The following is a 71,878-nucleotide window of genomic DNA, read 5'->3' on the forward strand; positions in this document are numbered from 1 at the left end:
AATCACGGTAGTCTGAGTGCGCGTGCACGCACACGGACCCACAAAGAAAAGGATGGGGAAAAATTTGAACGCGTGTCTGTTGGTGAGGAAGTAGGATGGGGATGGGGGCCAGAACACCTTTGATCTGAAGTATGATCTGCAATAAATGTATACACACACAGATGTGTAGCAACAAGACCATAGTCATGCATTGCTTGCTTAATTAAAATGAAGCACATGAACAGATGACCCTGTTGACAACCAAGCCCGGCCAGTCTTTAACTCTCCCAGCATTTGCTTCCAAGCAACAGTGGCAAATTCTACAATTACTTATTTAGGATTTTATAGCCTATGCCCCCAAACCAAGCTTTACGGTCTCTGTCATCCCTTACACCAAGTGCACACTCACTGTGGAGCACAGTGCCCCCAGCACTCAACTCAGTGAACCCTCCCAAGGCGGCAGCGGTCAGTTCACACCCGGGGCCCCAGACACGTGTTGGTGATCCCCTCGGCTCTGCAGACAAGCCCTTTCCGCCAGAGTCAAACCAGACTTCCCACCTTTTGTTTTTTCTTCCAACTATGAGAGGGGATGAGATGGCAGGGAATCTGCCCTGATCACTAATCAATACAGAGCTGGCTCCTAGTACCACCCCCTCCCCAGGTGCTGAGTCATATCTGCCTATGGGGCAGAAAACCATGCAGAAGGTCCCGCCAGCCACTTCAAAACTCTTAAGAGTGGTTTGCTTTTAAGTATGCTACACAGAATTGTCTTCGAGCGAGAATTCACAAAACTACACGTAGGTAATACATTCTGTGACTGACAAAGGGCAGAGGTGTGGGTGTGCAGATACTGATGCAGAACTCCAGCTGTCTCTCCACCGTTCTGTGAAACAAATCACACAGCTCACCAAAACTAGTTGAAAGTTTTATTTGTATAAACTTCATTAAGAACATAAAAGATTAAGTTTCTTAAAAAAAAAAAAATCTGCAGTTATTTACAGCAGTATTGCACAAGTAAAGTGGCAATTACCCTGTCGAAATTCATCAGTGCAAAACAAGTAAGCCAGGGAAATTGCAATACAAATGCTACATACGCTGGGTCCTAGGAAACAAGTTAGTGATGGGTCAGTATACAGACAGATCAGTGCTATTTATAAATGTGTACCTGATGAGTTCTGATACAGTAACTAGTGGTCACAGAATCTGGACATACGACTTAGGAGAGTTTCTAAAGTCAGGTTTCCGGACGAAAGTAGTCAAGTTACCTAGCTGGGAGCTTGAGGAACGCTTCTCAGATGCAATGCCATTTGGAGAACAGGAGTCACCTCAGCTGGCTTAGCGTCACGTGTGGACACACACCTGCACACGCGTGTGTGCACAGTGGGCACACACAGGCACCAGGCTAAATCAGCAGGGATGACAGAACCATCTACTGACACGGACCCACTAGGAAGTCTCTAAAGCTTCCAAGAAGCTTTCACATCGTAACATCCAGTCTAGTGGGATCCTCAACCTCTCTCAAAGGCAACAGAGAAGCAGAAGACGACAACCTGAAGAAGCAGGCTGATCAAATGTAGGGACCAAACGGCTCAGGGCTGGGGACGGGGGTAGGGTCTGTACAAGTAGCTCCTGAAGACCATTTAGTCCACACCTCAAAGCACAGGACACAGCGGGTGGGGGGTAATTCAACTACTCACCAGTTGCCAAAAAGGGATTAGTGGCATGAGGTGGTCCTGAAGTCACTCCCAAGGCAGGAGCCACCTGTCTCCCCTGTCCCTTCCTCCTGCCCCTGAACCACTCACTCCATGGCAGTACCTCCAGAGCGGGCACGCTTCTATTTCTCTGAACGCTGAATTGTCAGGGGCAAGTGTTCAATAGAAAGATCTGTCCCAACTGCCAATGATACATTAAAAAAAAAAAAAAAGATACGGCCCGGTGTTAATAGAATTTGCTTCCATGAGAAGCTCGCTCTTTTGGAATAAAAAGCCACTGGATATTTCTTGTAAAATTTGGTAACCTGCCAAATGGTCCCTCATTGATGGCGACGCACAGACTTCATCAAAAGTAGAGCAAACCGCAAGAACTGAAACCCATGTGACCAGAAACTACAGGAACCAAAGCTGGAGGGCCAGCCTGGGAAGACCGTGTGGCTCAGGGAGCTGAGCGGTCACCACGTCAGAGTCAAAAAGCGATTAATGGTACAGCAGGGGGGGGGGGGGGGGGCAGGGAGGTCAACACTTTTCAAAACTTAAGACATTAAATAAGCAGGAAATAAATATACAATATTTCTACAAGTTACAGCATTATGAAACAGTAGGACACATTACACAGAAAAAGAATCTACAATATTTACAATCCTCAATTCTGAAAAGTTTAGTAAAAACAGTGATTTTACTTATTTATGCTGTACAAAATTTTACAAGAAAGGTAAAGGAAACACAATTGCACACAGACATTTGGCTCAGTTGGTAAGTAAAATGTGACCTCCTAATCTAATAAATAGTCAAAATATATACATAATCAAGAAGGGGGAAACAGGAGAAAGTTGTTCTCTACTGCATACACTTCCATCAGACGGAATTTTTACCTGGTTTCTCCACAACCACCCAAAAGAGTTCTTCGTAAACTCCCTTCTAGGCAGGAGCACAGTTAACTGGAAGCATTACTCATGAAAGTATTTTGTATGTGTTTATTGCATTTCTGTGCTAAGTCACAGGACACTTTCTACAAACCTCACGTGAGAAGAGGTGGTCAAGGCACAAAACCCGCATTCAGTTTCCAAAAAGGGATCTAGCCACGTTGTGTTTTCTACAAAAAGTAAAAGACAGAGAAAATACAAGGTCTACCACAGTAGGCATACCTTCCAGAGGCATCTTGATAAACAGACGCATACAGTACAGAAACGTCCAGTCATCTCTCTTGAGTCCTGGTGCGATAGCCTGCTCCTTAATACTACAATTCATAGAATCTCCTATCTCCTCACGAGCTGCTTCCGCGGCCGGCCTGGAGGCCAGGAGGCCACCGAGCCAGAGGTAAACCTGTACATGTGGCCAGCACACAGCCCTCGGGCCCCGCTCCCAGGGAGCCGCAGTATTGCAGAAACAGAGTAAAGTGCCCCAGTCGGAGAGACTGGCACTGAGTGTGGAGGTCTGGGTCGGGGCGAGGCGTCCAGAACCGAATGTCTTTGGTGTGTGGTGTCCAGCAGGCCCACCGTTGCCTTACAGCCGCGTGGACTTTACGACCCTACAAAGGGGTTCGAGACACATCGAAAACGCAAGCTGACACTCAACACAGCTTTAAAAACTATTCAAGACCCCAAGGAGAGTTTGGGGGAAACGAAAATTCTAAAAAAGGAAGGATATTTGGAAGCAAATCTCTCTACCTAAAAGAAAAAATGTATATGCTATAGATACATATATATATATTTATATTTATATAGAATTATGAAGATACAAATGAATGAATTTCCCCACTTAATTTAATAATGTGAAAACACTGGTCCTCTTAGGGGCCAACAGCAAAACAAGAGCTGTTGGTGCTGACTCGGTTTGATGTATTTCTCTCAAAAAGCTGTTTAATGGTCTGATGTTTCAAAGACTGTCAGAGTTATAGGGTTCACGAAATGATCTCCACCTCCCTTCTTTTCCTGCTTCCTGATCTTTTTCCTGGGTCTCCCCAGTTAACTGCCTTTGCGATGATGGCCCAACTCACGGGCTCTCCGTCCCAGAAAGGGGGAGAAAGAAAGAGCAGCCCCAACAGAGGTGGACGCATGCAGGGCGCTCCCACAAAACCCAACCGTCCCGAGGGAAATGGAACAAGTCAAACCGACAGCTGTCAGGAGGCTGAGAGGCCGCTTCAGATCTGTGCTCCGACGGAGGATTTTGATGGCACTGCCGAAGGCGGGATTAAGCCTTCATTTCAAAACGGATTCAAGGGGGTGGGAACCAAGCGTCAGGCATCAAAGGCCAGATGAACTTGGGAGTTGGGACGAAAAGCCCGGATGCCCAGGAAACAGCCGCCTCAAGCCCCAAGGCCTGTGCCAATTCCCACGAGGGCCGGGGCTCGGACACCTGCAGTCCAAGGAACTCAGCTGTGAGGGGGCGTGCTCACCACCTGTGGCCACACGCAGACAGACAGTGCCTGTGACTATGGGAAAGTCTGCAACCAGAAAAGCCGACGGTGCCTGTGTGTGTTACTGCCAGTCCTTCTCAGGACACTTCTAAATGATGAGCCCATCGAAACCAAAGAAGACCAACATCAAGCCCGTCCCAGCGTGCATGATACAGGCAGATCCTAACTCATGTCCTGACCCCATTACCTTTTATCACGAGCACACGCTGGACCAAATCTGCGCATCGCCGTCCAGGCAGACCAGAAGAGCCATCGCCAGGGGAGATAAGGAAAAACACACGGAGAAGAGCCTTAAACTTTTTGCCACAGGTGCAATTGAATTTGAGGAGGTAAGTAAATATTTACAAGATGGGAGTGGCATATCAATACAGGCTGGTAACAGACCCTCTGCCCCTTTAATCAGTTCCATTTCATAAGAACTTTTTGGTATTAATAATAATGGTTAAAAAAAAAAAAAAAAAAAAAAACAAACCAAAACAACAAAGTATGTCAAAGAGGCAATGGCAGGGAAGGGAGGGGGCCATATCATACCTCTCCCGTTTAAAAATTCTGTACAGTAATCTCTAAAAAGAAACTAAGGCAGCTTTATAAATTAGCTGGCTCAGTTTCCACTGCAGAGTTTACATAATCCTCTGAGAGTAGGCAACAGGTTCTTAAAATTTTAGTACAAAAATCATTCACGAGTTGGTTAAAAAGTTTCCATTTCCTTTTTGAAAAACCTGCTCTTATTAAAGAAGGTGGAAAAAAAACCCACACCGCGTGTAAACACCATTCTTGCATAAAATCCTGCTCCAAAGAACCATGATTTGTACATAATTTTTTTTTTTTTTTTTTAAAAAGAATCCTCCCTCATTTACATTCACAACAAACTTCCATTAGAAATTCTGCTGTGTGGTGAACAGAAAGGTCCGGTCCACATGCAGCGCGGTGTCCTCGGGAACGCGTTGGCCGGCCTGCCCGCACGCCCCATCGGGGACAGGGCCGCTGGCTGCACAGCAGTGGCCCCCAGAAATTGTGGTGCTGGGGCCTGCTGGCGTGAACACGTGAAATGTCTGCACACATGTGGCTCGCGAGGAACCCGTCGTCACTGCAATCGCCATACCAGGCGGACGATGTAACGTAACAGTCGTAAGATAATCATTTGGGGCTGGGCTTCGGCTGCTTGGTAATTATTCAAAAAGACCTGAAACGACAATAGGAAAGCTTCTTAGTTTCTCAGCCCTGATGTTATTTTCTGGGTGGGGGAATGCCTATACTTAAGCGAACCACCAATCCCACTGTTACCCAGCTCGGGAGGCACCCCATCTTCTGAACACGGGTTCTTCCCCGAGACTGCGAAAGGGGAGGCCCTCCTACAACCTCCCTTGCAGAGGAAGACCTCACTGCGTAGACAGCAGTAGACTGAATGATCTGCTGCTTTACAGGAACCCAAAGAATGCTTGGAGCCTCAAAGAGAATCCTTGAAACTCTGTTTGCTTCTCTAAAACACTATGCTTTCTAGGTCATCGTTGGCCAAAACTGCCTTGATCTGGAAATGCATCAACCTCTGTGCAGGTGCTGGAGAAAAGCCATGCCATTCCCATACCCCCGCCCCCCCCCCCCTTAACTGGAGTTGGGTGTCCCTTTGAAAGAGGCAGGGGTGGAGGGGACAGAAGAGAGATGTGAAGGAAGTCTCTAACTACCCAGGTTATTAACCTTCAAATCCGTCGACACCCCAAGGGTGAATTTCTGGTAGCTGCAGTTTACTTGAGCACACACGGGCAGCGTCAACCCTCATCCCGCTCCACATGGGGAGCAAAGAAAAAGCAATTAAAAAATTTTAAAGAGCCTCCTTGCCGGTGACTACCCTATGTTTATAAGCTGACAAACTGCTCAAAAGGAAACTGCTGGATTAAAGATCTCAGCGGTCTCAGAGGTCCTCAGGTCTTCCGAAGAGTGCCCACCTTGGCGTTCTAATCCATTCTGCCGGTAAAGCGCAGGGTGTCAATTCAGAGCAGCCGAAGCCAGCAATGGAACACACCTGCCTCTTACACCAGGAGCTACAACCCGTTTCGCAATCCAGGCCTGCAATCCATCCTGGTCGTTTCCTTAATGAGTCATCCGTGCCCAGGACCGGCTCTTTGCCATCCGGGGCTCTCCACGAACCCCGTGCTCACGTGCGCAGGTGAAGCTTCCAACGCACCACCACGGAACCGCCGGCCCCAAGTCGGGCTGGGAACGAGTGTCCTGTCTCACACACAAACAGGGCCCACAGACGCCAGCTGCGAGCGGAGCCCCTGCCCTGTTTACACGAGCTCCCCAAGCCTGTCTGACAGAATGGGATTGTGATACGGCCAGGGCATTTCCCGTTCTCCTTCCATACCCAGACTGGAGGAAATCAGCTTTCTGTAAGCGATTCCTGTACAGGCGCTCTGTAACCACAGTCTGTGATTTTTATCTGTTTTACACACGAGATTGCTTTGTTTTGATTTAACTTTCAAAATTACTTTGCTTTTCTGTGTGTGTGAGAATAATTTAGGGGAAGGTTAATTTTAGTTTAGACTAATATTAATAGGTTGAAAGAGGCTTATTCAAAATAAAACCACGACTTACTGAAACTAAGAAGGCGTAAATGCAGGGCTAAGCAATCCCGTCAAGGTGGGAAATCTCATGTCAGCCAGGTGTCATTACCAGCCTCAGGGAGGCCAGAGAATGGGGTCTAAGTGACACCAGCAAGGCCCATTAGTGACAGATCCCAACTGCTTACACTTAGCTAATTTTACGTTCAAGAACTGGCAGCGTCGGCGAGGAGAAATCTTCCACCCACCCTTTGAGGACATCAGGTGGACGAGAGTGGCCATGACAGCAGACAGGACTCACTTCGCCAGAAGTCTTTCCAAGTGTTTAAGAGTCCTGCTTTCATCTTAAATGTAGGGGGCATGGGGCGTGTTCCAGGGAAGGCGGGGCGGAGGCGGGGGCAACGCAGGAAATTCTGGAGAAAGGAACCCCCAATCCCTGACAGACGACAAGATGCTACCACCACTCAGGAAGGGCAGCGGGACGCCTGCCCCCTCAGGCAGCACGCGAGACAACACGACACGCGCTTTCAAGCCAGCGAGAAACTGCTTTTGGACAGCATTCAACGGAGGAAGCCGTTACGACCGAATCCAAAGAAGGGGGCCAGCCAGCCCAGAAAACCTTTGACAGCTGGCGCGGCTGGCACAGCTCCGTGGGCACGGCCCATCCCTCCAGAGCAGCTGGATGACGGGCAGCTCCCGCTTCCCACAGACTCCCGCCTTCCAGCACCTGCAGCCGTACGAATCAGCTGGTTTGCGGGAGCACACCGTAGGTGCCCGAAGATGCCAGTGTGGGGCAGGCGGCGCGAGGGCCACTGCGGGTGAGGACGCCCGGCCAGGCTCCAGCTATCAGCGCCAAGCACACGACAGCGGCACAGCCAGCACGAGATCTCAGACCTCTGGCCTCCGGGGCTGTGGATAAACACATTTCTGTTGTTCAAGCACTCCCTCCCCCGCAGTCTGTGGTACTTTGTTACAGCAGCCTTAGCGAATGAACACACACTCTCGGGCTACGTGCTAAGCGGACGTTCTTGGTCCTTCCCCTTTAGAAAAACAACACTTTCAGGTCAGGGTTGTGGAACGCTGTTTTAATCAAACTCATTCAAGTCCTTTAGTAAGGTACATCAATATGATGCATTTGGATAAAGGGCATCATTAAAAAAATGAAACATGCTACTAAGTACAAAGAATTTATGTATTACAGTGATCTCTTTCACTCATACACACACACACACACACACACACAATCACAAGTGCTCAAAGTGTAGGCCCCATCCTGTTGGGTCTTTTTAGCTCCATGGTCTAGATCAGGAACTATATTATTTGGGGCAATTGACTTTTATGGCTATCCCATGTGCCCAGAAGATGGACTCCTTCAACATTCAGCTTTGTGTCTCCCTCCAGGAACCAATTCTGACAGTTCATGCTCCTCTCTGGGCGAGGGGCTCCCGCAGCCCCCATGCCTCCTTGCATGGGGGCAGGGGGTGTGCTGGGGCCCAACTCTGAAAGCAGTTATCTGCATCCATAGGCCTGATGGGCAATACCTATGTCATCGGCCACGAGTGCAGAACAGCGTCGCACAGCCCATCCCAAAGGCTACCCGTGGGTGCTACCCACAGCGACCACTGCCCTGCCTGTGGAATCATGATGCAGGTTCTCACTTTGCAGGTGGAAAAACACCTACACGTTCTGGCAAAATGGGAGCTCTGTGCCAAAACGGAGTCAAGATGCTGAGGGTCCTTCCTGTTGAAAGAAAAAAATGCAACAGCATCTCTTTTCAAGAAGCTCACACTCTGGTGGGGAATCGCCATACAAATAAATAGCAGGATAGCAGGACAACGGCAATACGGAGGTTAATAAAAGGACAGAGAAAGCAGCGCTTGCCAGAGGCAAGTGGGGGCCTGGGAGAGCCAGGGCAGGAAGGCACAGAGGTGAGCCCAGGTTCCCTGGTGTAGACTCGAGTTCTCTGCTTTGAAGATATGGAAAGTGTCCTTGGAGACAGCGTCACGAGCATTCAGCATCCCTGAATGGTTCTCTAACGTCCACACCAGAGGACACAGGCTCACCTGGGAGGCAGCTGGGGGGCGGGGCTGTGCCAGGGAAAAGTTCTCAAGTGGGGACGAGGTGGACTTACCAGGGCCGACGGCGTACAGGGCGGGGAGCTGGGGCACTCTGGGCCACTCCAGCCTGAAACACATGGCTGGGGCGGGGGGGCTGGGGCTCCCTCTGTCTACAGCAGCCAAGAGGAGAGAGCACGAGCGGACAGAGCACCAGCCGCCACGGTCGTTTCCGCACAAGGACCATCTTCAACTTACACTTGACACAATCAACCAAGTACTGGGATTTAATTACACTTTAAGGCCAAAATAATCACAGTAAAACATCCTCTCTTGCCCAATCCAGGGAGGCAGGTATGCAGATACAAGAGACCCTGATCCCATCCCAGGCTGCCCGGAGAACTGGCCAGGAGGACCACCGACCGCATGCCTGCAGAGCACAGCTCTGGACTTGGCTCCACACTCCCGCAGGCAGGGGCGAGCCCTGCCTCTGAAAAGCAGCCCAAGACATACCAGGTCTTCAGACTCTGTGCGCCCCAGCTTGGGGTCCAGACGAATCACCTGACGCCACCATTAAACAAAATGGCGTGCCACACACCTCTACAGTCTTCACAACAATGCTGCGAGCCAGTACAGCTCGCTTCTCCACGTCACGGATACGATGACATTGACCAAGCTTGTGGAATCAGAATCAAGAACCATCAAGTGCTCCCAACAAGTCAACTCAGACTTCAGCACTGCGTAGAACACACGAGCTCATCGATCCGCGCACCAAAGGCTGGTCCAAACCCCATGTGGCTGCACCAAATGACTCAGTAAGTACAACACACACGTATTCACTCAGCATTACTCAAAGGAGCTTAACCATAAAAACACAAAAATGAGATAAAAACAAAAGTTAAGGGAGGTCAGAAATGACATCGAGGAAGAGAGACTTATCCTGGGAACCAGGGAGGGCTGAGATCTACTGCAGAAGAGCCATCGTTCAGCCGAGAGTTTCCTGGCAGTCAAAGTAACAAGGAAACATGGCACTATCTTTACCATTTTATCGAGGCAGATCAATAGCAATTCTAAGAGACAACCCAAAAAGCAAGGAATACCTATAAAACTCTGAGACACACAGCAATTTTTAAACTTGTTCAAAAACCCCTTTCTCATACATCTCACACCGAATACCTAAGAGGCCCTAAAATGTTTTCTGTCTCTTTTTTTAAAAAGGACTTATCAACTTTGAGAGGGAGCACGCAAGCTGCAGAGGGCAGAGAGGAGAGGGAGAGAATCCCAGGCAGGCCTCATGCTCAGCGCAGAGGCTGGACGCGGAACTCGATCTTGTGAACCGCGAGATTACGACCTGAGCCAGAATCAGAGCTGGATGCTCAACCGACTGAGCCACCTAGACGTCCCTTCTCTTTTTAAAATGATACACCTTGCAGTGGTAACATGCTAGAAGAGACCGAATTCTGGCCATGAGACTCTGAGAAACAGGGAACCTGTGCTCCAGATCAAGCAAGTGAGGATACGTCAGGTGACTGTCTGTCTGGATGGTGTCTGCTCCCCAAGGCACTACGGCGGCACCTTCCGGGACAGTCCTGAGTGTCGCCACAATCAAAGATGGCAGGGTGGGAGGGGACAGAAGAGCGGCGTCAGTGATCCCGATGGAAGACCACATCAACCTAGAGAGAATTGTTAAATGACGAGAGAGGGAGACAGAGAGGAGAGAGGAAAAGGGCCCCCAACGTGGACGTCTCCAGGAGGATGTGGGCTCTCTGCACCCTGGCCCAGATTGAGCGCTCGGTTTGCCATCCCACTAGCTGTCAGGGGTCGAGCTGATGCTGCGGTGCTGCCCAGAAGCCAGATTCATTTTTCTCTCCTCACAAGGCAACGTGTGCATTTGCATAGCGCGCGCCTCGCGTGCTATGATGTCAACACAGCTGTGGCAAGGGTGCCGGGAGGCCCTCCCCCGGATGTGGTGTTCCCACTCAGCGACCAGGAGCCAGCTCTCCCGCAGTGCTCGCCAAGCGACCGGGGCCGCGGCTGACCTGCGACGGTGGAGCCGCAGACGAGTCCCATTTGCATGAATCCAACTCCTTCATTTCTGATGCATCATCTCAAAGAAGAGGTCCGTGGAACAACCACTTCTCCGGGTGCCTTCCAGTCAGGCCTGCTGTGCACTGGGTTGGCTTCTGGCAGGGCACAAGCCACCCCTCTCCCGGGCACGTCTCTAACTCGCTGGCCCTCGGACCCCAGACCCCACCCCGGCTAATGTGAAGCGCCCCCCGATCGTCCCCGGAGGTGTGGCACCACACCGTGGCCCACACAGAGAAGCCAGAGATGGTTCTCAGTCTCCCGTGTGAGGCTCCACCAGACGAAATAAATGTCAGCCTCGGAGCAAGAACACACAGTTGCGAAATCCCCGGCCTCAAAAGGCGAGAGACGCAACTGTACCCACCACCTGAACCTCTCTGCTCTGGTCGGCTGGGAGAAGTCTAGCGGGGGGCGGTGAGAGTCTGCAGGCCGGCCAAGCCCTGCCTCCTGCGCCTCTTCATTTCCTCAAGAGATTAAAAAACCCCCGTTAGACCTCTCTGAAGTCTCACCTCCAGGCACCTGCACCTCTGAATGGTTCTGTGTGGAATGGCCCAGCGCCCCCCCCCCGCGAGGCAGCCGTCCAGGTGGTACCCACCGGCCACGGCAGATGCAGCACTCGCGGGCAGGGTGAATGGGCGCCACGGCAACCCGGCGATGCCCACCCAGCTCATTTAAACACACCCCAGCGCCCCAGTCTCACCTCCTTTTTTGTGCACCCAGACGGACCCAGCACGCATCAGTAGGGCCGAACACAACTTGTTCCACAAGGCAGGGTTGAATGAAACATAGACAGGTGGAAACTCTGGTAGCATCTCTAAACTTTGAAGACCACCGGGAACTGTTTCAGTGCTAGTTCAACGAGACGCCAGAACGATGGGCCAGGGACGAGAGCGATTTCTAGCCCCATCCCCTGAACGTTTCCGTGCAACCTTCACCACATCCCTAAGAGACGGACAGAAACTGGGGCTCCCAGACATTAACGGATGGAGTCGGGATTCCAGACCTCACCCCAAAATTCTCACACTTGTCCACGAGTCCTGCTTTCCTGTAAGCTCACGCTTTATCCCCAAGTCGCGGAAAACCCTTGTTCAGAAAACCTGTGATCCGCAGTCACTGCGGGGATCAGCGGAGGTCTCAGAGGTCTCAGGGAAAAACAGGAAGGGCTGAAGCCATAGGAAGGGTGACTCTTGGATCACACAGGCTCCAGCATCTCTGTGATGGGGGTTGTTGGAAGGCTCTTAAACCCACAACACCGAACGACTTCCTCCAACTGCGAGAAAAACACGAAACCTGAGAACTGTATCACAGATAAATGGTGGGCACCAATTTACTGAAGCTACTCCCAATGGTTTTTGCCATGAAAACGGTCTTTCTGTAAACTCATGGGCAACTCACCATCTCATGAGATAGGTGTAGTTTTAAATTTAATATGTGATATGCAAATTTCCCACTATGGTTTGCTCAGACAGTAATAGGAAATGGCTTATTTTATTAAACGCCTACATTCAATTAACGAAGGCCTCAAAAGAATGTTGTCAGAGAACACGTTTTCTCTGGGTGGATGTTCAGCTTATGCTATTACCAAACAAGCCACAAATTCGTTCTCTCCCTTGTACGCTATCTACAGAATATCGTTTATAAAACGAAGAATCACACAGCACAGGGGATTCACATCACAGGAAGGACAGCACAGAAAGATTTCAAATTCGGATACAGTCTATGAAAACGCTAATGGCTGGCTCTTCAATTAAACTTTTGCTTCCATCTAAACCTGTCTGCAAGCCACCTTTCCCTCTCTATTTTGTCTGGTTCGGTGCTACTCTTCAGTCTACATGCAGTTCAGCCAACTCGTGCCCGTACATGCCTGGGACAGAAGTAGGAAGTAGGCAGTGTAAACAAAGGATACACTGTTTCTCCAGACCGAACAATGAAAGGGTTTTCATTCACTTCTTGGCCCAGCTAGAGGGTCTGGCGTAGCTTCCCATGCTGTTGCTCATTGCTGTCCACTCACCAGGACGTCCCAAGTCGTTGCCAACCGAGAGCAGCCCACCTTAGCACAGAGCAACGCAGGCCTGACAACCTGAGTGCAAAGCACCGAGGAGGCCACAAGAGGTAAATGATCCCAGCTTTGGTACGGGGGTGGGGGAGGCAGATGCTGGTTAAAAGACTGGTCTAATTACCCCAAGAGCACATGTGCTTATGTTCTGAAGGCCCAGCACACGCTCCACAGACTTGGACTGCGCCCTTAGCCCACGGCTAAGAGTCCCACCCGAGTGGACGCTGTCCCGAGAACTGGTGATGAGCACACGGCGCTCCACGCTGCACCACGGCTACATGCAAGCCGCTCGCTCTCTTCGTGAAGCTCGAGACAGAGATCTAGCTTCTCCGAGACATCTTTCTCCCTACAGGCCCACTGCCACCCACACTCCCCAGAGTTCACCAAGAGCCCGGGCACGGGGAGCTGGGACAGTCAGGGCACCGTGTGGGTGCAGGTCATCATTCAGCCTTCCAGGGGCTGCGCGACCTCCACGGGCCCCTGGGCTTTGTCCTGTAACACGCGTTATGTGTGCCTGCACTGCTGGGGCCCTTGTATGCTTGATGACAGGTGAAAATGCACCAGCGGGCTGCCGCTGGCCAGATCTATCATAAGTTGAAGGATCCAAATAAGCACGGAGAGTAATGCATAGTAACCTGTTGAACTAAAAGTGACCCGTGAATTTAGGTCCACAAACAAAACGAACACACACTCGGGAAGGGAACTTCTTCCTCCTCTACACACACTTTCCTTCCAGGGCAGATGGAGACACACGGACTGGAGAGTAGAAGACGCCACCTCTGACCAGAGTCAGCCTTGCCAGCAACAGGACAAAGGGCCTCCCTGGGCCTCCCAGTGCAAACTCTGGATGGAGGAGGCCACAGTGTCACTCCTGTAGTATTCCTGCCCGAAACACAAAACTCAAGTCTCATCGTGAGGGGAGATCAAACAAACTAGAGTCTCTATGAAGTGTCTTCCAAAGTGTCAGCATCATGAAGACTGAGAGAGAATTGGTTCCAAGTCAATGGCATCAAAGCGATGAAGACAACTCAACTTAACACAGGATTCTAAACCGGATCTTGGACCGGAAAAAAACCTTTTTTTAATCTTACTATAAAGGACATTTTGGCACAACTGGTAACATTTGGATGAAGTCCACAGATTACATAACGGTACTGCAACATTGTTAATTTCCTGATTTTGAGAACTACACTGTGGTTATGTGAGAGGCGACTTTCATTAGTAGGAAATACATACGATGCACTGAAGAGTAAGAGGGCATCACACCTGCCACTTACTCTCAAACCGGGCAGAAAACAACGCGCACACGGGTAGAAAGAGGGAGAACATTAAAGCCAATGTGGCAACATGGGAACAGTGGGGAACTTAGGTGGCGGACGGAAGGGGGTTCTTCGTACCATTCTTGCAACTTTCACGTGAAGTCTGCAGTTATTTCAAAACAAAAAAGTCACAAAAATACACCAGACTTGGAGCAGTCAAACTGACCAGGCAGAGGGGGGGCACACAGGCCACTCTGCCCTGGCAGGGTCGTGCGGGGGCAGTGACATGGAGTCACAAGAGAGAAAGGGAACATGCACCGGGACTTTGCGCTCACCTGTGCCTCTCTCACCTCCTCCAAGGGTTCAGACTGCACAGCTCCGTGGCACAGGCTTCCCCACTGCCCTTAAGTGGACTGAACACATGACAACTACAGGACACCTTCCTCTATTGCTCTAACTGAAAAAACGGGAAAATATCCTGTCAGGCTTCGCAAGGCTCATGGCAGTAAAAGACCAACACTTTAGAAAAGGCACTGTAACAGTATTAAGCACATAAAGACACTACGTATTTAAAATGCTAACATCCATTAAAAAGCAACCGTCGTAAAGCAAGGCAACGGCGTGCACCACTCACCGAAGAAGTAACTCCTCCCAGCACCCCCCCCCCCACCCCGTGAGCCAGCGGGTGACGTGAATGCATTACTTCCCGCTACAGCCTCCCATTTCCTCCCCAGATTCCCACCCCCACTATTCAACAACAGACCGTCCATCAATGTGGCTGCAGGCTAGGGATTATTTTTAACCTAACAACTACCAAGACAGGCATCTGGAGCTTTGGGGGGGGGGGGGGTGTCACCGTGTCACCATCCAGGGTCTGGTGTTTTGAACTGGTTCTTCATTTAAATCTGGAGAATGTATTTGCCTCTGTTTTAGAAAAATCAGGTTATAACCTACAGTCTGTCCCTATGCCTCCCCCGATATCCCAGCCTACTTAGAAAGCTAGAGTCCCTTAAATGATCAGTGACTGCATTTTCCCAGTGGTTGACTTTTTTAAAGGGATGCAAAACAAGGTTCACAACCAGAAAACCATGTGATAGTGCAATGAAACTAACGGACATTTATTTCGCCAAAAGCACTGAGAACAAGCAGGTTACAACTCATTTGAATAAACAGAGATGGCCACCTTAAATATCCTCTGAAACACTGGACTGTGACAGAACCTGGGAGAAAAGGAGGAGAGGAAGGATATAACCTGCTAGACACCGTTCCCTCACCTCCAAGGGACAGGCAAGGTAATGGCAACAACACAACGGCCTGTGACCCAAATACACGTGACTTGGGACTATCCACCTCGAAGGCCTATGTGAAGATGGCCGTGGGCTTGGCTGTGCGCCAACCCTCATGCCACACTTGGCCCGTGTCTTAGCGCTGACCACACAGGCCACCACAGTGTGCATGGTGCATCAACCAGGTCCATCTGGGGGACGCCTTATAGAGTCACTGATACTCCGTGTAAGTTTAAAGAGAAACTTGCACACAATATCCTTATAAGACACCTGGCTCTGTGGCCAAAGGCTCTGATCCAGTCCCTGAGAATGGAGCTGTGTGGGCTCATGTTGGGTGTCCAGAGCTTCTGGAATCTGAAGGCAACAGAGCCCAATGGCCTCACGTCTCTTGGGCAGCCCCAACAAGTCAGATCTGGCCTGAGGACATCTATAAACCCCTTCAAGATGGGGGAAGAAGGCAGGCCCAGCACAGTGGTCACTTTGCTGCTTAGGCTAACCCAAGAGGCCACTATACCATCTTTTCCCGCTGAATTATGGACATGTCCCCCAGAATCAGCCTGCCCTCTTCAATCGCGGTCAGCCTCCCCACCCCAACGTGACGTCCTCATCATGAATGCACTGGGGTCCTGATTCTGCCCAATCCCTCCTGGTCCACCGGGAGGGCCGAGTCCAGTCACACACAGGAACACCAAAATGCCTTCAGGGAAACCAAGGCAAAGGAGCTGGGGGTGCTGGGAGGAGGAGAATAATTTTAGTGGCAAATTACAAACCAATCAACCTTGCAAAAACAATGACCACTTCAGAGCTAGGCTGTGAAGGAATTTATACGCTGTAGCCATCAGATGTAGGATGCTCGGTACTCTTGCCAGCTAAAGACAGCCACGTAAGAAACTCCTGAACTCATTCATCAGTGTGACATTTCTCATTTAATAAGAGAATCTACTAAAGCACATTCCATCAAACACAACCACACATACCCACAGGAATGTATGAAGGGGATCCAGGGTAAGTTTTCAGAGCATCCCTGGCTTCCGTACCAATGACTCTATACTGAAGAAATTAATGAAAGACCCTCTGAAAATAGGAGGATGTCTCCATGTGCCTAAAAAAAGTTTGAAAAGCATCATATGGACGGGAAACAAGAATGACTAAAGCAATTAACAGGTAACGTCCACTTACTTAGCAACAGCTAGCTACCAAAGAGGCCAACGATGAAGAGGGACAGAAGTACTGGGGTTATTCTAAGCATGACCTCTCCTTCCAGAAAAAAAGATAGGAAAAAAAAAAAATCTCGAAGAGATACTTCTATGAAGTATAACGTTCAGAAGCCATAATATTCAGAAAGAAAGAAAAAAAAGGAGCCAGAAGACAAGACACCATAAGAAAGGATGGTAATATCAATTATAACATTTTCTACAAAATAAGATGTGTCTTCTTTTTAGATAAATCCACAGAAATATCTTCATACTTGGTTGTTTGAAAAAAATGTCAACAAGCCAAAATTTCATTATAGGACACATCTGCTCGTGTACCCTGTGCAGAAGTACTCGCCTACACTCCTAACAGCCCTAACTCCCGGAGTTGAAAGCTTACTTACGCATTTTAAAATGTCGTCCATGGGCTAAAGGTGTCCAATGGTAATATCTGTTGCCACTGGGCAAAACAAACAAAACGTACACTGTGTTCTACAGAAGAAGATGTAGGGAAGTTCTGTTTTGTTTTGTTTTTTAATCCACAGCACACCTCAGAATTTCAGTGGCAGTCAATTCAAGGTATAAAATGGTTAGACCCCAGATCACAGACCACTGACTGATGGCTTCCTGATACATTTCTGTAAATGGACACTCGAGGATAGCAATGCGGACTGAGAGGGCAATGGTTGTCCTGCTCTGACTGTCACATTACAGGGGTGACATTATATGACTCTCGCTGGCATCATTCCTTTTGGCTGAGTAAAGATGCAAGTTCTCCTACTTTTTTAACTTTGACCCAAACGACCCAGAGGGAATGAAGAAACACTATATACAGATTGGAAACCATACTGCTATTTATGTGGGAGTATTTCAAAGCCTATTGATAATTCCTTTGTTAGCACGGATGTGTTAAGGTCTGTGCTCATGAAATCCCTTTGCCACCTTGTACTGTATTTCATTACCAGCACTTAAAAAACTCATCCACAAAACGTTTTAAAATGGGAAACGGGAAAGGAGAAACCCTGGTAGGTAAGACATAAGTGATACCTCACATTTCCAGAATAAGTACAGAATTATGACTGGTCGTCTTAAAAAAAACTTGTGGGGAGGGGGAGGGTGTAGGGAGAAGGGGTAAATAAAACATCATTACCCTCCTTGGGTAATATGCATTAAATTCGTCTCCGATACGCCGCAACTCTTGTGCAATCCATATCTCCGGGCGCATATCTGCGGGTACAGCCTGAGGCTGCCTCATGGAAGCTGCATCAGAACAAACAGAACAAAAATCACATGGTTTTCCATAAATCAGTTAGCAAGTTCCAAAGGCAACTTTCTAGAAGCAAGCCCATCTCACACACTCCGTTTTGTTTTGTTTTGGGAACCTCCCTAACTTCAGGACTATGCACTAGATTATGGCGGGGTAAGGTCTGTCACATAAACTTGGTTATGAAGAATAACGGACAAAGAACAACTTACTTTTTTAAAACTGGAGACTCAGAACTGCAAAATTAAAAAAATATCCTGGCCAATTAATTACATGCTCCCATTTCAAGAAGATACACTAACACAAAAATGGTACGATAAATATCACCAAAAAAAAAAAAATCATACTTGAAACACAGAACATAAAAATTTAGGCTGTCAGTAAATACTTTGATCTTACACAAGGTAGAATTCCTAGGGAAATTTCAAACATCACGTAGAGATACGAAATGAAATGGTTGTCCTATTTAAAGCAAAATATGGGAAAACCTGAGAAACAGCAGGCTACCTACCTGAATGAGCTCGTTTCTACAGAAGGAGGTGACAAGGAGGTGATGAGACAGCCTATGTAAATACTAGCATGTGGTCAAATTAAAGCATAAATACGTGTTTTGTCTCAATATTAACGCAGCCAGTAAAGGTGGATTCAAGTCTGCAAACACCACATGGGGAGAGGAAACGTTTTGGCTGAAGGAGCAAAGGCATTTTTGAAAGAAGAAAAAAGAGGGACTTGGCCTCTTCATCAAGTTGTCACTAACATTCACACCCAGTCCACTCAACTGTTAATGAAACCATTTGAAGCCATGAAGGGGAGCGAAAACGGGAGTCATCAAAAGATCCCACCATGCACCAGGAAGATGGCATTCTCCATACTCAGAAAAGACCGGCTCAGTGATGCAACTAGGGAAAAGAGACGAGGCTCTTGGGTTTGTGACTTAACTTACTGAGAAAATAGGCACACTACTCACAATCTAACACGGATGTTATGTCCCAACCATGGCAAAATATTCAAAAGCCTGCAATAATCAGATTTTGCAATGCCATACATATGGCTTTCTGTGTTGTGTTTTTATAAAAATATTTTACATTCTGGGTTTCTGAATTTTACCATTTTAAGTAAAAGTGATGGGGATTCATAGCTCTGTAAAAGCACTGAAAAGTGCACTCTGAAAAAATGTAAAAAACTGAGTTTTTACCAGGTCTTCTCAAAACTTTTGTCCCATCTTCTTTGTCCCCCCCAACCCCCACCCAAATGCAACAATGACCTCACAAAGAGTGAGTGCCTGAGAAGCTGGGCACTAGGGTGTGTGTGTGTGTGTGTGTGTGTGTGTGTGTGTGTCTGAAGAAGAGCACAGAATTATCTGTGCTCTGTGAATAAACCAAGGGAAGACTCCTAAAGAAAGCCCTAGGGGCAAACACGAAGGCTGACCACAGAGAAACTTTTAGGAGAAGTCAGGCATGTCCCCCGAATACACCTGCAACCACATTAAAAACTACTTTGGCTGTATCTTTGCCACACAAATATTTTTATCATTACTCTGTAAAAGCCTATTAAAATTAAGTTTCATTTAAATGGCTTAAAACTGGCAAAACCCAAAATTTCAGGGTGGATGTAATGCCAGGTGGTAATGTAACAGTCTACTCCCTTTTTGGGGGTTTATAACACTTTAAGGATTTTACTCTATCAGAGGTACCCGATCGTTACTATTCTTTTCATACTGTCAGCAATCAAGTATTTTTTCCCCTAACTTCAGAAGCTGTTAAAAAGGTCAACTCACCCCCGAGGGAAAGGAAATCTCTTTTCTTCGAGTGCCGACTACACACCAGAGCCTGCAATGTTTCATGTGAGCTGTGTCATACAATCCTCTTACCCGGCCCTATAGGGGAGACACCTGCCCCCATACACAGGCGACCAGACCAGCAAGCAAGACGCCTCATGGCCACTTAACAGCTACCACCCCACCCCTCCTCTGGGCTTCAAAGGCCCACTGGTTTCTTACTGTACAAGCCTCTCTTTAAGAGAGTAATCTGCCTGCAGGGGCACCTGTCTATGGCTCAGTCCGTGGAGCATGTGAGTCTTGATCTGGGGGTTGGGAGGGAGTTCGAGCCCCATGCTGGGTGTAGGGTTTGCTTAAAAATAAAATTAGGAGTTCAAAAAAGGGCAATCTGCTTTCAAACCTAGAGTCAGAAGTGAAGAAAATACCAATTATCAAAAAAAAAAAAAAAGTGTGAAATATAGGTTATATGTCTTATAAAGATGGTAGGTCAAAACTGTTGGCAAGTTACCCAATGTTTAATAAATCAAGCTGTTCACGAACATACCCAACAAATACGAATGCCCGTATGCTAGGCACCATTCTCGGAGGTGCTCTGGGTACAGCAACCAAACAGGCCAACCCTTGCTCCTGTGGAATTTACATTTTTGTGGATTAAATTTCAACATTTATTATTTCTTTTAATGTTTATTTTGAGAGAGAGAGAGAGAGAGAGAGGAGAGAGAGATGAGACGAGAGAGAGAGAGGAGAGAGGAGAGGAGAGAGAGAGAGAGAGAGAGAGAGAGAGAGAGAGAGAGAGAAAGTGTGTGAGCTGGGAAGGGGCAGAGAGGGGAGAGACAGAATCCCAAGCAGGCTCCGTGCTGCCAGCACAGAGCCCGATGTGGGGCTCAATCCCACGAACCATGAGGTTAAGACCTGAGCTGTGATCAAGAGCTGGACGCTTAACCAACTGAGCCACCCAGGCACCCCTCCATTTCAGCATTTAAATGTTAAGTTTCTCTGGACACAGACACTTTTAAGTAAACTTTATACTTGTTACAACATGAAACAGAAGTAACTCCCCTGGTTAATTTCCCCCAACCCGAAGATGAAACCTACTGCATTCTATTTAACGCCCTTACTACCTGTGTGGTTTAGAAGGTTCTGCCTGGCTGATGCTTGGGCTGGCGACCATCAAAGGAGCCAAATTGTGTCAGAAGTCGGCTTATCATCAAACTAGCACCTAGCCAGTAGCAAAGAAAGAAATCTGGAACCTTGGTGGCCAAGTCTAACTTGTTCACCTTAGAGATAATTGCTCTGCTATATTTTGGGGAAGGAAGCAAAGAAGGTAAGTAGATGTTTCTTCTATGGAAAAGAAAATTTCAGTAGCTCAGATAAACGTACAAACACAAACATACCCTCGAGGTGTGTGGCAATGAGATACAGAGGGTAGGTGTGTCTATGGGAGGCCCTGGAGGCCACAGCCCTTACGGTTCCCTACACAACTCTGGTGCAGATGCTCCAGACTAGACCCTGAGAAAACTGAGCAACGGGTAAGAAACCACAGGGAGTTCCTGGAGGCAGAAGTAACCAAACATTATGGATTAGACCAGGGTAAGCATGCACTAACTGGCCAGAACAACAGATTAGTAAGAGAGCTATCTAACTGTAGTTAGGTGTATTTTTTTTTTTTTAACATTTATTTATTTTTGAGAAAACATGAGTCGGGGAGGAACAGAGGGAGAGGGAGACACAGAATCCGAAGCAGGCTCCAGGCTCCGAGCTGTCAGCACAGAGCCCTATGTAGGGCACAAACCCCCGAACTGTGAGATCATGACCTGAGTTGAAGTCGGATGCTTAATCAACTAAGCCACTCAGGTGCCCCTATGTGTATTTTTTTTTAAGTTGACTTAGAACAGTAACAATAGGGTATAATTCAATAATAGCAATATAATTTAACTTTTGCCAAAGAGACTGATCCGCCTGGGCTACTCTAACACGGCATGTGTCACCATTTGGCTTTTAAAAAAAACTGGCAGTGTTTGTTTTTGTTCCTTGCATCTATAAATCTAAAATTAATGACCATCACTCGTCCTGCAATAAAACCTACCTAACATGTACACAGAATAGACCGTTACTATACTAAGATTATTTAAGACAGAAATCCTATTTTGAATATTTTAAAAGGCATTGTATTCCTGTATTTTAAAAGGGTAGTCTTTTTCAAAAAATTTTTATTAATTAATTCATTTATTAAAGAGAGCCAGAACATGCACATGCTCATATAGGGGAGGGGCAAAGAGGGAAGGAGAGAGAAATTCCCAAGCAGGTTCTGCACTGTCCACAAGGAGCTCCATGCGGGGCTCGAACTCACGGAACAGCGAGATCACGACCTGAGCTGAAATGAAGAGCCGGACACTTAACTGACCGAACCACCCAGGTGCCCCTAAAAGGGTAGTCTTAATCTCAGTTAACAGAGTGCAGTTTTCCAATATAAATTTCAAAGATTATTTTTGAAGTGACAAAAATATCTTCTTTTTCTTTGGGGGGGGGGCGGTAGAAGAAGCTTTTCTTAATTTCATCACTGGTTTAATCTTAGTGACTGTCACAATTGGTCTGTTACACGAGAACCCACCAGAACAAAAGAATGGGGTCTGGCTGACCCCAGAGAATTGGTTTGTTAGCCCTACGGCAGTGCTGGTCAGAGCTCAAATTAATTTGCTTAATTCTGTGCTACTGTCACCCTGAGCATGAACCACCACAATGAAGAGATCCACAGTATGGTCTTCCAAAGATGCCCCTGGAGCAGGTGGGGCTTGGGGGCAGGGAGTAACTCAGAAAACATGCTGCTCTACCCCCACTCTCCTAATCCTATCCAGGTACTGACCTGACTATTCCCATTATAGTAAGATAGTCCGCCTATGAAAAAGATAACTTACATTTACATTTCTAGTCTATAGTATCGAGGATAAATATTTTACTTTCCCATGTGCGTCGTGCTTCGCAACTATAAATGTTGATAGCTGATCAATAAAATGGGTCTTTATTTGAAACAAAAACTCTTGGGGCGCCTGGGTGGCGCAGTCGGTTGAGCGTCCGACTTCAGCCAGGTCACGATCTCGCGGTCCGTGAGTTCGAGCCCCGCGTCGGGCTCTGGGCTGATGGCTCAGAGCCTGGAGCCTGCTTCCGATTCTGTGTCTCCCTCTCTCTCTGCCCCTCCCCCGTTCATGCTCTGTCTCTCTCTGTCCCAAAAATAAATAAACGTTAAAAAAAAAAAAAAATTTAAAAAAAAAAAGAAACAAAAACTCTTAGTACTAGTTAAGAAGATAAAAATTTTAACTTCTAGGGCAATTGCACATGAACATAAAAAATTCTCCAAAGGGAAATTCTGGTGAGGTGTTATTTTTTTTTTTAAACAATTTTTTTAATGTTTGTTTTTGACAGAGAGAGAGAGACAGACAGACAGACAGACAGACAGAGCATGAGTGGGGGAGGGGCAGAGAGAGAGGGAGACACAGAATCCGAAGCAGGCTCCAGGCTCTGAGTTGTCAGCACAGAGCCCGATGCGGGGCTCGAACTCACAAACCATGAGATCATGACCTGGGCCGAAGTCGGATGCTCAACCGACTGAGCCATACAGGCGCCCCTGGTGAGGTGTATTTTTGCCCACAGAAAATGTAGTTTCAGCATTTAAGAAATCATTTCACTCCATAAGCCTGGCACTAATTTAGGGGGGAAAAAAGCAGAATACAGTACGCACCGGATCTGAATGTAAAGCCACCCCACAGCTGTTACCTAAAGCCCATGAAAAGCCAGCTCAAATCCTACAAGCACCAGACTGAGCTGGGGGGGAACCTGCTAGGTCCAGATTTTCTAACCAAAGCCACTAAGCAAAAATAATGCAGTTGTGTCACACACAAGCCATTCTGTCAAAAGTATGAGAGGTTAGCTGAGTTTTCATCGAAACTCTTAGAAATTATTTTTTGCAATCCAGAATTTCCTGGTAACATCACTTCCTACAGAAAAAATGCTGAGGTAGTATTAATTCATTTTTCTATACCAGTGTGGGGACAGTGGGGTGGGGTGGGATGGGAAGGAGGACATGTTTTAATGTCAAAGAACTTTGTGTTGCGAAAAGACGGGTGTTACTTCATTAACAGACCGTTCCCGTTCAGTTACAGAACATTTTCCAACCCATATGGTAATTTCAAGTTCAGCAATTGAAAAAATTGATGTCGTGGTTAAGTGGCTGATAGTGAAATCAGGCTGGGGCTTTCGGAAAGGGCTTTCTGTAGCACCACCAGCTAGGGTGGGAAAATGAAAAAAAAAAAAAAAAAAAGGAAAAAGAAAAGAAAACGATTGTTAATTCATAATGCGCACAGCACCAGCCCAACCACACCTCCTGAATTTTCCTGAACACCCAAGTGCCTCCACCCTGGTTATCAATGGCAGGTGCTCAAAGGAACAGTGACCCCATCACAAGGCCATTGCTGCTCTTTCTACACCCAGCTGACTTCCTCTGTGAGGGTGGAACTGAGAAGTCCCGCTGAGTGGGGCATACACGCGTGCCGTCCATCGCGCATATCATGTGCGTCCCTACCGCGTGTGCCGTAAGACACAGCATACATGTGCGCGCACGTGACTGCGGCCTCCTGCCTGGGGGCAGGACTGGTCCGGGTCCCACTTCTGAGAGGCGGTCGCTATTTTAGTTCCCGGCGTGTCGCTACGGGCTTTTCAAGTGTGGAACCAGAATTAAAATTCATGGCAACACTTCACACTATCCTGTCTTCAGATGTCCAGTAATCCACAAATACTTAGGCAGAATCAAGATGAGCCTTTAAAGTAGTCAGCGTGAATTAAGCACTGAGTGTGTATTCAACTCACTGCTGAGAAAGGATTTCTCAGTCTCTAAAGGGATGGATATGGAACGGATGACTTCGAGGAAATGATCATTTTAAACACACAACAGGTCACACTTAAGCGCACGTTTTTGCCTGGCACTTACCGGGGACCGTGGGGCCCTTCCTCTAGACACCTCAGGGTCATCCATCTTTATTTATTTCCCCAAGGAGAGTCTAATTTAACCAAAGCCATAAAGGACCCCCTAAAGGACCATTCCTCTGTAGGCACTGAAACCAGTGCCAAACATCCAGTGATGTCCACAGGAAGCACTGCCTTTGCAGGTGGCCACCCTGAAGCTCAACATTCATTTTGGGGAAATAAAAATCCTGGGATGTTAATTCAACCCAACAGTCTCCTTATTTAAACGCGTATCTTCAGAAATATCAAGGCACAGTTATCCATAGCTTACAAGAGGAAAAAAGGAAAACAGCCTGCCAGCCTGCTAAGAGTTCCTTAGGAAACCCACCCGAGTGATCAGGCTGTCCCACCTGCCCCAGGATTCCCAGGTGGCCACAGGGGAAAAGACAACTACCACTCTAGTAAGTTTTGCTGCAGAAAATGCTATCAGAATCGCCTTCAGAAACTGATGATTCTTGGAAACTGAGCTAGAGACCAATTTCACCACGTGCACACGCACATGGGCCTGTTTCTCTCTTGCATCGCTTTATTTGTTGGTAAACTTGCATCAATTCCACTGAGCCACTGGAGAATAATGAGAGCAATTAGAAATGGAACACAGTGATCATAGTTAGCATCAGTGCTCAGAAAGTTCCTCCATCTGTTCTCCCCTGGTACACATCGGTGTCGAGCCTGGGCGGTTGCATGAATTCAAGACAGAGCTTTGCAAACAGCTGCTGGGATATACCACCGCAAGTAATGAAGCTCATGAGAGGAAGCCAGTGTTTTATACCCACTCCTTTCAGTGGGTGGTGCCCACGCTTTTACGTGGCCTTGAGTAAGAAAGTCAAAACAAGCTGCTTTGATCCATTTCCAGTCTGACCATTCGGAAACTGCCAGTAAACCAAGGCTGCATCGTTGGACAGAAGTCTGGAAACCGGCATTCATAATCTTTCCCTGTCTACCATTAGGCTTCAGCCAATGAAGTTTGAATCTAAGGCATTAAGACCGATGTGTGTTGTGCCTTTTCACTCATTTACTATGCAACATCAGGAGACCCAGTTCCCCAGCTCACCTGAGCTACACCCCCCTGCCCCGCCCACCATATTTACATCTTTACTAGAAGCCAGTGATGTGCTGGGAGCAAACGCAGACGGAGTTCTCAGGTCTATGTCCGGGGTCATACCTGCTAGCTCTCAGCCACAGCAGAAGCCCAGCATCTCAGGCAGGTGGGACGCTGGGTACAGGGGCCGTCTGCGACACGATGCCAGGTCACCTGCCCTGTGTGCCCACTGCCTGGCAGAGGTGACATGCTTTGTCCCGAGGCAGTGCGGTCCTCACTGAAGGGCATTGGGCGCTACAAAGATTTTCCTTTCCACTGAACCTTTCCTTCCACTGAACCTTTCCACCCCCATTCTCAATCTAATGCGTCTCCTGGGCCTATAAAGATAATCTATAATCACTCTCAATCGTCACCCCTCTCTTGAAGTCACCACATGCCCCAAACCTGGTCCTAAACCAGTTCCTTCCATGTGCCTTTTTTTTTTTTTTTAAGTTTATTTATTTCTTTTGAGAGAAAGAGCACATGCAGGGGAGGGGCAGAGAGAGGGAATCCCAAGCAGGCTCCGTACTGTCAGCGTGGAGCCCAACACGGGGCTCGAACTCACAAACCGTGAGATCATGACCTGAGCCGAAACCGAGTCGGAGGCTTAACCGACTGAGCCGCCCAGGCGCCCCCTTCCACGTGACTCAGGAAGACCCACCATGACCACCCTGGTCCCCTTGGTGCGCTCCTGAAACGTGCTGCCCTGAGCAGCGGGTGGTGGAGGACTGTACTAGGGATGACAACCAGGGGCAGACACAGGACACTGCTCTCTGCTTTCCCTCCACTGACCCTAGCCACACCAAGTCTCTGCACAGCTGCAGCTCTATTTCTATAGCTTCAATTTCTTTCAGAGGATTACAGAGGATTGGACTGTGCCATCCTATTTTGAAAAACAAATAAAAACAACCCCCAAACTAAGTAGAGTCAAACGGAGAGCAGTTCTGAGCTTGCTTTAAGACAGAGACATAAACCCTATGTCCCTTCTACTGATAGTGTATGCAATTTTCCATCCAGTTTATTCCACCATTTACTCCATCACAACTATGAAGAAAAAGTGTTTTTCGGAGACCTTTTAAAAGGAACGTACAGGGGCGCCTGGGTGGCTCAGTCGGTTAAGCATCCGACTTCAGCCCAGGTCATGATCTCGCGGTCCGTGAGTTCGAGTCCCGCGTCGGGCTCTGTGCTGAGAGCTCAGAGCCTGGAGCCTGTTTCGGATTCTGTGCCTCCCTCTCTCTCTGACCCTCCCCGTTCATGCTCTGTCTCTCTCTGTCTCAAAAATAAACGTTAAAAAAAAAAAATTAAAAAAAAAAAAAGGAACGTACAACTCCACACATTAGTTCACTTAGGAAAAAAGTGTTAAAAACTTTTTTCAAGTTACTACATTTTGGTGCCATACATTAATTTGGTACCATTCCTTAAGAAGGAAATGTTAAAAACAATTTGAAGTTACTACCTTTCGGTAACTTACATGTTTATTCCTAGCCAAAAATCTCATCTCGGGGAGGAAATGAAAATTTAAACCACAAATATAAAAATTCCTGACTACAGAGTAAGTGTGGCTTCCTTTACGAAATTTAACACTGGCACCAGGAAACAGGTGACAAAAATCTCTTCTAATTCACATTAAGGCCTGAAAGTCACTGTATTTCATCTCAGTGATAGCGAACACCAAGACCTGGGGCAAAAACAGAGGCCTAAGAAGCGCCATCTTAAGCAGTTTTCATCAAAACACACAAAAGTCTATCAATCTCATTCACACAGTTAGGATTTATCACAGCTATACACAAAGTGAAACACTAACCTGTTAGCAGAAATGTACGGGCAGTGGTGACACAGCAGAAGTCTGAGGCACCCTGAAAGCGTCTCACTTAACACAAATTCACGAAAGGGAGCCGCCTCTTTTCACCTTGCATCACAGGAGAAGAGAGACAAACTTTACACCTGAATCCCAGGCCCTCTTTTGTGTAATCACAAAGATGTAATCGTTGAGCTTGGACATTTAATGGTTAAAAATCCGTCCTTAAAACCCAGATCTGTCACAGTCAGGCTGACTGGCTCCTCCCTAGAAAACTCACAAAGCTTGCGCATCTTGACTGAGCACACACACACTGATGCTGAAGGCAGGGTATCTCACCTCTAAGGGACACAGGTGAACACAGGCCGACAGCCTTGTGTAGGAAACACGGTAAGAAAGAGAAATGCTATGAGAATTTACCGCTGCACATAAAAGAATACTGGAAGGCCCAAGCCAGCGGAACACCAGAGTGGTACCGTGCATGGTGGATGAGGACGACGGTTTGAGCCTCAAGTTCCTTCCTCCACTGACCAGCCCGCACTAACGCTCAAGACACCATATAACTTGTGCACCACTGAGCAGTTGTGCTGAGGGAGAACCCCAGGCCTCGCCTGTAAACCATACAAATGTTACGGAAGTAAGTGTGCCGTGTCCTCCCACACGGGAAAAGCATGGAAGCTAGTGTCACCAGTGGTGCAAGCCCAAGCCTAAGTTGTGTGCAATTCTGTGCTGAAAGACCATCAGGTCTGGTGGTTTTTGAAGATCTTAGGTCTGTTCTGGTTCACACATTCTTCCTCTTCCTCCCCAGTACCCGTTACCCCTCGGGGGTGGACACGGCTGCTGGCCCAGCTCTGATGCTTGACGCGCTCATCAACGGGGCAAAACGGTTTGGCCACCCCTGTGCTTAGAAGCCCCTGTGCAATACAGATTCAACTGGGGTTGTTCTAATTCAGCACAAGCCCCGCCCCCAGCCCTCTGACCACTACTGAATGGCTATGACACCCTTCTACAGCAAGAGAGGACACTGGTGCCCAGCCAGGTTGTGGGACGAGGCCCAGGGGCTGTAATGGGTCAGTGGAGGGATCAAGACTGGACTGGGTCACCTTCTGTAACTTTCCACTCCCACACTTCATGACATACTATCAATAAAAAGAACTAGAAAGAAAACAAAGCTGGTATATATAATATGCCGGGCTTTCCTCACAGAAAACACAGTTCTAAGCTTTAAATAAGCACAATGGGAAAACCCAAGTGAAAAAAAAGAGGGAGTCATGGGCATTCATATATTGCTTTAAATATTACTTGAATTCTCATTAAATCTACAAATATTTGGGCTCCTGCCATTATGCACCAAACTGTTTTCCTATGTTGATAACTTGTTTTAACTAGTTTAGTAGAATTTATGCTCAGGTATGAGTAAAACTGAAGTCTAAATTCAAATACATAACTAACATAAGGTATATCTAGAATTCATTTCTAGACTACTTTGTGTTGAGAAATTTCTCAAGAGATGCAAAAACAAACCAAAAAGAACCCAAGAAATCTGTTAGTCTGTCCTCTAACACACTTATTCCATAGAAAAGTTAGTTCTCAATAAACTAAGGTTGACAAACTCAACTCATCTCATACACTTTCACACACATCCATCTGTAAGAAAAAAGTAGGTCCTTTCTGCTGAAACCAGCTTTTTAAAAAAAGTCTCAAATTACTCATTAAATCCACAAATTGGTTATATTAAAACACTTCAGTAGGGGCGCCTGGGTGGCTCAGTCAGTAAAGCATCCGACTTCAGCTCAGGTCATGATCTCATCTCACAGTTCGTGATTGGAGCCCCAGGTCGGGCTCTGTGCTGACAGCTCGGAGCCTGGAGCCTGCTTCAGGTTGTGTCTCCCTCACTCTCTGCCCCTCCCCAGCTTGTGCTCTCTCTCTCTCAAAAATAAATAAATAAATAAACAACAAACAAAAAAAACACTTCAGTAAATGGAATAGGAAGAATGCTCTGGTCCAGAATGGGACATGTTTAAGGGGAAAAAGTTTGCAGAGCAACTCATATAGTGGAGAATCATCATGTTGAACCTGTTTCAATTTGAACACATACACCCTTCTCAGAGTGAAATGACTGATTCCATTTTTTAAAAGATTTTAGCTTGAGGGGCACCTGGGAGGTTCAGTCAGTTAAGTGTCCCGACTCTTGATCTCGGCTCCGTTCATGATCTCGAAGTTTGCGGGATCAAGTCCCACACTGGGCTCTGCGCCGACTGTGCGGAGCCTGCCTGGGATTCTCTCTCCTCTCCTCCCTCTGCCCCTCCCCTGCTCGCTCATGCTTTCTCAAAAATAAACAAACATTAAAAAAATTTCTAGCTCTAAAGCCATCTTCACTCCTAAAGAAGGTCAACAAAGCCTAAATTAAAGCAAGCATCATGCACGGGGCAGAGAGTAAGTTATGAGTGCCAAATGCCTGAGTTCCCACATCCAACACTAGATGTGCCCTCAAACCCATTTCCAAATCCTGGGAGCTCTGTTTCTGAACAGGACAGATAATCCTGGTCTCAGGGTTGGAGACACAAACCCATGCCATCAACCGGCCTGTGTCCTCTTTGGGTGCAGACATTAGAGAGAAGGGGAGACAGGCTTAGGATGTAACTCAAGCACGGACCCTGGTCTCACGCAGGCCCATGGGTACATGTGGCCCAGGAAGAACAGAAGACGACTGTCTGCAGGGGCTGGTTCTCTCCATCACTGGCTGAGATACAACTCTATTCACAAACCATGGGGATCTGCTTCAGGGTAGAGAACAGAGAAAATACCAAGTGAATTGGGGTTTCCCAGAGGACACTGGGATACCATACCCATTCTAAGCAAATACTTCAAACCCCGAAGGCACAGGCTTTTAACCAATGGAGCTTAAGCTCACCCATCAGGGAAATGGTGTGTGCTCTAACTGTTGGCATTGGTCACCTCATAGCTCGTGAAGACAAGTTCTCAAGAAGCTTTCGTGATTCATTCACTCAGAAATAAAACCCAAAATTTAACAGCCAAAGGAGCATAAATTCCCTCAAAGGGAAAAAGAAAAAGCTGTTTTAAAACTTCTTAATTCTAGGGGTGCCTGGGTGGCGCAGTCGGTTAAGCGTCCGACTTCAGCCAGGTCACGATCTCGCGGTCCGGGAGTTCGAGCCCCGCGTCAGGCTCTGGGCTGATGGCTCAGAGCCTGGAGCCTGTTTCCGATTCTGTGTCTCCCTCTCTCTCTGCCCCTCCCCCGTTCATGCTCTGTCTCTCTCTGTCCCAAAAATAAAAAATAAACAAAAAAATAAAAATAAAAAAAATAAAACTTCTTAATTCTATACAGGCAACAAGTATTTCTCATGTGAAACCAACAAGCAAAATACCTCATTTTGAAAACGTTTGCTTCACTTTTGACTGCAGGAAAAAGTAGTTCAGCCTATGCCTTGTCTCAAGACCTTCTTTCTCCAAAAACACTGAACTGAAGTCAAGTTTCTGCCAAGTGCAATGGGCCATCTCCCACAGGTGTACCTGATGCAGGCCCAGCTCAGACAGTGTGGTTTCCAGATGTCTCTCGACGGTCCAAAGATTTGCCAACCACACCAAGGTTCTTTTCAGGGTGATGTGTGGGTCACGGGCAGGTTAGGGGTGATTCAGACCTCCCTTCCCCACCCCCACCAGGCAAGTTTCTAGAAAGGATCTTTTTTGCTTGTATGTTTGCTGTGGGACCTGAGGGACTTAGAATTACAGTAGCATTTCCAGATGAATTCACTTCCCTGTGAGTTTCCTACACTCCTCAAACAGCTTCTTTCTACAGAAAGTAGGAGGGAATACTCATGACCATCACACTTGCTGACCCGCCATGGCTGCAGCGGGTCATTGAGGAGCAAGGAAAATTAGTGACTGAGGTTCCATCGGATGCTTTCCGGTAGCTTATGTGGAAGCTCCCCACGACCCCCAGTGGTGAGCACTTCTGTCTTCATTTGATCGATGAGAAAACGAGCTCATCAGACAGAAAAACAGGTCTGCCGAGGTCCTCGGCGCGTCTGGGAACAGCTGGGGTTCCGTCTAGACCCTGCCCCAGCCTGACGCACGGCCCTGCAGGTGACACAGCAGTAGCCCACCGGTGCTGAAGCAAGCTGTGACCCCTCTGGACGGAGACGTTCACAATAAAAATACTTCGCTAAATAAAAAGCCGACTCCAGAAGAGTCTACTGGGGGCTAATGTCCATGCGGATTACTTGCGGTGGTGGGCCACAAGCCTGATGTTACCCAGATGAAACCTTTACCAACATAAGGGGCACGGTACTTAATACTGAGTCGTACGGGAAGATGAACGTGTCACGGTGACAAGCTGCCGGGGATGCCAAAAATGAAGATTAAAATTAAGACAAAATATAGCATACATATTGTTGATTTATTCTATATATATATATATATATATATATATATATATTTACATTAATTGATTTTTGAGAGACAGAGTGAGACAGTGCGTGAGTGGGGCAGGGGCAGAGAGAGAGGAGACACAGAATCTGAAACAGGCTGTCAGTACAGAGCCCGATGCAGGGCCCAAACCCACAAACCGTGAGATCACGACTTGAGCTGAAGTCGGACGCTCAACCGACTGAGTCCCCCAGGCGCCCCGGATTTATTCTATTATAAATGCCAGTCGTGACTGTGCACGCTGTACAAAAAGGCACACAGATAAGACCACCGGACACTTGAATACAAAATATTTGCTTTTAACATTTTGATATATTTTCCTTCGAATCTTAAACTCCACTGTCTGTGCCTCCCACAAAACTCCTATGCTAAACCTAATCTCCAGCGTGATGGTATTAGGCGATGGGGCCTTTAGGGGTGATTACGTCATGAGTGTGGAGCCTTTATGAATGGGACCAGTGCCTTTATCTGAGGTCAGGGAGCTGGCCTGCTCTCTCTCCATCACGTGAGGACACAAGGGAAGGTGGCTGTCTATAAGTTTAGGAAGAGGGTCCTCCCCTAGAGCTTGAGCATGCTAGCACCCTAATCTCAGACTTCCAGCTTCTAGAAGTGTGAAATCAATGTTTCCTGGTTAAGCCACCTAGTTGGTGCTATTTTTGTTACAGCAGCAAAGACAGACTAAAACACTACGATGTCCTCAACAACTTTGTAACTGTTTTTAACTTAACTTTATGCCAGAAGCATCTGCCACATCATTCTTCTTCTTAATGTCGTTAGGATGACAGCACCACAGTCTGTCAGAAGGATGCGTAGTTTAGAGATTTTTGCCAAACCATTAAGACAGTCAATAGTTTTTTTTGGGCTGGGATAAATAATGTCAGGATGAACAACCCCCCCATGCCCTCGGTACATGCATTTCGCCGAGTATTTCCTGCAAAAGAAAGGAATGTCAGGCTCTCTGCTCTGTGCCTGCAGAGCAGGGTCTGAGGGTGGGTGGGCGGCAGGGTGCTTAGAGCCCAGAGCACAGCACGGGACCGAGTCCACAAGGTCTTACAGGACAGGTGTCTGGTCTGTGTCAATAGGACCTCCAGAGAGAAGGAAAGCAGTCTCGGGTCACATGCCCTACCATGGGTCCTGGCCACTGACCAAGCAGAACAACTTGAGGACACTGAGCAGATGAGAAAGCAGCTAGACATTTTGTCACATAGGGAGTATGTCGGAAGACGGAGGCTTCGTTCTCCACAGAAAGGAACGGAGACAACTGGATTCCGGCGTGGGACATGATGCGTGAGACAGGGAGAGGTGGTGGTCCATGGAGAGTCCCCTGCCCCAACACAGGCAGGGTGACCACAGACCAGGGGCACAAGGAGACCTGGGCACTGGGCAAGTATTCTAATTCATTGGTTTAAAAATATGTCAGGAGGCAAGATATTAGACTGTCTAGCATTTAATTGGCAATTACATGCATTTCTTCGAATCTAATACCACAACACAAATAAATAGACTATCTCTTTTTTCCTGCCTTATAGTCCAATCACGCAGGACTACAGGGCTAGACCTTCTCCAATAAGGAGTTCCCCTCTGGCATGCGGAATCTGACTTGAGTCACCCATTTGGTTTTCAGGCAGTACATTTGAGAGAAGCAAGGTGTAGGTACACCTTGCAGGCTCACCACCAGGATCACACGCAAGGCAGTTACAGCTATAGGTGCACCGTAGTTATTATCTGAAAACAATGGCTGGGACTATTGCCCAATCCCCTCTCAACTCTATTATCCCATAGGGTAAAAACAGAGGGTGTAAGAGGTGACGGCCAAAATTCCGAGTAGTACTTTGCAATCAGAACCAATCAATACCCATCATAAATATTTAGTTAAAAGAAGATACAGGGGAGCCTGAGCGGCTCAGTTGGTTAAGGGGCCGACTTCAGCTCAGGTCATGATCTCATGGTTCGTGGGTTTGAGCCCCACGTCAGGCGCTGGGCCAACAGCTCAGAGCCTGGAGCTGCTTTGCGTTCTGTGTCTCCCTCTCTCTCTGCCCCTCCTCCACTTGTGCTCTGTCTCTCTCCCTTCTCTCTCTCAAAAATAAACACACATTAAAAAAAAAAAGAGAGGGGCGCCTGGGTGGCGCAGTCGGTTAAGCGTCCGACTTCAGCCAGGTCACGATCTCGCGGTCCGGGAGTTCGAGCCCCGCGTCAGTCTCTGTGCTGACTGCTCAGAGCCTGGAGCCTGTTTCCAATTCTGTGTCTCCCTCTCTCTCTGCCCCTCCCCCATTCATGCTCTGTCTCTCTCTGTCCCAAAAATAAACATTGAAAAAAAAATTAAAAAAAAAAAAAAAAAAAGAGATTTCTAGTGCCACCAAGATAGGGTCGCCCCACCCATTCCCCCAAGTCCAACCTCGTGCTACTAAAAACCCTAGGGAGAACACAACAGACAAGAAAATGCTAGGGGCACCTGGGTGGCTCAGCCAGTTGAGCGTCTGACTCTGGCTTTTGGCTCAGGTCATGATCTCATGGTTCATGAGATCAAGCCCAAGTCAGGCTCTGTGCTGACAGTGTGGAGCCTGCTTCAGATTCTCTCCCTCTCTCTCTGCCCCTCTCCTGTTTTTTCTCTCAAAATAAATAAATAAGCATTTTGTTTTTTTTTAAGAAAGAAAGTGAGCATGGATGTGAGGTGCAGAGGAAGAGGGGGAGAGAGAATCCGACATGGTGCTTGAACTCACAAACATGAGATCAAGACCTGAGCTGAAATTCAGAGTCGGACGCTTAACCGACTGAGCCACCTGGGCACCCCGAAACTTTTTTTTTTAAATACCGAAAGGGGAAAGAAGAAGGTAGGCTGCTTGGGGACCCCGGGACTCGGGGAATGACATGGCAGAGAGGTCCCCAGCTTCCTCACCGTTTTCCATATATCCTGGACAGGGTGCCGCAGAGGGTCTCCAATGGTCACAGACGCGAAGAGCTCCCGGGGAAGCGAGTTCTCCCCAGCTAAAGCACTGGGGAAAGGGTGGCCTTGCAACAGAAAACCCTTTGGCAACACCTGCCCTACCCCAGCTGACCACCACGTGCCACAGTGTCGGCGTGGCCAAGCCAGGGATGGATCATCCACCCATCCATCCCCTGCTCGGTGGGAGGTGTTCATGCTCTGATCCCACCCCCAGCTTGTGTCAGCAGGCGAAAGGGGAGCTGAGCTGCCAACTTCTGCCTGGCACAAGCAGGCGGGGCCGATCCCGCTGCCCTGCCAGAGGGGTGCTGGGGAAATCACGTGGGTAGCTCTCTCATCCCTGGCCAGTGGAAGCAGATCATGTTCACTCCCCCCTTCCAGGGTAGCGCTGGTGGGGCCCAGCAGCAAGCTGGCTCCCCACTAAGCAGCGAGGAGGTGGCACGTGGCAGGTCAGTTGCCACTGCACACATGCGCGCACACACACACACACACACACACACACGTGCACGCACAGGCACGTAGTCTCTATCTGCAGGCCCAGTAACAAGCTGGGCCTTCACCCGCACCAAGTGTCAGTGAGCAATGAGACAGAACAAGTCAGGGCAAGTCAGCACATCACTTCCCCCACCACTGGTTAGGGGAAGGCCCAGCGGGGAGCTGAGCAGGTATGAGACTGAACAAGGTGGCAGGAAACAGGGCTGGTGGCCCATAGGTTTTCCTCACCCTAGTCTTGGGAGTCTGTGAGACCCAGTGGGTCACTGGGCCTCCACTCTGCCCTGACATGAAGGAGAACGATCGGGAACTCATACCCAGCATCATGCAGGAAACAGGGTGGCGGGAGGCAGGGCTGGTATTCTACCCCTCACCTGCACTCTGGCGGCAACGAGGAGGCGAGAGGAGCTGAGCTTTAGTCTCCACCCTGCAGGAGCCGAGCTGGGAGTCAGCCCTCTACCACTTCCCCCTCCCAGGGGTCAGCAGGGGCTGCGGGGAACCAAGCATATACCCCCAAGTGAACTCAACGGAGCCACGCGATTTGGTGTACCACTTTTGCTGGGAAGTATCAGCAAGGCCAGAGAAGGATCTGAGCTTGCACCTCACCTGGTGGGAAGAAAGCAAAAATTTTAAAATTGAAAAATGCAACAAAGAGAGGGGGAAAAAAGAAACCCCAAACTTCACTGGCTGGGCCAAGTATTAGAGTGGGGAACAACAGGCCACAGAATCAGCGGACACCAGGCTAGGTCCACAGAATTTACTCAGTCCAAAAAGAGAACACAGAATGAAAACTAAGAGTCTCAGGGATCTGTGAGACCACCACGAAAATACACTTTTGTCATCAGAGTTCCAAAAGAGAGGAGGCACTGAGAAAATATTCAAAGACATAATGGCTGAAAACTTCCCCAACTTGGCACAAAACCTACAACCACAGATGTAACTGAGTGAACATCAAAAAGGATAAACCCAGAGAAATCTAAGACACATAATTAAACTTCTGGAAACGAAGAAACAAAAAACCCTCAGAAGCTGCCAGATGGAAAGGACTTGTTACTTCTAGGAGAATATCTGAATGATGGCAGACTTCTCATCTGAAACAATGAGAGCCAGAAGGAAGGGGCATGTCTTTTAAGTTCAGGAAAAAAACAAAACAAACCAACCAACCAACCACCGCCATGGACTGTGAATTCTATAGCCACTGAAAATAGCCTTCTGGAATGAAGGGAAAACACAGACTCTCTCAAACACAGGACTGAAGGATTGTTGCTAGCAGGCCTACTGTTAAGAAATGACTAAACAAAGTCCTCTGAACAGAAAGGGAGTAACAGGAGGCTAGAACTTCAGAAAGGAAGAATACTGAAATGGGGAAAAGATAGGGGTGAATATAATAACCTAGCCTATTTTCCAAGAGCTTAAGGTATATTTGATGGCTGAAGCAAAAAATGTGATGCCATCAGATATGGTGCTCAATGTATATAGAGGAAATGTTTAATTTTTTTTTTAATGTTTATTCATTTTTTGAGAGACAGAGAAAGACAGAGCATGAGCAGGGGAGGGGCAGAGAGAGAGAGGGAGACCCAGAATCCGAAGCAGGCTCCAAGCTCTGAGCTGTCAGCACAGAGCCCGACGTGGGACTCATGAGCGGTGAGATCATGACCTGAGCTGAAGTCAGACGCTTAACTGACTGAGCCATTCAGGCGCCCCATAGAGGAAATGTTTAAGACAATTACATTTGAGGGGTGCCTGTCTGGTTCAGTCAGTTAAACATCTGACTTCAACTCAGGTTATGATCTCATGGTTCATGGGTTCGAGCCCCACCTCAGGCTCTGTGCTAACAGCTCAGAGCCTGGAGCCTGCTTCAGATTCTGTTTCTCCTCTCTCTTTGCCCCACCCCCACTTGGCTGTCTCTATCTCTCTCAAAAATAAACATTAAAAAATTAAAAAAAATAGACAATTATATTTGAAAAGTGGGACATGTAAAGGGATCTCAATGGATTTAAGGTGTCTACACTGCAGATGAAATAAAAAACACTGATACCACTCATGCCAATAGATCATAACAAATTACATCTGTATAACTGCACAATCACTAAGGATATTATTCTAAACAATGTATTTAAAAACAAGGGTGCCTAGCTGGCTCAGTCTATGGAGCATATGACTCTTGATCTCAAGGTTGTGAGTTTGAGCACCATGATGGGTACAGTGATTACTTAAGAAAAAAAAAAAAACTTAGAAACAAAGAACACTAGAAATAAATCAAGATGGAATCCTAAAAAATGCTCAAATAACCCACAGTAAGATTTACTTATTTTGACTTATTTAATTTTTTATTTTCAAAGTTTATTTATTTTTGGGAGGGAGGCGCAGAGAGAGAGTTACAGAGGGAGAATCCCAAGAAGGCCCCGCACTGTCAGCACAGAGCCTGAAGTAGGGCTCAAACTCACACATCATAAGATCATGACCTGAGCCCAAATAAAGAGTCAGATGCTTAACCAACTAAGCCACCCAGGTGGCTCCCACAGCAAGGTTTAAAAAAACAAAAAACAAAAAAAACCCACAAAAAAACAAACACAGATAGGAACAGAGGAAACAAAGACAATAAAATGGCACACTTAAGCCTTAACATATTAACAATTACCATAAATGTAAATGATCTAAATTCACCATTTAGAAGACAGATTTGATGGGAGTGGATTACAGTATTATCTGAAGATGTGGGAAAAAATATGCCAGGTAAACAGCATTATTTTTTTTTAAAAAAAGCACGAGTAGCTATATTGACATCACATAAAGTAGCCTTTATGATAAAAGGATCAATCCAATAGGAATAAGTTAACAATTCAGTATGTGTGAACACCATACAGCTGTGCCTCAAAAATACATGAAGCAAAATCTGATGGATTTAAAAGGAGAAATACACTTACAGTTGGGGACATCAACACCATTTGTCTCAGCAACTGACAGAACTACCAGACAGAAAATCAGCGAGGATGTAGAACTGGACAACACAATTCAACCACTAAGATCTGATCAACCAGTAAATATATAATGAACGCTCCAGCCAACAGCAGAATACAGATATTTTTCAAGCACTCATGGATCATTTACCAAAACAGACCTCAACACATTTAAAAGAAGTGAAATCATACATAATGTATTCTTTGACCATAATGGAATCAAACAAGAAAACAGTAACAGAAGGACAAGGTAATTGCTATGCACTCAGAAACGAAACAACACACTTCTAAATAATCTAGGGTCAGAGAGGAAATCTCAAAGGAAATAAAAACACATGAAAGACACTGAAAATGAAAAAACCAACAAACAAAAAAAGAACTGTAACGAAAATGAAAACACAACATACCAAGAACTGTCAGACACAGGTAAAGCAGTGGTGAAGGGAAATTTATGGCACTAAATGTTTACGGTGGAAGAGAGGAAAAGTCTCAAAACATTACTCCAAGTTCCTATCTCAAGAAACTAGAAAAGACAAACACAAAGCAAACTAAAGGAAATAAAAATGAGCAATAAAATTGAAAACAGGAAAAGAGAGTAAAATGAATGAGACAAAAAAGCTGATTTTAAAAAATAAAACCAATAAACCTCCAGAAAGACTGATAAGGTTAAAAAAATAGGAAAACCTAAATCACCAATAATCAAGAATGAAATGGGCTATCACAACAGATCCTGCACCCACTAAAGATAATAAGAGAACAACATAAACACTTTAAATACCCAACATTCAACAACTTAGAAGCAATGGACCAATCCCTTGAAAATCACAAACTACTGCAATTCAACCAAGATGAAAGAGACAACCTGAAGAGTCCTACAAACACTAAAAACCTGAATTTGTAATTTAAAGACACCCTCTCCCCTCCTCAGCAAGAAAGAAATCTTCAGGTCTACATGTTGTCATTAGAGAACTCTACCGAAACATTTGAAGAATTAATACGAATCTTACACAATCTCTTCTGGAAAAGTGAGAAGGGAACATTCCCAACACACTGTAAAGGCCCTGATCAAAACCAGAACAGTCTGAAGAGAAAACAACAGGTAAACAGTTCTCAGGAACTTAGGTGCAAAGTACTAGCAAATTCAATCCAGTGCAGCAATGTATGAAAAGAACTATACCCTGACCAAGAAGGACTGATCCCAGGCAAGTAAGGTAGATTAACACTGAAAATCAATGTAACTCACCACATCAACAGATTAAAATAAGTAAACTCACAAATTCACATCAATTGATGCAGAATAAAAATTTTATAAAATCTAATACCTATTCCATTCATGCTAAAAACTGTCAGCAATTCAGAAATAAAGAGAAACTTCTTCATCTTTTTAAAGAACATCTACAAAACAGCTGCAGTTAATAACACACTCATTGGTTAAAGACTGAAAGCTTTCCCTCTAACCCTGGGGATAAGGCAAGTATGTCTGCTCTCATTCAACATAGCACTAGAAGTTCTAGCCACTGTAATACAGCAAGAAAAAGAAAGAAAATGCACACAGATCAAAAAGGAAGAAATAAAACTTCCTATTTGCAGATAACAAGACTGTCTACACAGGACGCCCAAGAAATTTACAAGAAATTACGGAGTTCAGCAAAGCTCCAAGATCCAAGAACACACAAATATGAACGGCATTTCTATTTATTAAAAATGAATGTTTAGAAAGTAAGTTTAACAACATAACACCATTAATAATTGCTCCCAAGGAAATGAAATCTAAGAAAACATGTATGAGATCTGTATGCTGAAAATTACAAAACCCATAGACCTAAAAACTTGAAGAGACATCCGTTTATGGATCGGAAGACTCAACACAGTGAAGGCGCAAATTCTCCCCCAAACTGATCTGTTAAGTTTAACACAATTCCTATTGAAACCCCAGCAAGGTTTTTGTAGGCAGTGATAAGCTTATTCAAAAATATAGATGAAACGGCACAGGACCTAGCTAAAACAATTTTAGAAAAAAAAAAAAAAAAAAAAAGAATAAAATCTGAGGAATCACTCTATCCATTACTGTGGCCTAGTATGTGACTAGAGTAATGAAAGTGTGGTATTGGTGGAGGGACAGACACACAGTTCAATAGAACACAAAAGAGAACCCAGAAATAGAGTCACAAAAACACACTAATTTTTAAGAAAGGTGCACAGCCAATTATAGTTGACCCTTAAACAATCAGGTCTACTAATAGGTGAATTTTTTTCAATAAATGTGGTATAGTACTGTAAATGGATTTCCTCTTCCTTATGATTTTCTCAGTAACATTTTCTTTCCTCTAGCTTACTGTAAGAACCGAGTATTCGATACGTGTAACATACAAAATATGCATTCATCGACAGTTTTGTGTTATTGCTAAGGCTTCCAGTGAAAAGCAGGCTATCAGTAGCCTAACAGTAGTCAAGTCTGGGGGGAGTCAAAAGTTATGCATGGATTTTTGACTGTGCAGAGAGCTGACGCCCCTCACCTTGAGGGGTTCAAGGGTTAACGGTAGGTGGAAAAAGGGTAACAATTTTCATAAATGGTGCAGGAGCAACCAGGTACCTATAATCAAAACGAATAAACGTCGATCTACATCTCTGACCTTAAACTCAATGAACATGAATCATAGATCCAAATGTAAAATGTCAAACCATAAAAGTTTTGGCAAAACAAACAAAAACAACTAAGCAAAACTCTTGGGACCTGGGACTGGGAGAAACTATCTGCAAATCACAAACCTGACTGGAATCTAGGATGGGTCTGAGCTCTCAAAAAGAGTGAAGGAGTAAAACACCCCAACAATCCAATTAGAAAATGAGCAAAAGACAGAAACAGCCACTTCACGGAAGAAGGCGTACATATGCAAAGGGACACATGAAAATATATTCAACATCATTAGCCAGGAGGGAGATGCAAATTACAGCAATAATGAGGCATGTGTCAGGATGGCTAAAACAAATAGTGATGACACCAAATGCTAGGTAAGATCTAGAAGAACCGGACCCCTCATACATTGCTGACGGGGACACGAAACGGCAGTGCCGTTTTGGCAAACAGCTGCGCAGTGTCTTAAAAAACTAAACCGCTATATGTTCCACCAACTGCACTTCTGGGAACGGAAACTCACGTACACGCAAAAACCTATAGGGAACTGTCCACAGTGGCAGTTTGTTGCCATGGTACAGCGTCATGGCCAGTCACCTGAAGGAAGCCTGTGCCCTTGGTCTTCAACTGGCAGCTGCCGAAGACGTACCGGGGATAACGCACGACACGCAGTGCGGGCTGTGACCCTCCCCAAGTGCCTCCCCAAGTCCCTACCATGACTTGCAAACAACTCCAATGTCCTTCAACAGGTCAATGCACCGTGCTACATCATACTGTGGAATGCTGCTCAGCAATCAAAAGCAAGCGATTATTGATTTATACAACATCCTGGGTAGATCTCAATGGAATTACGCTGGGCAAAAAAGCTAATCTCAAAAGGTCGCCTGTGACAGAAGTAGAGCCATGGAGACTAGAGTAGTGGTTGTTAGGCGTTGGGGAGAAGGGAAGTGGCTGTGGCTTTCAAAAGGTAGTATGAGGAACGCTTGGGCTAGAACTCTTCTGTCTGTATCCTGACGGTAGCGGCCATCACACAAACCCCCACATCGGATAAAATCGCAGAGTAGTGAACACACACTCACACGCACACACAGCATGGAGTACATGTGGAACTGGGGAAACGTGAGTAAGGTAGCCGGAGTCTATCCACGTCCCTTCCAGGCTGTGATATTGTACTAGCATGCATGATGTTGCCACTGGCAGAAACTAGGCAAAGGGCATAGAGGATCTCTGTTGTTATTTCTTTACTTCTTTTTTCTTTTTTTAAAGGTTTTATTTTTAAGCAATCTCCACACCCAACATGGGGCTCGAACCCACGACCCCAAGATCCATGTTTCATGCTCTTCCAACTGAACCAGCTGGGCGCCCCAGGATCTCTGTATGATTTCTTCCAATTGCATGTAAATCTGTAATGATCTTAAAAAGTGGTTTTTTAAAAAAAGATATAAAATTTAGAACTGTCTACACAGCCATTAGTCACTAAACTTCATTTGGAACTAGTGAAGAAAAAAAAAAAAAAATTCTTGCACTTTACCTCCTCCATCTGCAAAGCAGCCCACCCAGGTAAGACAGAATGCTAGCCACAGAGCTAATGTGACATTGTTCTCGAAGAAACACTTTCAAAAAGTAAAGACAAACAGATAAAATTCATATAAAAAATATATTTTATTTAAAAGCCAACAAGCATTATGAAAAGATGCTCAACGTCACTTATCATCAGGGAAACAAAAACCAAAACCTACAATGAGATATCACCGCAAATGGATGGTTCCTACTGGGAGAGGAAAAAAAAAAAAAAAGGAAAACAAATATTCAAATGTTGGCAAGGAAGCGGAGAAACTGGAACCCTTGTAGGCCATTGGTGGGAATATCAAATGGTGTGACCACTGTGGAAAACACGGTGGAGGTTCCTCAAAAAATTAAAAATAGAACTCCCATATGACCCAACAATCCCACTTCTGGGTATATATATGCAAAAGAATCAAAAGCATGATTTTGAAGAGATGGTTGCACATATCAAAAAGAATCCAAAGTATAATCTATGAGATATCTGCATACCCATATTCAAAGCAGCATTATTCATAACAGCCAAGAGACGGAAGCAACCCAAGTGTCCGATGACGGATGAATGAATTAATCAAGTATGTTGCATAAATACAATGGACTATTATTCAGCCCTAAAAAGGAAGGAAGGTCTAGTAATGATGAATAACCTTGAGGACGTTATGCTAAGTGAAATAAACCAGTCATGAAAAGATTAATACTGTATAATCCCACTTATATGAAACATCTAGAACAGTCCAAATCATAGACACCGATAAAACGAAGGTTGCCAGGAGCTGGGAGGAGAGGAAGTGGGGAACCGACGGTTAATGGGTACAGTGTTTCAGTTCTACAAGATGAGAAAGTCCTGGGAGTGGGTTGCACAACTGTGTCAATACGCTGAACGCTACTAACTGCACACTTAGGAAAGGTGAAGGTGGGGCGCCTGGGTGGCTTAGTCGATGAAGCGTCTGACCTCGGCTCAGTTTTGATCTTGCGGTTCATGGGTTCGAGCCCCACATCAGGCTCTGTGCTGACAGCTCAGAGCCTGGAGCCTGCTTTGGATTCTGTGTCTCCCTCTGTCCGCCCCTGCCCTGCTCACACCCTCTCTCTCTCAAAAATAAATTATCTAAAAAAATTTACAAACCCACGTTTTTAATTTAACCCAGTATATTAAAAATATCTCAACATGTCATTCATATGAACACGGCTGAGATATTTTATATTCTTTCTTATGCACCAACGAAGTTTTCAACCTCCAGTGTGAACTGACAGGAACAAGCACATCTCAATCTGGACGAGTTGCATCTTAAGTGCTCAGTACTCCGCTGTGGGAAGCTGTGGCTTCCCCACTGAGCCAGACCTCACCTGTCACCCCCACATGATAAACCTTATAGTTAGAGCCAAATAACTCAAAATATTTGGCGGGGTAGGGGAGACACACAGGGTCTTTTTCCTGCTGCTAGACTTTTTTGAAATCTTATTTGTCTTCAGGTAGCTCTATGGAAAGGCTGATGGGCAAAACTCCAAACTCTGAACATCTCCTGAGCATGTCCTCTTTGTCAGGCCCTCATTACGACCTGCAGGACATCATGCCTCTCCTCGGAGGGCTCACAATCTGCCAGATAACTGCCAGGTGCAAGAGGACTAGGCACATCATGTGGAGGAATACCAAGAACACGACTGACCCCTACCTATGAATTCTGATGTTCCAGAGAATGTAAGGGTTAAGTCATTTGACACCCGGAAGTTGTTAATTACGGAGCTTTCACCCTGTTCACAATATTCACTGGCACATCCTGACCTTTCTTAACTCTTATCTCCACCAGCAGTAACTACACCTTCAAAGTACAAACTTGTGCAGAAAATAGTACACAATTTGTATTAAAAACGCACATGGCACACGCACGCTCACTAGCAAAGGCACTCAGAAACCCATACCTCTGTCAACGATTGTGAGCAGAATAATCGGTTATCCACTAAGAGCTCATTTGTTAATTGACCCAGGATGTAAGGCGACTACAATTTGATTGGTAAAAGCGAAAAAAAAAAAAAAAAAAAAAAAAAAAAAGGGAAGAAGAAAAAAGAACCCTCTCTCTCTCCTCATGGAAAAATATTTTTTAAAGACCTCCAGAAAAATCGGGGATATCGAGAAAAATAGGAAAGCATTTCTAGAATAAACAAAACATCTACTTGCTGCACATCCCAGACAAGAATAGACTTTCTCATCAGAACAAAGATGCAGGAGCAGAACTACCAGATCCGCTGCTTCCTTTCCCCACTCTCGGAGCAGAAACTATTTTGTGGGTGAAGGAGCAGGAGCCCCTGGCAGAGGAGAACCTCTCTATAACCTCACATTTGTGTTGCCCTGGGGACAACCAATCATAAAGACTTCTTTGTGAAAAAGAAAAAAAATGCGTTTTGCAATAAATTATCAAAAGCTTCATTGAAGATCTTAACGGACATGGTTGAGTAAGGAACACTAAACATGACTACAAAGAGAACAGAACCCAATTTTATCAACTCAGCAGATTTCAGGGGTCTTTAGGCACTGGATTATTAGAAGAATAACCATGAAAAAAAGTTATAGACTACAAAGGCTGTCAATTTTATTCTGCAGTTAATAAAACTCATATCTATCTAAGTCCTCTCCAGTCCCCCACTCATCCCCCACCCCAGCAAACAGATCCCCCCAGAACTAAATACTGAAAACTTACCTTGATGCACTAACTCAGACAAACTCCTTATAACTTATCATTTACTCCTTGCATTAAACTCTCGGTTATCATGCCAATCTACCGGAATGTAGTTAGTGCTATGAAATTACACCTCAGGATCCATGACTTGACTTCACAGGTATAAACATAACAGTCTTTAATAACTTAGACTGTGATCTCTAAAGCTTTACATCTGTCATCTAGAGTAACAGGACTTACCTTATAATCTCGCTAAACAGTATGTTACCATACATACTAAAAAAAAAAAAAAACAACATTATCTCACCCACTATTTCTGGTTCACAAGGTAAGATAAACTCTATCTATGCATCAAGCCACCACCTGTAGAGGCGGATTCATAGGTCTGCAGGGAAAAACTATAAGGCTTCCGAAGGATCCTTAAAATACATAGGTTTTTAAAACTACACACCATTAAGCCCTATTCACTCATTCAGTGAGCAAGAACGCTACAGGTTCATAAACTCAGGAGCACTTTCATGGGCAGAGAAACATTCCCAAGCACCAAGAACTTCTAAGCTTTAAATGAGTTCAGGACAGTAGTGAGAGAAATAAATAGCAGCAATAAAACTTCTAGCTCCTTTTCTTAAGGAGGGATCCTAATGAAGTAGATCTCAGTTTGCAGCGGGAGACACCTAGCCAATATGCATGGTTACCAATGTTTTTGCCGTCTCTGCTTGCCATTTCCCACGTGTGCCCAATCTGACAAGTGACCAACCTTCTGAGGCTCTAATTCTGTAACATGGGGACAGACCTGCATGGTTTCCCCATCTGAAGATTAGGAGGCACAGCCCCATTCTATCTGTAAATGCAAATTTGCCATTGTGTTCCAGCAATCAGATGTCTAGCCTGATGACTGTTTAGTTAGCTTCTGGCAAAAACGTGATCTACATTCTAACAGTCTGTATATACCAGATCCTTCAGGAATAATGCTGCCAACTTGCTTATATTTCATTAATCCAGGAAAGGCTAATCTGTCCAAATGGGAAGCGAGATTTTGGTGAATCCTTATCAAGACATGAACCTTTTCCATCAGTGGGGAAGAGTGACTTGAATCAACACAGACTTACTCACTTACCAAGGTTGCCAGAAGCAAACATGCTCAAAGTCACATGCTGGGGGCTCAAGGGTCAAATCTAGCCTGCAGATGTTTTATCTGGCTTGCACAGTGCTTTCAAAGTTCTAAATTAATTGCCAATGTCTAAACATCAGGATATTTGGCATCAAAATCTACATTCCTGGGTTATCTTGCACTATACAATAGGAAAACAACTACTACTCTCAGACCACACACCCACACAGACACAGTTGGGGGCAGTTCTAATGTAAAAAGTGCAAATGCTCCCTGATTTCCCATAGTTAGTTCCCACAAGGTCAGTTCCCTCTGTGATTATATGGTCAGGTTTTCCTGGGCATTTATGTTTGCCACTCCTGGTTCAGACCCCAAAACACTGTTTAATCCCTGAAATAAAAACCCACAATCTAATCTTATTAGTGCTATACCTAAAACCTCTGAGCAAACAAAATTAGCCCAAAGAGAAATGTGAGGAGAAAACAAACCATTTCCATGGTTCTATGTTGGTACTGCCTTTACAAACAAGGTCGGTTTTTTAAAGCGTCCTTGTTGAAAATGGTTAACTTGTCTCGTTTCCCTCCATACATTTAGCCATGTTTTTAAGCTATTTGCTGTAGCTGACTGAGTCCCCTTCAAGCAGAGGGTCATTAATAAGTGAGTCTTAGTGGTTACAACAACACCTACACTTCAGTGAAGGCAGGAACAGGGATTCCGGCTTTACTACTCAACAGGCAGATACTGGGTGTATTTTACTGCTGCTACAAAACCTGATTTAAAATCAATGTTGGCTTGATGTCTTATTTGACACATCCTCCCCTCCTATCAAAACATGGAATAAATCAGTAAAAAGGTTTCTAAAAGGGGGTTTAATGTAAATGTTACACACAGCCTTTACGCAGAGTCAAACAACCACACGTTAACTACCTCTTACCCGGGTATTGCTTACCCATTGCACTGAGATAATGGTTGAAGGCCTGGCAAGGAGGACTTGGGGTTTGTGTTGATTTGTCACAACTCATGGGTGCCGGGCTCCTGTCTGTGTCAAAAGAGAAATACCCACTGGAGGATCGAGACAGCAGGGAGGATCTTCTGACAAAGATGAAAAGCGGGGATCTGGTAGCAAAAGGCCCGGGGCTGGCTGGTGGGGCCAGCGGGCCCTGAGGGCTGCCTTGGGGGCAGCGGTCCCCTTCGCCTTCAGGATTACCTTGCTGCTCGGTCTGTAGAGAGGTAGGGGCCCCAGGCCTGAGCTGAGGAGGCCTCTCAGCAGGCTGCAATTGTCCACCTTCTCTGTCACACTCAGAACTTACATCTGAAGGTTGCTTTGCCATTTGGTCTTTTTTTCTGCAAGTAAAATAAAAACTAAGATTATCTTAAGCAAAACAGTAACCGTAACAAGTAACTAAATGTAGCTAACTTTCACGGACTCCTTCAACATTTCTAGAAGAGCGAATGCTTTAACGTTAAGTCGTCAGTTGGTATATTTTTCTGACAATCTTCCAGGTAAGAATAAAAATAACACCTAAAATAACAAAAGTTATCTCTCTCTTTGCGAGGTGGGGGGGAGGGGAGGGGGTGGGACTAAAACTTCCTGCCACCAAGCAAAATACAATTACATCCTCAACGTGTGACCGGTGCTCTAACGCACACGGACACGCACACAAGTTTTAGGAGAAGCAGCTCGTGTTAAGTCTATTCACACGTGCTCTTTGCTCAGGGCCGACTTGAAGAAGTCGGAAACTCCCAGCGGGCTCTGATTTCCCGGGATCAGATACCGCGCTGGAGCACAGGAGCGGGCGCAGATGCAGCGATTTGCAGGCGGCTGGCCGCGTTCCCCGCTCCGGCCCCATTGTTCTGCCGAAAGTGCTGAGGGCAGCAAGTCTGGGGAAGGTTTGGCAAGGGCCGTCAGTCGTAGTAAGTGCGTCACAATAGAGTTTGTAACTCCGAGCGAGCGCGGCTCGGCCCGGGTCGGGCGCTCCCCGCCCGCGGTCCCTCCCGCTCCCAGCCCGCGCGCCCCTCCTCCCGCAGGGGGTAGCGCGCCGCCCCGAACTCGACAGAACTTCTCCCGAATGCACCCACACTACGAGGTGCACACCTCCAAATGGGGGGGGGGGAGTCCCCCAAAGCCGTCCCCGGCTCCCCCTGCAAAGTCCCCAAGTAACTCTACACGCTAGGCGACACCGGAGCGCGCGCCTCCTTCACCCCATTGACCCTCCTCTGCGAAGGCAATCGGGCCGAAACTCACGTCCGCCCCTTCCCTTCCGAGCGTCGCGTCCGAGCCCGGGCCGCGCGGCGTCCTGCCCGCGCCCTTCGCCGACCCGGAGCCCCCTGACCGTCAGCACGAAGGTAGCGCGGGAGACAAAGCCTAGAACTCGCGTTCAGAGCCCCCGGGGCAGCGCAGACCCGACCACTGGCCGTCCACCCGCCGCCGCGCTCCGCCGGGCAGCCGAGGGCTCCGCGCGCCGCGCTTCTGGCCCGCGCTGCCCCGGCCGCCGCCGCCGCCGCCGCCGGGAACATCCTCCGCCTCCTCCCGCTCCTCCCCTCGCGCACTGCGCCCGCCGCCGCCGGCACCGCCGACCTCCCCGCGCCGCTGGCGCCGGGTGCCCGAGCTCCCAATTGGCTCGCGCGCGGTCGCTCTGCGCCGCAGCCAATAGCCGCCGCGGGCGGGGGCGGCGCCTACGGGTCAGGCCGCCAAAGGCGAGGCGATTGTTGACAAACTCGCCTCCGAAGGCGGCCCCGGCTGCGGCGGCGGCGGCGGCGGCGGCGGCGGGAGTCTCGGGGCCCGGAGCTGCCCAGGCTTCCCCAGCCCGCCCCCCGCCTCTGTGACCGTCCGGACGCCGCTCGAGGCTCCGCAGCTCCCGCCACCCCAAGCAGCCGGTCACCTGGAGACAAAGCAGGAGCCTCGCTCTCTCCACACCCGCAGGGCCGTTCTCAGCCCCTAGTCCTTGCTGCGGGCCGCCGACCCCGCCCAGGCCGGCTGGGCTGAAGACCCCAAAGGCCGCCCCCTCCCTAGCTGCAGCACCGACCCTCCTCCAACTTCCTCCCTTTTTCTCCCCGTGCGCCGCGGACACGCTCCAAATCTAAGCGATCACCACGGCCACTGGCACGCATATCTGCGCGCACCCGTGGCCACTGCAGACAGCGAACGTATCCACACCCCCATTCCCAGCGTCCCGCGGGTCTTCCACTACCAGCACCAGGACCGAGTAACAGGCCTTCGAGGGCACCGCACCGCCAGCCAGCACTGCAAGTGAGTCGCGGTGCCCGAGTCTCTACGACAGTCCGGCCCCCGGATGCAGCAGGTTCTGCTGCTCGAGGCTCGTCCACTGCGTGGCCGCGGCAGTCGGAGGAAGCCCTCAGTCTCCCGCTGTCTATGGATGGTGCGGCTGGTATCGTCTGCAGCGCACTCGCAGACCGGGCAGGGCTCCCAGACACGTCCGAGAGAACGAACGCAGTAGCTGCCCTGAAACCTCGGCCTGAATGGGTACAAGGAAAAGCCGAGTCCCGTCAGTTAAACAACCACCTCAGTTCCGCAAATCCTCCGCAACGGGCCCAAGCACCCGAGAAAAGTCAAGGCTCCAGACCAGCTCGTACCGCGCAGCCGCTACTCGGGGGTCTCCGGGAGCCGGCCGCGAGGCTCTGGCCGGCTGCCGCAGCCCAGTGTCGTGGAGCGGGGCCCCAGCTCCCGGGACTGAGCGGAGAGCACGCGCTGCCTTCCCAGCCGGCCCTGAGAAGCTTCACCACTCCCTCGCGCGGAATCCCGGCCCGAGCCGTACTTCGGCCAAGTGCCCGTAGCCTTTCCACGGATGACCCCTCACCAAACTGGACCTGCAGGGGAAGGGAACCCGACCCACCTGATCGCCGCCTCCCACCCAGCGACAAGTGGGACGGGTACGTGCATCTCTGCCTGCACGTGCTCGGGAAGGGAGCAGGAGGTGGAGCCGATCTGACTCCGGTGTTTGTGTTCCGTCGGCACCCGGCCCGCTCCCGGGGATTCGGAGGTATTTACCTTGCGTTTCTCAGTCCGAGAGTCAGAGTCAGACATTGGGGGGACGAGGGCCAGGGAAAGGGCGCCGAGGGGGTGGCGGCGGGAGCGGGGCTAAGCGAGCAGCCCGCGGCGATGCTGGCCGCAGTTGGGCTGGGGCGCGCAGGGCGACTTCAAGAATCCGGTGGCAGTGGTGGCGGCGGCGACGCGAGACGGAGCGCTCTTACAAGATCAGAACCTGGAGGCTGCGCGGAGCGAAGTGAAACCTGCACAGCCCTGCAGCTCGGCTCTGGCTGGTGGCCCCGCGCCCGCACCCAATCACTGTGAGCTCCGCCCCCGCTGGGTCCCGCCCCGGCGCGCGGGCTGGCAAGCCCCGCCCCCGCCGCGCAGCAGCCGCTGGCGCTTTCAGGCTCCGACAGGTAAAGGCGGGGGTGGCCCCGCCGGGTTCCCCTGCGCGCGCTGCCCCCCCTGCCCCGGCGGGGCGTGTTTACTGGAGCGACTAGGGCTGCTGGTGGCTTGTGCGCACCCATCCCCCTCCCTCCAAAGTGTACCCTTGCCTTTCCCCCATCCAGCAGAGGCCAAGACGTGCGCTTGGAACAGAGGGGGCGCTCCGGGCACGCAGAAGCGGGCTGGGCCGCTGCCGCCAGCCGAAGGCCTCAGGAGGCGCCCCCGAGCCCTTGATGGGCTGCAGGAATTTCTCTCTCAGCCTCTTTGGGGCAGACGCGGGGACTGGGTTGACCCGAGAACACGCAGGTCCAAGGTTGAGCAGAGGGTCTCAAAGCTCTCCTCACTCAGAGTCTGGGGTGCTGGGAGAGACCCCGATCTGCAGGGCTGCTCACCTTCCTCGCTCTCGCCTCACGTGATTGTCTTAGGCTCCCTCCTCTTGCCATCTGGCAGGGACACCTAGCCTGTCTCCCGCGCGGAACCTCCGATAAGAGGCAGAGCCCTTCGCGGGGCGAGTGAAGAAAGAGGCCAGGAGCTGATCCCCGGAGGCGTCTGTTCGTAGCCCCGAAGCGAGAAGGGGCTGAGCGCAGAGCAGGTAAAATAGGGAAATGAAAAAAGAACTCGAAAAAAAAAAAAAATCCTTTTAAGAAAAAAAAAAAAAAAAAAAAAGCCCAGAAGAATCTCGGCCTTCAGGTGGGAGAGAGGATGGTAACTCTGCTCGGGGAGTTAGGATCCTAGAGACTGGTGGGGCTCTCAGAGAGACGCCAGGGAGGCGCGGTGAGGCCAAGGAAGGCGGCGCGCATGGTGAGCGGTGTAGAGAGCGAAGTGCTCCCCCCCACACCCCTTTTCCCTGCGCGCTCCTATCCCCTTCCTCCTTGGTGCCCGCGGCCCCACTCCCACTCCTGCTGGGGGGGACGGTACCCCTTTGGGTCCGCACCCCCATATCTGTTTTGCTAATGTGGATTATGAGTTCTCACCGTTACCCCTCACCGCTAGGAGACAGCCGTGGCCGGGGAGTGGGGGCAAGGTCGGTCGGGAGATGCAACACCCTGCCACGGGGGAGACCCGGTTAGACGGAATAAAGAAACTCAATTTAAGGATCACCTAACCCCCCCCCCCCCCACCCCAGAACGAAGAAGGAAGGGTCCTCAGTTGCAGAGGAGCAAGTCAGCGAGGCGTTTGTCCCGCTGCTGGCCACCTCGGTCAGTTTTATGCTGCATAAGCAGACATAGAACGTCAGCGAGACAGCACAGCCCCTGGTTAAAGTCTTCTCAGCACATCCTCCCGCGAATCCTGAGCCAAGTGTGGGAGGCCAGGGGTTCCCGGATGGACTCAAGGACCCATGGCCCGTTCTGCCTCGGGATTTCGTCGCAAGAGGGAGAGAACGAGGGCGTGCACGCGGCGAAGTGGACGCAGAGGCCAGATGTCTACCCTGACCGTGGCTTGGAGCTGCTGCCTTCGACCTCAGGTGGCGGCCACGGGTGATCTCTGAGCCTTAGCCGCCCGGTGTAGTAGCACCCGGGGAAAATAACAGAACTCCTGTGCCCGCTGGGAGCCCCAAACCCGACCTAGTGCTCCGAGCTCTCCGTGGGGTTGGCCGACGCAGACGGGGACAGGAAAAGAACCACTACGGCAGAAGCCGTAGTGGTTGTCATCTGCTTCTGTGCAGCTCCGCCGCCCCCGCGTCGTCTGCTTTAGCGACCCTGTGAACACTTTAAAACAACAACAAAAAATAAAACACACACACACACCAAAAAATCAAAGGCATCAGGGAAAGCAAATGGTTAAGCGCACTTATTTGGGACACGAAGAGGAGGTCGTCTCGGAGTCTGCTGTTCATGCAGCCCAGACTGTGCTGGGGAGCTTTGGCAGAACACCCCACGCTCTTCCCGCCCTCTCCCACAGGGGCCGGAGGTCCTCTGGAAAGGGACGGTGTGGGAAGAGCAGGTGGGCTCTCTGCTCCGGTCCGGTCCTGGATGTCGCCCTCGCAGACACAAGCAGAGCTATGCCCACTCCTGCCTCCGCCAGGAGAGGAGGAGAGGGAGTAAGGAGGATGGCTTGGACTGAGAGAAAGGAGCAAGAATGAAGTGGGGCAATGATCTGAAAAATGAGATAGGAAATCTACAGCCCTTGCCCAGACCACAGGCGTTGCCGGTGTGGTGTCTCCGAGTTCCGAAATCGACTTAACTGAAATGTACGGCCCTAGCCCGCCTCCCCAGCCTCGGAAGTAGCCGGAGCGCCTTCCCATCGCTTAATGTCTTTATTAAACTTTGTATCTATGCTCCTCTAAAGAACAGATTACAATTTCATATGGTAAAAATATTTTCCGCTCGTTGTCTTACGGTCCGGAAGCCGCCTGCCAGAGAGGACGAGCCGGAGTTCGCGCTCTGCGGAGAGCAAAACTCCAGGCACACGCTCCCCTTTCCACATCCGTGCGTTTCCTCGAAGACTCCAAGGGGGATCTGATTCACTGGAAAAGCATCATTTGCTGAGCTGAACTTTGCCCACGAGTGTTTGATTTTTATGCTTTGATTTTTCCCCCCACGCAGCACCAATGCGTTTTCCAAAAATCACTGTAATTCTGAATCACCGCTGACAGCAGGAGACCTTTGGCGACACCTGGGTGTGGGGCGTGTTCGCAGGGGAACCCACTGTCTAGGGGGATCAGGCGCCTAAGCTGGGAGAGGTTGCGGCTGGGCGCGGCCGGGTTACGTGATAAGGATCCGTGTTCCGGGGCTGCCGCCTGGCTTCCTTTCCCAACAGCCCATCGCGAACCGCGCCAGCCTCGGTGGGAACCTCGCTCTGCGACCGAAAATCCCCGAGGGCCCAGCGCGTGCCAGGCCGGCCTCGGCCCCAGCTCCAGGCGTCAGAGAAGCTAGTGTCGTGGCAACTGCAAGCGAGCCACCACCCTTCCCGCCACGCCCGCTATAACTTGGCTCCCAGCTTGGGCCGCTGGGAGCGCGCCCCTTCTCGGGCCTGGGTTGAAGGCCCAGGCCGCCTGCGCATTGGTGATTCCGGCGATTGGTGCATGGAGGGAGGTGTGTGGAATGTTAAAGGCGGAGATCACCCTCAGGGCATCATCCTTCACCGAGTCGCACAAATCCAGTAACTGCAAAACATGACACAAAGTGACAGATCAGATGTTGGCTCACTTACAGCGCGGGGTGCCATTGGCTTTGCGCCCACTCCCAAGCACCTGCACAGGTAGCCACTGGGGAAACTAGTTTCCCTTGGGATTTCCCGGGACCCAGGAGGGTAGAGGCCGTTGGTCATGAATAACCATCACAAGACTTATCTTAGAAATTCCTAAGTCTGTGACAGCTGGTCCTGCAGAAGTCCACTTCTTCCATACAGGGTTGGGGGCAGGCTCCAAATTAGATGGGAATCTCAGGACCAAGGCCTGGGAATTTTATCAGCATTCCCCTTGCCTGCCCTGCCCTGCCCTCCCCTCTCCTCCAGTCCCCATCCTTTTCCTCACCTCCACCTCTGGAGTGCCTGGGGTGCCCCCCTCTGGCGTGCTGACGCAATTGAACAGGAAGAGCATCAGACAGGTGAACCCATTGGAGACTAGCCCCGGTTCTCTCCAGACTAGCACCTCCCCACCCCTGGCTGGCAGCAGGCCATAGTTCCCGAAATGCAGGCACAGTGGGACTAGGGGTACCAAGACCAAGCACTGGCATCTCTGTGCATCTTACACCTGGTTACTGCAGCAAATCAACCTGCAGTTAAGGCGAATACCGAGGAACCTGGCAGATGTCCATGTGTATTCTGATAACCATTGGAAAACACAAATATGACATCTCGGCAGAAGGGAGGGGGAAATGTAAGCTAGTGATTTTGGAGGAGCTGCATTGGGTGTATTTTAATTTCATTTTCCATGGATTAGGTGCCAATGCATTTTTTTTCTTTTTATTCCCAGGGCAAAAAAAAAAAAAAAAAAAAAAAAAAAAAAAAAAGCTACCAAAAAAAAAAGGTTGTTTTTCTTAAACTCAACAAGGACAAGGCGGAGGGTCTGCTTTCCTTTCCCATAACCAGCTGCACAATTTACCCCTCCATTTTTTAAGTTTTCAGCCAGCCATAAATTTCTTTCACTCACCAAATTACAGTTAGCCCCCAAGTTTTTATGGTTGTAAAAACAACACTTACACCAGCCCCACTGTAGCCGCCCTCACAGCAGTGGTCATTACTGAGCTACATTAATACTGTAAAGAGCACAGTTCCCTTACAGCAGTCCAAAATGCCATTTCAGGTGTTCAGAGACAATGGGGGGGGGGGGCGTCCCCAAAACAGGGGTTGGGGTAGGATAGGGGAAGATCATGAATTTTAATAGTCTAACAATACATCTGCCTTTAAAATGTGCTCTATTACACCAGTAATTTCTAATGAAAACCTTCATTCTTTACACACTGTGGTTAAGCATCATAAAATCAGTAGTGAAAAGACTTTGATCATATTTGCAAGATGCACTATGATGAACTTTCACTGACCAAGATTTCAAAGTTTGTAATTAATACTCTTGACAAATCCCTGACTAATCTGTCAACTCTCAAGGTCTTTAACCACACAGCTCAAAACCGTGAGATGGTGTAGGAGTCCTTAAACCTTCTATGTATTGTAACGTCATTATTCAAGATAAGTTTTCCTTTAGGTCTGCATTATGAAACTCAACCAATTTTTGTCACATATTTGACAATGGGGGAGATTCAATTATATGAATGAGCGTTATATGGAAGAGAGTATGGGTTTGGTCTGGCCAGTACCAGACACAGAATAAGCACCGAGAGAGAGAAATTGCAGGAGGCAGATTTATTCAATTCCACAACTATTCCACAATTCCACAATCTATTCAATTTCCACAACTTTATTCTCTTAAAACATTTTTTAAGTGTTTATTTTTGAGAAAGACAGAGCGAGCCCAAGTGGGGGAGGGGCAGAGAGAGGGAGACACAGAATCCGAGGCAGGCTCCAGGCTCTGAGCTGTCAGCACGGAGCCCGACGCGGGGCTCGAACCCATGGACCATGAAATCATGACCTGAGCCGAAGTCGGACGCTTAACTGAGCCACCCAGGCACCCCTTCACAACTTGAAAAATAAGAATAAAGTGATACAAAAGGATCTAACGGCTGGAGAAGAGGAGGGTTTTCTCACTCATAAGTGTTCAGGGAGCAACCCCTTCAAATGAAACTCTACAGATGAATGCTGTTATAGAAGGGGAAGACCATGTGTCAACTGCTAAGATTCTTTGTTCAACCTAAATTTCTGAGGCCGTCTAAAATATTCCTCCTTCTCCCTTTCTCCATTTGTTGCAGACCGCAACAGGCCCATTGGTCCAGATCCAAGGATCGGGCATCACTTCTTATATAACAAGTTTGACTCCGATTCCAGATACTCCCTTACCTCTGCCTGTGGGGATGATCATTATTATTATCGTCCTTTCCCTTACTAAATACATACTGGAATCCTATCCTGTGGTACGGATTGTGCGGGGTACTGGAGATTTAGTGATGGATACTGCAGACACAGGCCTTCTAGATCAAGGAGATGTTGAAGAATTTCAAAGACTTTTTACAAATAGGATCTCCTTAATAGAAAATAAACTTAAGTAGCGAATATAGCATTTATTATTATATATACGGTAGTTTTTTCTTATTACGAGGGAGTCCCCTAGGACTAAGCAAAGGGCAGGCATACCTTAGAAATATAGGAGGTTCAATATGTTTTCACTCCTATGTGGATCCTGAGAAACTTAACAGAAGACCATGGGGGAGGGGAAGGAAAAAAAATTGGTTCGAGAGGGAGGGAGCCAAAACATAAGAGACTCCTAAAAACTGAGAACAAACTGAGGGTTTATGGCGGGGGGTGGGTGATGGGTATTGAGGAGGGCACCTGTTGGGATGAGCACTGGGTGTTGTATGGAAACCAATTTGACAATAAATTTCATATTAAAAAAAAAGAAATATAGCAGGTTCAGTTCCAGACCACTAATACAAAGCCAATATTGCAACAAAGCAAGTCAAAGGAATATTTTGGCTTCCCAGCGCATATAAAAATTATGTTTCACGCTATAGCTTAGTCTGTTAAGTGTGCAATAGCATTATGTCTCAAAAACAACATATGTATGTTGATTAAAATAGATTTTGTTGCTAAACATGCTAACCATCATCTGAGCTTTCAGCTAGTTGTAGTCACTCATCACAGATCACCACAACAAATAAAATAATAATGAAAAAGTTTGAAATATTGCAAGAATTACCAAAATGTGATACAAGGACACAAGGTGAGAAAATGCTGGTGGGAAAATGGCGTCAACAGATTTGCTTAACATCGTGTTGGCACAAACTTTCAATTTGTAAAAAAAAAAATAAAACGCAATACCCACGAAACACAATAAAACAAGGTACATCTGTACTTTTAAAGTTTAGTTTTATGGGGCGCCTGGGTGGCGCAGTCGGTTAAGCGTCCGACTTCAGCCAGGTCACGATCTCGCGGTCCGTGAGTTCGAGCCCCGCGTCGGGCTCTGGGCTGATGGCTCAGAGCCTGGAGCCTGTTTCCGATTCTGTGTCTCCCTCTCTCTCTGCCCCTCGCCCGTTCATGCTCTGTCTCTCTCTGTCCCAAAAATAAATAAACGTTGAAAAAAATAATAAAGTTTAGTTTTATTACCAAACATATACGTCCATAATATAAGCACAAAAATGGCGCATATAGTAGCCTCCCCCGCTCCCCATTATGCCAGTATATGACCCAACTATTCTGGTCAAAGCACCCCAAGCCCACCCGTCCCTTTACAAAGAAAATTCGCCAGCTTTTGAGAATACACCAATGCATAGGTGTCCTTTAAAAATAAAAGAGCATGAACAAGTTACAAATTCTTATAGAAAAAAATTTAAAGAACCCATAGCATGGGCAGTATTGCTCTAAAAATAATAACATGAGATCCACTGGAACTATCCAGGGACGGGGATCTGAGACTATTTACCTTGAAGAAAGTGGAAGTGCTCAACACTCAAGGGACAGTGGGTAGGCAAGTTGGTATGTGGATTTTCAGGGGGAAATTTATAATGAGTTTGCCTTCCCACCCCTACCTAGTTGCAGTAGTTTGTCTCTTTTCTTCCTCTTTGTCCCAGCATTTTCCTTATTCCAGGTGGGAGACTAGGATGGTCTAGAATGGGCAGTATCTAAGCTTTACAGCCTTCTAAACAAAATCCAGTTTTCCTTGTGTTGGTGTTAATTATACAATAGATGCTCAAGGTATGAGGTGTCCAATGACACCCCAGCTATTCCAAAGACTCTGTGCAGAAGGTTTTCCTGCCTCTTCCCATGCCCCCCACCTCTGTTACCAACACCAGGGGACCTCCTGCTGTTCTCTGTGTCAAATCCCTTACCTCAGCTTGAAATGGCCCTCAGTTAGCCCCTTTCTTGTGGGCACTGGGATAGCACCTTTTTCTCCATCCCTTGAATCTGGGCTGCCTTGTGACTTACCTCGACCAATAGAATGTGGAGAAGGTGACACTGTGTGACTTCCAGAGGTTAGGTCTCAAGAAGCCTTGCAATGCATGCCCATTCTCGCTTCCTGGGACCCTGAGACCACTTTGCTGTGCAGGTCTAGCCTGCTGGAGGATGCCCAAGGCCATGTGGAGAAGATCCAAGTTCCCTCGGTCAGCAGCCGAGGCCCACTCTCAGATATGTGAGTGAGGCCATCCAGGACCTTCTAGTCCATTTGAACTCAGATGACGGCAACCACAGGAGTGATCCTACCTAAGGCTAGTCAGAGAACGACCCAGGTTGCCTACCCATGGAATTGCAAGAAATAAACAATTGCTTTGTTACGCCATTAAGTTTTAGGGTGATATGTTATATGGCAATGGGTAACGAAAACAGACATCTACCTTTTAAGATTTTTTTAATGTTTATTTTTGCGAGAGAGAGAGAGAGAGAGAGAGAGAGAGAGAGAGAGACAGAATCTGAAGCAGGATCCAGGCTCTAAGCTCAGCACAGAGCCTGATACGGGGCTTGAACCCATGAACATGAGATCATGACCTGAGCCAAAGTCGGACACAACAGATTGAGCCACCCAGGCACCCCAGGTATCTTCCTTTTAAAATTCAAATTGTGGGGCGCCTGGATGGCTCAGTCGGTTGAGCGTCCAACTTCGGCTCAGGTCATGATCTCACAGTCCACAGGTTCGAGGGCCCGCGTCAGGCTCTGTGCTGACAGCTCGGAGCCTGGAGCCTGCTTGGAATTCTGTGTCTCCCTCTCTCTCTGCCCCTCCCCCCACTCATGCTCTGATTCTCTCTCTCTCTCTCTCTCTCTGTCAAAAATAAATAAACATTAAAAAAATTAAAAAAAATAAAAATAAGTAAAATTCAAATTGCCATCACGGGGGTGGGGAGGAGAGGGTAATCTTCAGTTATACTTCTACCCTCTTAATTATCTGAGGACAATATCTTTCTTAACTGAAAGAGAATTTCAGGTCGTAAAAGAGAAGTTTATAAAGCCAAATGACTATCCAGTTGGTGGGGTATCTGGGAGAGAATCTGAATAGCAGAGTGGAAGTCCCACCGCGCACCAGCACCCACCCCATTTTCCTAACCCAGTATAGAAGGCAAATCACCACGACGTGGCTTATATAACCCATCTGCCATGCCTTTACCGTCTCTACAAGGGACTTGAGCTTCCAACAAAAATACTCCGTAACATCAAAGTGTCAGGGATGGGGGGGCAAGGCAGAAAATCATTGCAACTAGGGATTCCAAGTGTCCTAAACGTTTAGGTTCTCCTGCACCATTAGAAGAGAGAAACAGATGGGGCCTGGTCAGACCTAACCAGAGTCAGCTAGTATGATGGGATAGACTAGCACATCTCTATGACTTTAGTTCATGGGACTGCAGTGTTTCCCTACTCCCAGAGATTTCTTAAACAAGGTGGCCAACAGGGGTTCATCTCCATGGCCAGGAGTCTGTCTACTATAAAGGGTAGATTAAGGGCTCCTGGGTGGCTAAGTTGGTTAAGCATCCAACTCTTGATTTCGGCTCAGGTCATGATCTCACGGTTTGTGGGTTGGAGCCCCGTATTGGGCTCTGCACTGACAGTGCAGAGCCTGCTTGGGTTTCTTTCTCTCCCTCTCTCTGTCTCTGCCCCTCCCCTGCTTGCGCTCTTTCTCTCTCTCAAAATCAATAAATAAACATGATAAAAATTTTAAAGTGTAGGTTAGAGGTCTGACCTCAGAATTGGTTGGGAGGATAGAGTGAGGTAATTATGTGAAGCCCATACTGCAAAAGGCAGCAAAAGAGTTGTTGACGCTTTATTCCCCCCAATACTATCAGTAGGGCCTTTAAAGGCTCCCGAGAAACTCAGACCAATAAGTTTCAATGTGAATTTGTCTATTTACATGGAAGCTTGGGGTCTGAGTGTGACAGTATGTGGAAATCCAGCCCATGTATAGGGACCCATAATTTGCCACTTCTATCCAAATGGATGTCTCTTTTTATTCTAGGATGCGTAAGGTGCTTCTTGTTTAAAACAGCTTTAAAGAGTATCCTTCTTGAGAAAGGTCATATATCAACACATAATGCCATTCATCAGCCGAGTGGGTGGGTTCCACTTGTGCTGTGATGGGAGCCTGGAAGTGACAAGCTAGGGAATAGGTACAACGATGCTACTTATTGTATGAATTGGGCCCCTTTTATATGTCTGAAAGCTTTTATAATGATTGTGTGTGTGTGTGTGTGTGTGTCCACATGCGTGTGAATGAAACAATAGCAAAATGTATTGCTGCATTTTAGTAACTACCACCTTCTCTAGAAGGTTGTTAAGAGTGTGAAATAAAAGGAGTATCAGCGTCCATCCCTCAGGCACACTGCTAAAACCTCTCAACAAGAGAAAGGTTGGCTTATTTTTGTTGTCTGTCTTTATCCCCCGTGGAAAAGTCATCCATAATCCTCTGCTCTGTTGTTATACTAAAAATCTGGTGTGAGAACCCTTTCCACTCTTGTTTTGTAGCCGCCTGATTCAAACCCTCACCAAGTTCTTCAGATTCTTGCCTCACAACATTACCTTTCTCGAGTGTTGTTTTGATCTGATCATTTTTCTTCTGAAAAGCCCAGAATCACTTCCACTTGCTACTCAGTTTAGTTTTAAAGTAAAATTCTTGATTGTGAACTTGAGTCCTTTAATAGAATTTGATTGATGGAGCTCCCACAACTAGTTTCCTCACCTGCAACCCAAGCACAATCTGCCCCTTCTGCTTGGGCCAAGCAAATTTATCTTGCTTTCCACTTGACGCTCTTCATTACCTTTCACTGAATCACCACATTTCCCATTCCCCCTTACTTGGCCTACCATAACTTAATTAAGCCTCTTTCAAGCTTTCTGTTCTTGGTTACAGGTTGACTGCCTGAGTACGGCCGTCGGGAAATAGTTGCTGTGTTAGCTGAAGGGACATGAACATGTCATTTAACTTCGCTCCAAGTAACATACCTCATAACTGGCACAACCAGGGTTTTAATCCAGAGCTTTCTTTCTGCTTCTACAGCCCCGTCTCTACCCATTCTGCCTCCATCTTTACCCCCGTCCCCTCCCCCCCCGTTTCCATCTCTGGAGGGTAGAGGGTTGCCATGAGGAAATGCCTCTGCCCCTGTCCAAACGTGTGGCCCCTGATGTTCTCTCGAAGTCAAAATCGATATTCCATATGTGCTGAGTGTGGGGAATGTGGGTCTGGCCAGCCACGCTGGCTCAGACTCCCCAAGAGGGCTAGGGCAGTAATGGACCGCCCAGGGGGCCTCTAGGATCTTGCCACTAGAGGGAGGTGCTGAGGGCCTTGGCTTCAGAGCCAGCTGCCATGATACAAAAGGGCCAGCCTGGTGATCTGGATGCTTTTCCTGAGAAGGATAAGCCTCCAAGTCTCCAGAAACGATGCCCGGGCCAGTGGGGCTTAGACACAAGGGTATTCAAGGAAACAGCTTTTCTTCCCGTAAAGGGAGGGCCACTTGCTCTGCAGATTCTTCTTCAGGAAGTTGGATGCGCTCTGCTGCACAGGTCTACAGGCCCTCTCTGCTCCTCTGATCCGTACCATAAGTCACCAAACACAGTTCAAATCCCTTCAGAAGAGAAACATGCTGATCGTCACAGAGTGGTCAGTGAAAACTGTCACAATCAAGTAAAATTCAATTTGCAGCTATCACAACTTTTTGTGGAGACGTCCAAACTCACTGGATTCACACAGGCAGGCTGTGATCTTGTTTCCCGTCCACTCACCTTTCCTAAAGAATTGACAGCCTCTATAGGAAAAGGGTCACAGTGGTAGGTCTGTAACAGCTGATTTGCCATCTTAGTCCAAATGCCTGGCTAGTGGTAAACGTAAAGAAAAACATACCTGAAACACTCACATGGGGGCATAATAGCACACGACGTGCTATGATTCTAACTCTCTCAATTTACCCAACAATCACTGGAAAGGGGAGCTCAGCTCTTGTTTTTACTGGCCGCTCGCATCTCAAGCCTGCCGGAGCTTAGCATATTGGGCCTCCTGGTCCCAAAAACATGTACGTTCCCATGGTTTTCTCTATAGCCAAGTTCCATTAGCAAGAAATGAAATTCTGTGGTTGTATTAAATAATCAGGACTCCAGCTTAGTATTTGCTCTGAATCAGTATAAATTATACTTTATGTGATTAGTTCTTCAGCTAATAAAAATATTTAGTATAATCTGAAATGTTAGAATGGAGAAATTGCCTTCCTTAACAAACAAAAACAAAATACCTCATTTCACCTAACCCAAGAGTTCATTTTGAGGAGAGACAAATTAACCTTCAAAATGTTCTTCCTATCACAATGTTTTTCAACTGGAGAGTACACAACCCTGGTATTTTCTAAATATTACTGACAATGCCCATTTCAGTAAAGGAGTGGGACTTTTGAACCCTGATGTTGTGACCTCGAAGCCATGATTACCTTTCTTATCTTTAAAATATAAGGATTAAGCAAGTTTGGCACAAAGCGAGTATTTACAAATATTACTATTATCATGTGTTCTTTACTTAGTAAGAAAAAAAATTTCTTTAACACTCTGGCATTTTCCATTATGAAGTCTGCTTAATCATCATTACCTAAAACAAGAATGCTGAGACAGAGACATCAACTTTAACCACTTAATAAGAACTTCTGACATTTATTCATACTGCTACTGATTCATAAGAGGAAAAGTTTTAAAAGAAGAAAAGTGCTTATAGCTTTCCCTTTAGAATACAGGAAACCATATAAAAGTATTGGCAATGGAATTAAAGTAACCACAATGCCGCTCTTGGTAGCATTTTCTACAAAGACATTTACGTGAAACTAGAAAGAATATTAAATTAGGTGGTTATAATAAAGCTTCACACCTATTAGCTTTACACCTTTTCAGACAAAAGAATGCAGTAGTTTAATCAACTGATAGTTCAACCTTGTAAATACAGACCCAAAGAAATGTAAGCATACCCAAGAAGGAATAATTTTCAGTCCAAACATTTTTTCAAGAAACAGAAGCCCCACAAACTGCCAAACATACAGTAAAACCCAAGATATTAGGGAGAAATTCTGTGTCAGTGGGTCCTGGAGCTTTGAATTTCATGGACCCAAACAATTTCAAAAGTAATGTTTTCTATCAAAAAATTTAGTTTATTTTCTTAACATGAACATATGCATGATTGGTATATTTGAGAAAAATCCTTCCTCGTTTTTTTCTTTAACTAATATTTCATGAAAACTTCAAAAATAATCAGGACCTGAAGCAGTAATTTGAAAACACTGTGTCCTGATGCTTTGAAAGAAATTTGGGAGGACTTGTACTTCTAGTTAGAATGTAGAAAGATTCAAGAGAACTTTGATCCCATAGTTACAACCAGAAGTTGAACCCAATGGAGAATCGAAGATATCCCAGACTATAGTCTAACATCCTCCCAGCTCAACTGCTGACAGGACAAAAAAGGCAGTATGGGAGTGGGGGGTGTGTGGGAATTGGACTAGGGACAATGACCTTGGTCTAATTAAAGCAGCCCTCGCTCAACTTGACTCTTGGTGGGATCTTTATAAAACATATAGGTTGAAAAGAAAGAAGTAAGTCTTGTATTTTATTTTATTTATTTATAAAAAAAAATTTTTAATGTTTATTCATTTTTGAGAGAGAGAGAGAGAGACAGAGCATGAATGGGGGAAGGCCAGAGAGAGAGAGGGAGACACAGAATCTGAAATAGGCTCCAGGCTCTGAGCTGTCAGCACAGAGCCCGACACGGGGCTCGAACTCATGGACCGCAAGATCATGACCTGAGCCGAAGTCGGACGCCCAACCGACTGAGCCACCCAGGCGCCCCAAGTCTTTTTATTTTTAGATGTCATGATTGAGTACTTAGAAAATCTCAGGGAATCTACAAATAAAATGCTTGAACTATTAGGTGAGTTAGTGAGCTTATGTATACGAGGCAATGTACAAGAATTAATTGTGTGTGTACTAAATATGAAACACACATATAGAAAATTAAAATTTTGAATACATAATTTGCAATAGCTTTGAAAAAAAAACACTTTGTAATAAATTTAATGAAATCTGTTCAAGAACTCTATTACTGAAAATTCTAAAACATTGTTGGGAAGAATTAAATAAATGAAGAGACATACCATGTTCATGGACTGTTAAAACATCAATTCCCCCCAAACTGATATATAGGTTTAATGGAATCACAATCAAAATCCTAGCTGTCCCTTTCTTTATTCCATGAAATTCACAAGCTAATTCTAAAATATGTATGGAAATAGGCAGTTTTCAGAATAACAAAAACAATTTTGAAAAGGAATAAAAAATCTGAAGGCCTTACATTTTCTGGTATAAAATTTAATATAATAATAAAGACAGAATTAGCAAAATAGGAGATAAGTACATCAGTGGAATAGAATAGAGAGCCCAGAGACAAACCCACACTTACATGATCAATTTTTTCTTAATAAGAAGCCAAAATATTTCCACGGATAAAGGACAATCTTTTTTTTTTAAGTTTATTTATTTTGAGAAAGAGAGAGAGAGAGAGCAAGAGCATGCACGCACGAGTGGGGGAAGGGCAGAGAGAGAGAGGGAGAGAGAGAATCCTGAGCAGGCTCCACACTGTCAGTGCAGAGCCTGACACGGGGCTCGAATCCATGAACTCTAAGATCATGACCTGAGCCAAAATCAAGAGTTGGACACTTAACTGACTGAACCACCCAGGTGCTAATAAAGGATAATCTTTTTAACAAATGTTGCTTGAACACTTGGATAACTGTATAAAAAATAATGAACTTCAACCCCTACCTCATACTATACTCAGAAATTTATTTGAGATAAGACATAGACCAAAATGTAAAAGCAAAAATCACATAGCTTCTAGAAGAAAGCATGAGAGAATATCTTTGCAAACTTGAGTTAGGCAAAGATTTCTTAGACAAGGCCCAAAGACACTGACAAAAAATTTTAAGTTGACAATTTTTTTGTCCATTGAACTTAAAACCTTCAGCTTCTTAAAAGATACTGTTAAGAAAATGAATAGGCCGCAGACTGGGAAAATTCCAGATACTTGTACGTAGAATGTATACGTCTTATAACTCAATATTTAAAACAACAATAACACACAGTTTAAAAATGGACAAAAGACTAAGACATAAGAAGAAACAATAAGCACCTTGAAAGGGTGCCCAACACCATTAAATACTAGGGAAATGAAAATTAATACATAATGAGATATTACTACGCATCCACTAAAATAGCTAAAATTTAAAAGACTGACAACACCAAATGTTGATGAGAATGTGGAAAAATGGAACCTTTATATGTTACTAGTGGGGATGTAAAATGATATAATCACTTTTAAAAGAACTGTTTATGGTTCTTAAACAGTTCAATAAATGTCTACCATACCAACCATTCTAAGTATTTACCAAAAGACATGAAAAACATGTCAAAAAAACCTTGTATAAAAATGATCCTGACAATTTTATTCATAATAATACTGATCCATGATACCATAAATGTCAATCAACAGAAGAATAAACAATTTTTTAATTGTTTTCTAATGCAAGAAAAAAATTAAAAGTAAGTCTTAAAGTCTTCAGTTATTTTTTCTTTCCATAGTGAGTATAAATAAGACATTGTACCTTAATACCCATGGAATGATGCAGCTGAGGTCAGTTGGAGGTAACAAGGCCAATTGCTCAAGATTGATATAGCAGGGGCCTAGAGAGATCATTTGGGAAAGAGAAGGAGTTGGGAGATATCTCTACAGTGAAATATCACTCAGAAAAAAAAAAAAAAAGGAAAAAATGAACTACTGAACATCTCATAAACATCAAGCTGAGCAAAAGGAGAGTCTATTTGCTTCCATTCTATAAGGCTCTAGAGCAGCCAAACTGAAATGTAATGACAAAGTCAGAACCTTGGGGGCAAAAGGGAGGGATTGGTGGAAACAGGCTGAGGGAAATCTCTTGGGTGATGGGGTGTACATTATACAATCTACCATTTTATTTGTCAAAACTCAATGAACTGTACCACTGATATTTGTATACTTCAGTATATGTAAAGTAGACCTCATTTCTTTTCAATGAAGAGAAAAGGAAAGGAAAAAATCAATATGGGGCAAACCAACATGTAATTGCCTATATATATATATATATATATATATATATATATAGTCAAGTAAGGATATCAAAAAAATGGACCACTATCACTATTTTATTTAAATGGTAACATTCAGCACCTAAAAAGTAGGAAGAACATAATGACATTTTTAATGAAAAACTATTTTTCATTACAAAAAACTCAATATATTTTATTTTTCTCATTTTACCATAGATAGGTTAACTCCTTTCCTAGGAAAATTTCTTGCTTGGGCTTATAGGAATCAGGATTGTATGGTTCTCAGGCCAGCAAGGACTGGAAAGAATCCTCCAGATAAAGTAAGATATTGTCACTGGATGAAACAGTTGCAGGCAGACTCTTCAGCACGAGAACAGAGGGTCTGGGGATGGTTCAAGTGAAAAAGGACTAAAAAAATTGAAGATCCAGGGAGGCCATCAGTCTGAGTTCAAATGAAATCATGAAGCTCTCCAGAAAACATTCTATCAGATACCATTTTTTCTTCTCAAAAATCATAGTCAAAGCCCACTTTGACATATATATATAGTCCATATATAGTTTATATATAGGGAGACTATATATATATACTATATATATATATATATATATATATATAGTATATATATAGCAGGGTTTTGTTCAGGTTTTGTCATATATATATTACAAACATAAGAAGACTCAAATGTGAGGAGAAGACAACAGTCTGTTTAGGGATATGGGGAGCTGAGGAATGACACAGTGGTGAATTCTCTGGGTTTCCTTTTTACCTCATATATCCCACACTCAGAGTTAAAGAAGATGTCAACCCAAGAACATTAATAGATGCAGATATAAACCCCAACAAAAGCATGTCCTCTCCAGTCAAAAGGGGCTGTCAAGCAAGACAGAAAATTTTTAGACAATAACCACCCTACTCCAGCCAAACACCATAGAAGACTATGGCTCTATCAACATGTCTTCTCAAGGCTGAGTGGGGAGCTTAGTCTTCCACCCTTGCCAGGCCGTAATGAGGTGTCTGCCATCATGACAGTGGAGACCACATGGGGAGGCTAGACTTCCACCTACACCTGGCAGTGGAGATGCACTCCTTCCTCTTCCAGATGGAGTGCTGTAAAGGAGGCCTAGTGAAAGGAAGGATTTAACCATTGCATGGTGATAGCAGAGACACTGCCAGTGTTAATGGAGACAATGTGGGGAGCAGCAATGAAGCTCTCCTACCCTTCACCACCAGGAAGGTATCAGTGGAGGCCCAGTTGGCAACTGTAAGTTCTACCCTCACCCAGCAGTAAAAAGGAGCCCCCCTTAGATATCAGCAGGGGTTGAATGGAGAATTGACTTCTGTCCCTATAGGGCAGTAATAAGGTAGTATGCTCCTTTTCTCCCACTGGAGCAATGGATCAAAAACAGAAGGCTTAAACAAAATCCCATTGTTTCATAATTTAATACCCCAAATGTCCAGGTTTCAATCAGAAGTCAAACTGAAGAAAAAGACAACCAATAGTTGCCAATACTGAGATGACAGAAATGCTAGAATTATCCAGCAAAGATTTTAAAGCAACCTTCATAAAAATGCTTCAACAATCAGATATGACCACACTTGAAACAAACAAACAAAAAATCTCAGCAAAGAAATAGGAAATACAAAAAAACAAATAGAAACGTGAGGACTGAAAAGTATAATGACCTGTATAAAAACTCAGTGGATATCCTCAACAGCAAAATTTAGGAGATAGGGGAAAGAATCAGTAAACTGGAAAACAGAACAATAGAAATTATGACTCCGAACAATGGAAAGAAAATAGACTGAAAAAAAATGAACAGAGGCTTAGGGACCTGTGTGATTATAAAAAAAAAAAAATATATCTAACTTAAGTGTTATCAGAGTTACAGAAGTAGAAGAAAGGGAGGTAGGACTAAAAAGCACTTAATGAAATGACCAAAAAAAAATTCCCCATTTTTGCCAAAAGACAGAAACCAACAAATTCAAAAAGCTGAGCAAACCTGACCCAGGATAAACCCAAAGAAATCCACACATGGAACATCATAGTTAAACTTTTGAAAACTAAAGACCCACCCCCTCCAAAAAATCTTGAAGGTAGAGAGAAATAACACACTTTACTTATAAGGGAAAAAACAATTTGAATGACAATGGATTTTAGTTATTAACCATGAAGCCAAAAATGCCTTCAGGTGCTGAAAGAAAAGAACCCTCATCCCAGAATCCCATATCTAGTGAAATACTGTCCTGTTTTCAGATGACATGTTTGTCTATGTAGAAAATTCCAAGGAATTTGTAAGAACTCCTAGAATTAGTAAGTAAGTTCAGAAAGATTATAGATTATAAGAATAATAAATAAAAATCAACTGTATCTCCACATACTAGTGATGGGTGTGTAGACACTTAAAATAAAATATGCAATACAATTTACAACCTCTCAAAAAAACAAAAGAAATAAATAATTAGGTGTAAATCTAACAAAACATGTATAAGACTTGTATGTCAAAAACAACAATGTGCTGATAAAAGAAATGAAATGAAATCTATATAAATGGAGAGACATACCATATTCATGGATTAGAACACTTAGCATCATAATTTTCATATGTTTATTTATTTTTGAGAGAGAGAGCGAGAGCAGGGGGAGGGGCAGAGAGAGAGAGGGAGAGAGAGAATTTCAAGCACACTTTGTGCTGTCAGCTCAGAGCCCAACGAGGGGCTCAAACTCATAAACTGTGAGATCATGACCTGAGTAGAGATCAAGAGTTGGACGCTCAACCGACTAAGCCATCTAGGCACCCCAGATCCAGTATAGCATTGATGTCACTTTTCCAAAAACTGTTATACAGGTTTAACATAATTCCTATCAAAATCCCAGCAAGATTTTTCAAATAATATAGATAAGATTATTCTAATATTTACATGGAAAGGGAAAGAATGAAAATGCTAAAACAATTTTGAAAAAGAATAAAGTGAGAGGAAAAAATTCAGCAGATTTCAAGATGTATGTAACTACAGTAATCAGGACTGACCATATGATATTGGCAGAGGCATAGACACATAGATCCATGGATCAAAACTGAGACTGCAGAAACAGGACTATACAAATATGTCCAACTGCTTAGATAAAGATGTTAAAGCAATTCAGTGGAGGAAAGATAGCCTTTTTTTCCTGGAGCAATTGGACATTCTTAGACCAACAAAATGAATCTCAACCCAAATTTCCTAACTTATACAAAAATTAACTCAAAATGAATTGTGGACCGAAATGTAAAATGTAGAAGTAAAAAAGTTTAGAAAAAAACTGTAGGATAAAGTCTTCAGGACCTAGGGATATGTGAAAAATTATGAGACATACGCCAAAAGTAGGATCCATAAAAGGAAAACTGATAAACTGGATTTCATCAAAATTAAGAACTTTTACTCTGGAAAAAAGACTATGTCAAGATAGAAGGACAAGCCAGAAGAAAATATTTACAAACTATCTGACAAAGGGCTAGTATCTAGAATACATAAAGAACTCTAAAAACTCAGCAGTTAAAAAAAAAAAAAACTACCAAATCCAATTAGAACATGGGCGAAAGATGTCAGAGCAGACATTTCAACAAGGAGGATATACAAATGGCATATAAACACAGGAAAAAATGTTCAACATCATTATCCATTAGGGAAACGCAACTTAAAACCACAATTAAATATTACTATATATCTATCAGAGTGGCTAAAATAGAAAACAGTGACACCGTGAAAGGCTAGTGAGGACATGAAGAAATGGAATCACTCCTACATTGCTGGTGGGAATGTTAAATGTTACAGCCACTCTGAAAAACGGTTCAGCAATTTCTTTAAAAAAAAAAATCATCATGTACCCACCATTTGACCCAGCAAACACATTCTTGGGCATTTACTCTAGAGAAATTAAAACCTATATTCATACCAAAACCTATGCACAAATGTTTATAATAGCTTTATTCCTAATAGTCAAAACTGGAAGAAAACCAGATGTCTTTCAATGTGTGAATGGTTTAACAAACTGTGCTACATCCACTCCATGGAGTACTCCTTTGTAATAAAAAGAAACAGACTACTGATAGATGCAACAACTTGGATGGATTTCTAGAAAATTATGCTGGGTGGAAAAAGTCAGCCCCGGAAGGCTGCATATTATGTGATCCCATTTGCACAACTTGGAATGACAAAATGATAGAAATGGAGAACAGATTTGTGTTTGCTAAGAATTATAGGGGAGGCAAGGGAAGGAAACAGGGTGTGCCTATAAAACAGACACAGGAGGAACCTCCGTGGTGATGAGAAAGCTCTGTATATTTACCATACCATGTCAAAATTGGGGTGTGATATTGTACTATGGTTCTGCAGCTGATGCCATTGGGGGAAACTAGGTAAAATAATATGAAATGTCTCTGCATTGGTTCCTACAAGTGCATGTGGATCTATGATCTCTCAAAATAAAAAGTTTAATTACCCTCCCCATATCATGGTCAGCATAAATTTCAGATTAGGTTTCAACAAAAGGTTTTATATAAGTAAAACAGAAGATTCTTCTTTTCATTCTCTTTAGCTGGAGCATAACGTGCATGCAGAGATAGAAGTAACAAGTATACACCAGCTTGCTAAATTATTACAAAAGGAACATACTCATGTAACCATCACCCAGATTAAGAAATAGATTACCTGTATCCCAAAAGACGCTACAAAAAGTCACACACTTGATCTGGATATTCTTCTTACATTGTCTCAGCAATAGCCAATTTGGTTACAGAATTAAGGCCTGGTAGTTCTGTGATGGGGATGACCAGTGTCCAGGGAAGGACAGACCTGTGGGTTCTCACAAGTGAGTCCTGTCCATTGTGCTTTAAAATGGGACCACCCCTATTTTGTATAGTTACTAAGTACCAAGTGCTTTGAGTCCCCCAGAAGACAGAAGGAGTAGAGAAGGCCACAGCAATATCTAGTCTCTAAAATCAAAGGAAAAAGGTAACAGCATCAGAAAAAGAAAAGCAGCTACAAACACGTTTTATTTTGTAAAAAAATATTCATTTCTAGCTAGAATATTAATTTCTAACAAAATGGATATAGTAGGGACCATTCCTGTTTTGAGTTCAGTAATTCACTTAAATTTTATTATTATGGAATCATAATAAAACCCACCTTGTCCTTAACTGTAACACGGTTTGCCTTGCCTGCTTACGCAGAGCTGAATTCCATCTCCTAAAAGGTCTTTTTGTTATAACACAGCTACTCTTAGGAACACATTTTGCCAGTGGGAAATTCTCGCTGTGCATCCTGGAGTAAGGGGGTGAACGCTGAGACTTTCGTGGAGAAAGGATGGAGAAGGATGCCCTAGTTACCCAGCACTTTAAATATCACCCCAAGGAGCCCAGGATAATGCAGCTGCCAGAAGAACCCAGGGGCTGGAGATCAGCAGAACAAACTGCTCTCT

At 46.0% G+C, this 71,878-nt stretch overlaps 2 protein-coding genes across 8 annotated transcripts; one reads left to right on the plus strand and one right to left on the minus strand.

The window, feature by feature from the left end:
• Positions 1-891: 891 nt before the first annotated feature.
• BCL2L11 (BCL2 like 11) lies at positions 892-50,616 on the minus strand. 7 transcript variants are annotated; one of them, XM_030311152.1, is made up of 5 exons: positions 50,212-50,302; positions 47,565-47,701; positions 47,307-47,396; positions 17,752-17,861; positions 892-5,293 (listed from the first exon to the last, which is right to left on the minus strand). In XM_030311152.1, exons 1-5 carry the CDS (start codon positions 50,256-50,258, stop codon positions 5,195-5,197), a joined length of 483 nt encoding a protein of 160 aa, XP_030167012.1. In that variant the 5' UTR covers positions 50,259-50,302; the 3' UTR covers positions 892-5,194. The 7 variants fall into 7 exon arrangements, 6 of the variants coding, with proteins under 6 accessions (XP_030167012.1, XP_030167010.1, XP_030167015.1 ...); XR_003967878.1 differs by adding an exon at positions 14,458-14,579 and having other exon boundaries at positions 5,214-5,293; positions 47,307-47,701; positions 50,212-50,286; XM_030311150.2 differs by lacking the exon at positions 50,212-50,302 and adding an exon at positions 50,367-50,616 and having other exon boundaries at positions 47,307-47,701.
• Positions 49,191-54,698, plus strand: LOC115510862. Its single transcript, XM_030311148.1, has 2 exons — positions 49,191-50,358; positions 51,240-54,698. Exons 1-2 carry the CDS (start codon positions 49,731-49,733, stop codon positions 51,275-51,277), a joined length of 666 nt encoding a protein of 221 aa, XP_030167008.1. The 5' UTR covers positions 49,191-49,730; the 3' UTR covers positions 51,278-54,698.
• The last annotated feature ends 17,180 nt before the right edge of the window (positions 54,699-71,878 follow it).

Source organism: Lynx canadensis, chromosome A3 (assembly GCF_007474595.2).
Source record: "Lynx canadensis isolate LIC74 chromosome A3, mLynCan4.pri.v2, whole genome shotgun sequence".
NCBI lineage: Eukaryota > Metazoa > Chordata > Mammalia > Carnivora > Felidae > Lynx > Lynx canadensis.

Bases quoted from the DNA above. Each gene is read 5' to 3' on its own strand.
- LOC115510862 (XM_030311148.1), top strand. From the start codon at position 49,731: ATGGATGGTGCGGCTGGTATCGTCTGCAGCGCACTCGCAGACCGGGCA. The intron at 50,359-51,239 runs GTATTTACCTTG...GCCATCTGGCAG, and splicing joins CCGCTCCCGGGGATTCGGAG to GGACACCTAGCCTGTCTCCC.
- BCL2L11 (XM_030311149.1), bottom strand. From the start codon at position 50,258: ATGCACGTACCCGTCCCACTTGTCGCTGGGTGGGAGGCGGCGATCAG. The intron at 17,862-47,306 runs GTAAGCAATACC...GTTCTGATGCAG, and splicing joins CCATTATCTCAGTGCAATGG to CTTCCATGAGGCAGCCTCAG. The intron at 5,294-17,751 runs GTAATGATGTTT...TTGTCGTTTCAG, and splicing joins ATGCATATTACCCAAGGAGG to GTCTTTTTGAATAATTACCA.